Below are 72,089 nucleotides of genomic sequence, written 5' to 3'. Positions count from 1 at the left end.
TTAAACGAAATTTCACCACTGTTACCTCTAATCCTTTTTTGTTTGCCCCTTAATAATTCAATTTTATATTTTTCTTATTCCATTTATGCATACTAGCTCTATAACTACTGACTGAATCTTGTGCATCACATCTAGATCTGAAACTTCCTGTCAGATTAAAACTGTGTGCCATACTGAGACTCGAAATAGGGATCTTAACCTGTCACAGGCAAGAGCTCTACCAACTGAGTTACCGAATCATCTCTAACGACCTATCCTCATAGTTATAATTATGCCAGTACCTACTCTCCTACGTTCAAACTTCACAGAAGCTCTCCTACGAACATTGCAGAACTAGCACTCATGGAAGAAAGGATGTTGCAGAGTCATACCTGAGCCACAAAGTGGGGGAAGTTTCCAGACTGAAATTTTCACTCTGCAACAGTGTGTGCACTGATATGGAACTTCCTGGCAGGTGTATCTACAAGATTCGAAGGAGAATTTCTGTTAAGTTTGAAGGTAGAAGACGAGACACTAGCAGAATTGAAGTTGCAAGGATGGGTCGTGAGTTGTGCTTAGGTACCTCAGTTGGTAGAGCACTTGCTCACGGAAGGCAAAGGTCCTGACTTCGAGTCTCGGTCTGGCACACAGTTTTAATCGACCAGTAAGTTTCATATCAGTGACACTCAGCTGCAGAGTGAAAATTTCGTTGTAGATACATCTAGGTCTGTCCATAAAATTTAAAGTTTCTTTACACAATTCAACAAATATGTCAAGATTTTGTGTTACTTGAAATATCATTAATTATTCTCTTACTAAATCATGACACACTTGTTCCTTCAGTTGTTGATGGAATATTCAAATCACCAAACTCAAGTATTTCACTTCATAATTTTTATCGTCACTAATTACCATACATCTGTATGTGTGGTGTATACTTTCTGTAAATTTGAGCTGATTATAGGTATATTCAATAACAAACTAATAAATGATAATAAGCAAGTGTTGGTGATTATCGATGAAAGAAAAAGCCATGGTTTAAAGTAAAAGATGTTGCTAAATTTTTAGAATATAAAAAATGAACAAAGCAGTTAAACATTTGATTATGAAGATGCTAGTACATTAGAGAAGTTAAACCACTACAATCTGGAGGTATTAAAAGGACATGGAAACTCCAGTATTTTTAACAATACGCGACATCTTTATTGTTTAATTTTAAAATTACAAGAACAAGTAGCGAAACAATTTTAAAAAATTACCTTCAATTCGAAAACATGGAGAATACAAGATTAAAAAGAAATAAAAGAGATGTATAAAGACCAAATAATTATCTTAGAAAATTTAAATAAAATTCGGGAACATCACATTTAAAATTTAAACAGAGTAGTTCATAGAGCTGTAGAATGTTTACTCGAAAGGAATGGAGAAATAAATAAATAATTACCTCATGTTGTTCCTGAAACAGTTAATGAAAATGTAAGCCCACCTTTTATTCTTTTTAAATTAATGACAATAATTGTGAATAAACTTATTATGTGTTTAACACAACAAAGAAATCAGCAAAAACAGATATATAGAATTGAAGATAGACATCCTAATCATTTAGAAATGTTAAGAAATAATTATAATCTTAATTCAATAAATTTATATCAATGAATGGAAGAAACTTTAAGAATTTTTTGTTGGCATAGTTATTTTAATATTCAAATGATTAAAAACACAAACAATTGAGTAAAGATATAGTAAATAACAATTCTACTCAATTGTCAGATCTTTTTCTTCTAATCATTCATCAATATGCTCTTTATGAAATATATGATTACATTTTATTTTTACAAACTGATGATTTCCGTAAATTAAGCATATAGAACATGGATTATCTACAGATTGTTCTATTAATTCATACACTTTATATATTTATGTCTGAATGATTCAGATACTTCTTGATATTCTAAAATATACTCCTGATTTAATTTACCTTGAAATTCTATCACTAAATGTTCAGATAACATTTGATCACTTGATACTCCATCCCAATTTACTTTATCTTTAAATTTTCTGCTGAAATCTTCAGACATCATTTGAATACATAATTTTTGATGCCCTGATATTTTTCTCATTTTGATTTATCTTGAAACTCGCTTATAAATTCTAGAGATATCTTTTCTTTATTTGATATAATATCCCAATTTAATTTATCTACAAATGCTCTTACACTTCTATGGATGATGTTTATTTATTTGATGCAATATCCCAGTCCAATTTGCCTTGCAATTGTCTTATGAAAATATTAGTTAAATTATGATGGGATATTGCATTCCAACCTACTTTATCTTGAAATTCTCTTATAAAATCTTCAGACAATATTCGAGTAGTTGATAAAAGATCACAATTTAATATATCTTGAATTTCCATTATCAAAACTTCAGATAAAATTCGTCGTAATATTAATATAAGATACCATTAGAATTTATCTTCAAAAACTCCTGTAAAATCATAAGTTAATTTACACTTTCCTGATTTAAATATCAATTCTGCATCACACTGTATACTATTTTTAATATAATCATCAACTCAATTCTACATGTTTCAAGTGTTGTACAATGCAACTCGTGTAATTGCTTATAACACAAATGTTCAAAATCATAATTAATCATTCTGATCAGTTTTTCCTTTTTTAGTTTATAATATTCTTTAGTTTATCATTATTTTGCTCTAACTTTTAGTTCCTTTGAGGTATAATTTTTCTCTTTGTTGTTAATGTTATTGTTCAATAAGTTCAATATGTTGTTTTTTCTCAGTTTAGTTCCTTATTCTTTTGGTTTAACTTCTAATTCCTTTCTATTATAAATCTTCACTTGTTATTGTACTTCTTCATTTCATTGTTAATAAGTTCAATAACTTATTGTTTTGTAAGTTTAGAATTTCCTTTCAGTTCTAATTGTTTAGCCTCCCTTTTTGTTCATTGGCATTTAGGTTATTTAGACTCGCCAGTTATTAGAAGTAATTTTTATTAGTTTTGTAAAAAGAATCTAAAAAAGTCATTTCCTTTTAAAAAGTTACTCCATTCTTTGAACAAAGAAATGTATTAATTAAAAACGATATTTTATGTTTTATAGATGACATCGCGAATTCAAATAAATTGTGTGCAGCAATTTTAAGGATGGTAAACATGCTGATGCTTATTATAAATTAAAATATTTTGATAGTTTTAAACCTAGTGTGTCAGTACCTGGAAAACTAAGTAATACAGGCTCTATGATGGTAGGACCTACAAAAATTAATAAAATCCAATCAAATCAAATTTTTTAAACCTTTAAACAATTACAATCTTGAACATACTGAAATAAGAGTGAGAAAAGTTATCATTATCATTTAAAAAAATGTTTATAAAATGATTTTTAATAAATGGGTGCTAATCTAGTTACATCTAATACAGTAGCCGCTAGGTCACAAAGATATATGTTGAATCTATTTGAATTTATTAGTCAAACCACTTATGAACTAAATTTTAGTTCCTTGTTTAAAACTTTTGGGTTCTATTGTTTGAGAAAAAGAATGTATTAAATGCTAATAATATTCTGTGGCTTAACCATTATGGAATATCAGTCAGTACTGACTGAAATATTAATGATAATGAAAGGAATTTAGTAGAAGTACTTAAACGATGTAATATTTGCTGCATTGAAATAAAGTATGAAGTTCCATTAGCTTTAACGTATGAACACATGCAGAATGATATCAAGCAGATAACACCAAATAGTTTATGTAAAAGGACATGGAATTTGTTGCCTGTTAAAAACCTCAACAAGTATAAGAACTAAAGCGACTAAGGAAATTGGAGATAATTAAATCACTCCAAAGCTTGAATTGTTCTTTCAAGACTCAATGTGCGATTTGGCTTTTACCAGTGTGGGGGATGTCATAGGGGGTTAGTATAATTGTATATGTTACTATCTTGGACAGTGGCGTTACCCATCGTTAAACAGTTATTTATAAATAGACGTTGATGCCGAAACTCACTATTCACAAGTATGCACTATAATAAAAGCCATCCCTTGTTATATCTTTAAATGTACATTATAGGTAAAGCTTATTTACAAAATCATCTACATATGAGGGGAATTCAAAAAGTAAAGGCACATTTGTGAAAAGCTGTACTTATTCTGATGATAGAAAACTGAAACATGCATTACTTTTCTACGTAACCTTCTTGGACTTCAATGCAGTTTTCACGATGTTTTATGAGGTTTTTTTTATCAGAAAATACGTTTTTCGGTTGCATCTATAACCACTTTTGCACCGCAGCAATGACGTTTTCATCACATTCAAATCATCTTCCCTGTAGGGCTTCTGTTAAGGGTCCAAACATGTGAAAATCGCTTGGAGCCAGGTCTGGACTGTCTGGTGGATGTTCCAGGACCTCGAATCTGAACTCCTTTGTTGTGTCGGCTGTCCGTTTGGCAGAATATGGGCGAACGTTATCTTGCTGCAGGATGACACCTCTTCACAGTTTTCCACTATGTTTGGATCTGATTTCAGGTTTTAGTTTCGTACGCAACACATCACATCCACCATACAATACAGACCTGGTTCTAAAGCCCCGTTTACGCTGGGGCGACGTCTGCAACATTGTGGAATGCTACGGAAATGTGGCGTGCGTCGTCTTGTAGCATGCTACAACAGGATATATCTTGTGGCGTATGTTGCATGCAGCAGGTTAATTTATGCCAAAGCAACAGAATTTGTCCCACACGTGTGTTGGTCTTGCAGTATAACGGATGATAAACTGATAACAGCAGCGGCCTACTTGGTACCTGCACATGCAGCTAACAACGGAAATGAAAACTAAAGGAAAATAAAAGGATGGTGGAAGAGAAGAATATTTAAAGAAGGTTCACGAAATAGATCCTAGGAACTAGAAGCAGACGATGGTGCATTATTTAGTAATTTTACGAGAATGCCGACTGAAGACTTTAATTACTTACTGCAGTTAACAACAACTCTTATTGTAAAGCAAGATAACAACTGCCAATACAGTATTTCACCAAGAATTCGATGGGCCATCACATTACGATTTTTAACCGCTGGGGATTCATACAAGTCACTAATGTACTTATTTAATGTATCATATTCTGATATTTCCCTCATAGTACCAGAAGTATGTGAAGCTATTTCACTGGTGTTGAAAAATTAAATAAAGGTAAGCATGCAACATTCAATGCTGATTTCATTTAAGTAATGTTTTATTGGCATTTTAAGCAAATTAAAGTGCATATTAAAGAACTGTTAAAGATACTTATTTCTAAAATCGAATTAATTCGAGCTCTTCTGTTTGTGTTTCAACAAATTCGTCACAATTATTATTGTCCACATATACAATGTTTCGATGCAGGGAGTTTGCTCTTCATACTACCACAAGGCCAGTTTAAAAAGAACATTTGAAAATATATGCTTGACATATGTGGGAGGTACATGTTCTTCAAGAGCTACATCGCCATCATCTTTTGATACTGTGTCCTCTGTGTCATCAGTCTGAAAAAATAGGGAAAATAATGAGTATGTTTTACTTTTCAGACTCCAAAGGATACTGAAGAATGGCAGAAAGTAGCAAGAAATTTCGAAGTGAAGTGGAATTTCCCTCACTGCATAGGAGCCATATATGGCAAACATGTGCAAATTGTGTGTCCTCCAAAATACAGGAAGTGAATACATCAACTACAAAGAAACAGTTATTGTTTTGTAAGTTTAGAATATCCTTTCATTTCTACATTATTAGTCTCACTTTTAGTTCCTTGACTTTTAGGTTATTTAGACTCGCCATGTTTTAGAAATAATTTTTATTAGATTTGAAAAAAGATTTAAAAACCATTTCCTCTTAAAAAATTACTCCATTCTTTGAACAAAGAAATGTATTAATTAAAAATGAATTCTTATGTTTTATAGATGACATCACCAATTCAAATAAATTGCATGCAGCAATTTTAAGGAAGGTAAACATATAGATGTTTATGATAAATTAAAATATGTTGATAGTTTTAAACCTAGTACATCAGTACATGGAAAATTAAGTAATTCTGGCTCTTTGATGGTAGGACATCAAAAGTTACTAAAATCCAATCAAATCAAATTTTTAAACCTTTAAGTAATTACAATCTTGAACATACTGAAATAAGAGTGAGAAAAGTCATAATTTGCATTAAAAAATAAAAAGTTTATAAAAAATATTTTTAATAAATGGCAGCTATTCCAGATACATCTAATACAGTTGTCGCTAGTTCAGAAAGATATATGTTGAATCTATTTGAATTTATTAGTCAAAGCACTTATCAACTAAATTTAAGTTCTTTGTTTAAAACTTTTGGTTTCCTTTGTTTGAGAAAAAGATTGTATTAAATGCTAATGATATTCTGTGGCCTAACCATTATGGAATATCAGTCAGTACTGACCTAAATATTAATGATAATGAAAGGAATTTAGTAAAAGTACTTAAACGGTGTAATATTTGCTGCATTGAAATAAAGTATGAAGTTCCATTAGCTTTAACGTATGAACACATGCAGAATGAAATCAAGCAGATAACACCAAATAGTTTATGTAAAAGGACATGAAATTTGTTACCTGTTAAAAACCTCAATAAGTTTAAGAAGTAAAGCAGCTAAGGAATTTGGAGATGATTACATCACTCCAAAACTTGAATCGTTCTTTCAAGACATCAACTTTCTTTCTATTTCGTTTAGCTGTTGTGAAACGTCTGGCTCATATTTTGCAAACATTTATTAGAGGTGAAAAAATCAATCAAAAAATTTTAACGTTCATGTGTAACGTTTTTGTTAGAGAAACTGGAGATACTAACTATTGCTTTATGATATATTTATTCCTTAATGAACTGTCATTAAACTCAACCCTACAGCTCAGTTCATGGAATCAGAACTAGAAAGAAGAATAACTTTCACAAAGATTTCAACTTTGGTTTAGAAAGGCGCCCACCGCTCAGAAATACACATTTTCAATAACATGCCAGCAGCCATAAAAAGTTATCTAATAATAACGTTTAGTTTGAGAAGAGTCTACACGATTTATTAGTTGCCAGCTGCTACTTCATAGATAAATTTCTTAACAGAACTGATTGAAGCATGTATAATATTAATACTATCACATAATATGAATATTTTGTACAATGAGACTTCTGTACAAATTTTATGCAGTAATGTGATCATTGTAAATAAGTGCTGTGTTTCATTTCATTCTATTATTTGTCGTTGCTTGGCTAGAATAGCCTAAGAATTATCATATATACCCCTAAGTGTACTAAACATTTAATATTTGAGAAGAAGTTTTATAACCTTTTGAATGTGAATATGTTTAAGATTTTATAAAATGTTTTTCGAGCAATTTCACATCCACAAGTGCATTTTCATTTGAGGTCTGTGCAACATGCATTAGCATATCTGTTCTTATTTTGTAAATATGTGAAACATATTGTTGTTTTCTGACATGTTTCACATCCCAAAGGATATTCTCTCTATGGATCAGTTGGAACAAAAGGTACATCTAGTGTAGTGTAATCTGAATAAAATATGTGTAACTATGAAACAAAAAACTTGAAAAATACATAAATTAAACACAATTAAAAAATTAAAGAATGTAAAACAATATAATTAAAAAATTAATCGAGTAAACTGAAAATCTCCCAGGGACACATGACCTTGATGTGGTGATGAGGCCTGTGTGCTCTGTGCGAACAGAATGCTGTGCTGGACTGACTCAGCCATACCAGGCAGGTAACTGTAGAGGAGCCAGACTAACGATGCACTGCTAAATCAATTTGGTTTGAAAGCAATAATAAACCTATACCTGGTAAGTCCTCACCTGAGTTGACAAAAACCTATATCGATTACCAATCCAAGCTAGTGTCAAGATTATGGTAAGTTATGATATGAAAGACGTGGGCCTTTGAAGTACCATTAGCTGTGGAGAGTTTCAAAACAAATATTAACAGCAACTAACTGGAAGTAGGGGAAAGTCATATAACAAGAGATGAATGGGTAGCTTAGAGAGATGAAAAATTAAGGCATCTGTGGATGAAATGGACAAAAAGACAAGGCCTAGTAGAATTCTCTGGATAACACTCAGTACATTGAATTTAACTGTCCAATAGAAAGACTATAAAAATCAGCAAATAAGGAGGCATAAGGGAATACAGAAATTGCAGGATATGTCCTTACTCATGCACTTGACTGTCATTGACGTATCAATGGTAGATCTTGCAGTCCTGTTCAGGGTTGATAGGGAGGACTCAGGGTGTTATATTGATCAACAAGTTTGAGGTGTTGTCTTCCACTGAAACTGAAACTTAGTCATTGAGACTTACTTCACCTGTTTTGGGGAAACCTGTATTGTCCAGTGTCAGGAGGAGGCAAATGCAAAAGCGTAGGATCTATTAAATGTTGGCAGTTCAAATGTACGACGACAATGGTACCCCCTAGGGAAATGGCACCAAGGGGCAGAAAAGGACATGAGGTGCACTCAGTGTGTATGCCAGGGGGCCTTATTCAACATGATGAAGAGGCTGCTGCAGCAGCCAATGAGTTAACCTGGTGCAACCAAATGCAGACTGTGATGCACATTAGGATATTGAGCTAACATGGTGAAACCAACTGCAGATTGTGGTGCACATTGGAACACATGATACCTTTTGGTGGTCTCCATGGTCGTTCTTGGGTCATTCAAGTGACTAGCAGAGAAGGTTGAGAAGACCTGAGTAGCGATGGAGTTTGCACTAAGCTCACAGATTGCAGCATTGTCTCCAGAACTGATCGTGGCACTTTGATTCTGAGTCGATCATAGGACTGAACCAGAGACTTCGAAAGTTCTGTGACAAGCTAGACCACAACTTCCTGGACTTGCGCCATAGGGTTGAAAACTGTAAGGTCTCCCTAAATGGGTCAGATATGCACTACACATCAGAAGCCGCTGCTCAGGTAACTGACTGTGTGTGGGTGCATACAAGGATTTTTTTGGTTAGGTGACTTTACATCCAATGCAGATAACGATTGCTGTAGGAAACCAAAAAGTATCAATGTACGATCAAAAGAAATGCCTCCCGAAGGTGTGAGTATTAAAATCCTAATGGTAAACTTCTGAAGCATACACAACAAAGCGCCAGATATTAAAGCGATCACAAAAAGCAGTAAAGCTCTTATAATACTAGATACAGATAACTAGTTTAAACCTGAAATTGATAGCAGTGAGATTTTTGGGGAAAATTTAAGTATATATCGAAAGGATAGCCAAATGAAAAACAGAGATAATGTACTTGTCACAGTATACAAGAAACTCAAATACACAAAGGGAGGAACTGAAGCTGTATGTGAGAGTGTTTGGGCAAGACTTAGTATTACGAGTGGGTATAAAATGATAATTGGATCCTTCTACTACCCACCAGACTCATCTCCTGATGTAATCAAAATCTTTAGAGAAAACCTCAGTTCATTTGAATGTAAGTTTACCAATCATACTATAATAATTGGTGATGATTTTAATCATCCAACAATTAACTGGGAAAAATACAATTTTGCTAGTGGTGGGTGTGATAAGACATCCAGTAAAACTAAACACCTTCTCTGAAAACTACCTACAACAGGTAGTTAGGAAATGGCAACAAATAGACCTGACCTCTTTGAGGATGTCCACCTCGAAACTGTTATCAATGACCATGACACAGTTGTGGCAACAACGATACCAAAATCCAAAGAATAACTAAAACAAGTGGGAAGCTATCTATGTTCCATAAACTACATAAAAATCAGTAGTGTCTTTGGAGGCACATCACTGGGAAGAGTGAATTTTACATAGAACATATTTGAAACATAATATATAAAATAATAAATAAAGTGTCAATTAAAAATTAAGTAATATGAATGGTTGTATCGACTGCATGATAGAACTGCAGAAGCAAATGTAGAATTATATCCTCAGTTGTTTTTATGAAACAGACAGCACCTTTTGTTTTAGAAGAGGTCTAAGAGAACGCTATTTTGTGACTATGGGAGTTTTGTATGACACACCACCATTATCATTTATATTTTGTACAGGTGCGATCATACTAGGTACACTCGCATATTGTTGCATACAGCAAAAGATTTAATGTAAGTTTAATTGTACATTCATTGTTTATGTGTGACGATTGAATATAGTGATATTACTTAATGTTTGTTTCATTTTATGTTTAAAGTCATCCTCAGCTATAGTGAGTCTTGACATGGCAAAAATTCTGTGTTCATTAAATCCACATGAATAGTCCAGTACAAACCATTTCTTCGAGTGTCTTGAAGTTTGATGAAAGAAGTTTTCATTTGAAGAGATACACATGGTCGGGTAAAAGAATCAGAACAGACTTCACACATACATACATAAGGAGCCATCACCATTGAAAAAACTGTAACAACCAAACTGGAGAGAAATTAATGGAAATTATGATGAAACCTGGAATCTGCATTGAAAAATAGACTCCAAGGGAAAATACCACATTTATACTTTATCAGGCTAGTTCAAGTGCATTCCATAATTGTCGTTTGCTTCGTAGCTTCGATAAAAAATTTCCGAAATTTTAGCAATCACTTTTGCTGAAAATCACGAATTCCGATTTATTCCACCGAACAGTCCACTACAGCAGTAGACTTACAGTATGTTAAAAAATGTCCAAATTATATTTTGTACGATGCAAAATGGCGAGCAGCCATTGCAGCTAAGTATATTCTAATCAAGAGCAATTCTTGCTCAGTAAAAGTATCCTTGTTGCTAAATTGAGTTCGCCAAAATTAATTTTCATGACTTTAATTTCTCGTGATTTTAAAATTTCTTTCTTTGTGAATATATTATTTATGGTGTGGTAATAACATGGAAACAGTTCACGAAAATGAAGCTCATAGTCAGCAAACACAAACAGAATCTGACATGATTTTGAACAGAATACTGAAAATAACTCTAATTTTGACACAGATGTTAATGAGCAATATGTAGTTGAAATGCCTAGTGATGGTAATTTTGGTAATGTGCTGACCACTACTCAATTATTAAAATCCAGCTCCAAGATGTCATATGAAATGATGTGGTGGTGGCAGAGCAGTTTCAGTGGGCAAATATAAATAATAATAATGTTAATATTATAATCAAACAAATGACTAAAAATAAAGAAGACTGCGATGTATGCATAACATCAATATAATATCATATGACCAAAAATTAAAAAGACACTGACACCTATATCGACGCACTATGAGCAGACATACAAAAAGATATGACAATAGTAAAAACGGGGCGTGACGAGATTGAGATCGATTTGATGACACAAAAACCAGTAACGACATTTTATGCGAAAGAACAGAGGAAATAAACAAAGACTGAGTGGACAAGTGACTGAACTTGATCAACAATTTTCCGAACTAAATTTACAGCAGAAAAAAACACCAAAGACAAAAAACATTCAGAGTGTAGTCAAACAGTTAAATGGCACATGCGAGGTCGTTGTGACTCAATTGAAGTCTTGCCTGTCAGTACATGAATCAATAATCACAAGGATTACACAAGCTTAAGACAAGGTAAACTGGTTGAACAAACAATTAACAGACAACCATTTTGCAAACTTAAATGAAGAATTTCACAATTTGATTGATGAGAAGAAAAAATATTTCGATCAATGCATACATGAAAAATTACCAACAGTTGTGCATGACACCGTGACTGAATTTGTTAAAAATAATAAACACATCAAGGCTGAAGGAGCACGAAGTAGCGCAGTGCAACAAAAACAATTTAATGATAAAGTGCAACTGGACTGTACTAACAGTCACACTCTTAATGTCCAACATGGAAATGAAAATTGATACAGGTGTGACACACATCCCATTTACATATCATACACACCACATTGTCAGCAAAACACACCGGCATACACGTTATCAAATCACAACCATGATATATATGGACAATGTGTTCCCTTGCATTCAGCAGGTGAGCACTACAATCATCACAGGAGGAAACAGGTATTACCGTGCTAAAGATGAAGAAAACTTAATGAAACATGGCCAGTTTCAACCATTTACTCTGGAAAAAGTAGTACACACCCTGTGATTTTTCTCAGAGCATCCAGAAACACATCCCGCAATCATGGAGTGACAGAGAAAGAATTTCATATGCAGTAGTTTACAGCCAGAGAGACACAGCTGTCTGGGCATACAATAGAGTCGGCAGATAACTTACGAACAATTGGGAAAAGCTTTCTTGGCCAAGTTTTTGTCTCAAACTATTCAAGACCGCCTCAGAAAACAGATTATGGCACCAGAGCCTTTCAGTGCCAATTATGGTAATTCATGAACATATTTTGAGATGCCTAAATATGACACATGGTCTAGACGAACCCATTGCTGTGCACTAGAAGCTAGACTGCCATGCTATATTAAAGAGAAAGTACTGCATACTTCCAACAATGATGTTGAATATTTTTGACAGTCCTGGATTCAGTTGATTTGCTATATGAAGATCAATGATGTGGATGGCAAAACAGCAACCACAATGTTTACATGAGTGCTATGCAGGGCATGTAGATTAGTCAACATAATCCTGGCACACCAGCTGCTTTCAGTTATGTAGCACAACCGAATTCACAACCTGCTTCCACAAACAAGGTTACTTATCAAAATCAGCAGACACATTCTAACGTAAATAATAATCGTAATGTCACATACATGACAGACGGTTCCCCAAACAACAGGCGCCAAAACAATATGATTACAATAGGAACGCAAAACATTGGAACTGGAATATGAACAAGAAAAACTATCAGCCAAGACACAACCAATAGCAAAACTGGAGCACTAATTACGAAACATACCAAAACACTGGCCCCCCACCGCAAAACAACAACAGCAACAAAAACAACAGCAACAATAACAACAACAATGACAAAATATGTCTGTGGCAAATGTCGTCACAATCTATGTGAAACCAAAACTAGAATTTTCCTACTAATCACCAGGTAAGTCACGATGTTCAACCAAAAAAACCGTAACAGACTGAAAAGTGGAACGTGAATATAACTGAAGCATCAAGTGAAACTCCACCTCCAGCTGCACTGAATGTGATGTCGACAAACTAATGACAGTCACCACTGAACACCAGGTCATGGCTGACGAAACTTTGGGAGGCGACTTTGATACTGTATAATTGCTTAGTACAGCCTTCAGGAACAACGCAATGACGATATTATAAATAATTTTAAGCAACAACCACTATTGTTCACACACTATAATCACGATGAGGCCTTATCCAATGAACTATTTGACAAAAACACATAATGTCGTTCATCAGCCAAAGAAATAGCTCTTGCTTTAAATACTGGCATGACAGGAGGTATTCCAGTCAGTATTGTCTTTGATACAGGAGCTGCTGTAAGTGTTTTATCACACAGCTATTATAAGAAAATGATAAAATTTGAACCATTGCCTGTACAAATTGCCAGATTTTGACTGCCATAGGAAATAAGTAAAGTTAGGAAACAAGTTTTTGTGACCATTAAGGTAGTTAATGGAACAGTACAATGGCCATTCCTCGTTGTCCAAAACCTAGTTGCTAATTGTATAATAGGTTCAGATATGTTATGCAAGAAGGACAGTATCACTGACTACTCTAAACGTGTTTCATTAGACGTTTGGCAGGGAAATCACTAATGATTTAGATACCAGGATGTTTAAACATGACAAGTATTGCACTGGATACATAATCCAATTATTACAAGAAGGTCACGAAACGAACACAAAGACACTTCTATCAGATGAAAAGTGTAATGATTTAAGAACATTGATTAATCGTAAGTTGGAAGAAGAACAGCTGTTACTGACAATGAATGTAATGAACTTTTTGACATGCTATCTAAGTGTGTACAGATTTTTACAGAATGACCAGGTGCCATTAAGATGTACAGTATATTTTCAAAATTGGAGTCAAGCCTCACCAGACTTTCTTTCATAAGTCTTACAATGTACATCACGTCAGTGATCTGTGGTGCGGCGTGAAGTCGAACAGATATTGCAGTGGAAGATTATGGAATCTTCCATATCTCCTTACTGTAGTCTGTTTCTTGCTGGAACATAGCCTAAAGGAAGCATTAGACTGGTGTTAGTTGCCTGAGCTATAAATGAAATCATATTTCCGGTGCACACAAAGCCTGAGAACTTAGAGGAACAACTGCAAAAATTTTTAGACGCTAAGTACTTTTCCAGCACTGACATGAGATACTCGTTTTCTAAAGTGGCAAACACTCCTGATCCAGGAAATACACTTCTTTTATATTTAGGGATGGAACATATCAATTCTGCATTCTACTTTTCGGACTGGACAAATTTTCTGGTGTATTCACAACTGCTTTGGATACAGTGCTTGGAGACGAATTAGTAGAATGTGTGACACATTATGTACGCGGTTAGTCCCAACGGTAAGGTCTCCTATTTTTTTATAAGTACATAACTCTGTTTGTGTGGCAGTTGATCACACTGTTATGAAGAGGACTTCACGCGCTGTGTGTAAATATGCACACGCCACTCTGAGGCACTCAATCTTTTTTTGGCAGCTGTTGAAAATGGAGCTCCCGTTAGATGTTACCACCAAGTGCGAATTGCGCGCAGTTATTCAGTTTTTGAACGCAAAGTGCACTGCGCCGATTGAAATGCATCCCCAATTGACGGAAGTGTATGGTGAGTCATACATGGATGTCAAACATGTTCGTAAGTGGTGTAGCGAGTTTGCAGGTGTTCGGACCGAAATTGACGACGAACAAAGGAGCAGGAGACCGTCAATTTCTGAGGAGACAGTGTTGAAGGTTGAGCAAAGCAGGGGTGAAGATCGGCGGATCACCCTGAATGATCCCTGCACGTTGTTTCCCGAGGTTTCCCGAAGCACTGCGCACTGAATTTTAACGAAAACAGTGAGCTTCCGGAAGGTGTGCGCAAGATGGGTTCCACGCATTCTGACTGAGGACCAAATGCGGCAACGAGTTGACGCTTCCCGTGCATTACTTCACCGCCTTGCAGCCGAACAGGACAACTTTCTGGGCTCAATTGCCTCGGGTGACGAATCCTGGGCATACCACTTTACACCTGAGACCAAGCTACAATCACGCCAGTGGCGGCATCCTTCTTCACAGCATGGCGGCGAGCTGGTATGACATGGACATACAAAAACTGCCACAGCATCTACAATAATGCATCGACCTAAATGCTGATTATTTCGAAAATAGCTAATTGTTCAAGCTGTAAACTCATGTAAACCATTGTAGAAATAAAAAGCTCTGTGTAACTATAAAAAATAGGAGACCTTACTTTTAGGACTACTCTTGCAGATAAAATCCTGATCGGCACAAAGCTGTGGAAAGAATGTCATGAAATATTTTTAAAAATTCTGTTCAAATTTGCACAAGCACGCATAAAAGCGAAACTTAGGAAATCTAAATTTCCACATAGTGAGATAAGGTATCTAGGACCATAATAAATGCATGGGATACATACCCTGTTCCACATAAGTTAGATGCTATTAAAAATTTTCCTAGTCCATGTCCTAAAAAAACAATTGAAGACATTTCTAAGACTCTGTTCCTTATTTCGATGTTTCCTGCCACATCAACTATTAGACAGTAAACACCTCCTAGCCTTACTTAAGAAAAATCGTCTATGGATCTGGACAGAGCAGAGCCAGCAAGATTTCGAAAACATAAAACATGTATTAGTAAATTCAAACATTTTAAACCATACAGATTTTAGTGTGGAGTTTGGTATGACATGTGACACATCATGCTGTAACTTATGACCTTGTCCATTTCAGGCGGTTAAGGATGGAGAAGAGGAACAAGTAAAGCTGAACCTTAAGGCAATGTGGATGAACATTTTCAACAACTGAATTAGAATCTCTTTCAATTGTCTGGGCTTTTAAAAAAGTCTAATTACTACATATATGACAAGCTCAGGGAAATCTATACTGGTCACCAACCCCAAACATTTTATTAACCTGTAAGGTAGTATTATCGCGCTGGGCTTTGGTGCTGCACAATTACTCATTTGAGATTGTTTATAATAGGCAATTAGGAGATTGTTTATATATGACAACATCATTGCTGACAATTTGTCTCGTCTTCCACAAGGTTTGAATGACAGAAACACTGATCTAGAAAATGAGAACGACTATAGAATACTTTTAATGCAGGATAAACAATATTACCAATACTACATTGATCTGTGAAAAAACATGGCAGACTTGAAAAAATCATATCTCCACTGGTACAAGGTAAGGACCCTGCTGTTTAATGAACCTAATTATCCACTGTCTAGCCATTATAGGATACATGAAGACATGTTATTCCATTGTTGACATCCAAGTGGCTCTAACTGGCCAATATTTATACCCAGGACTCAGAACAAAGCTTAATTAGACACAAACATTTAGTTTGGGGGCAGTACGAGACGAAGAAGTGCCTAGAAAAACTCAACACATACTATTATTTTACAAACATAAGGAGAAAGGTGCACAACATACTCAAAACTTGCATATCTTGTCAGAAAGCTGAATCAGAGAATTTGCCGTCAAAGACAGATTTACATTACACAACACTGTAAATCTAAGGAAATCGTTAGTACAGATGTAAATGGACCCCATCCGACTAGTGGTAGTGTAAAATATGTATTAGCTTTCTATGACATATTTTCTAACCATGTTCAGCTTTTGCGGCTGCTAACACTAACATAAGACGACTTTCACTTGATGACATTCACCACATGGGAAAAACAAACACAATTTTATCTGACAATGCCATGTACTACACAAGGCGCAAATGGCGCAAGTCCTTAAAAGACAATGATATTGTGAACATTGTTATGCCGAAACTTAGCCCTCAGTCTAATGTCACAGAAAGGGTTTTCAGTGAACTGAACAGGTTTATGATGCTGTACATACCTACACAACATTCTAACATTCTGAAGAAGTGCACATTAATCTCAACATATTTGATATTAAGTATATTCCTAATGAATTAATGCATAACCACAAGTAATCTAATGAATGGCCAGTCCATTGCAAAATTTCCAAGTAAACAGGTGTCACATAGCAAAAGATTAGGGAAGTTCTTACGATGCTGACACATAATGCTAATGACAGAAACCGATTATATGCTAATGCAATAAAGAGAGGGCAAGAATTTAAAGTAGGCATGCAGATATTATTGCTTACTTACTTTTGCACTGAAGTGGCGCAATGCCAAGTGGCGTCTGCTGTATGAAGGCCCATGTAATCATTAATATACCACATCCTGGTGCTTACCTATTACAAATACAGAAAACAAATAAAATCATCGGACTTTATGCTCACAGAGGTTTGAGAGTATTATTTCTAAGTAATAAGCACATGTTTATCTGTAATGGGTAAGTAAACAGAATACTAGTAAATTATGCATACTGAACTCCTCTTCAGTAAGAAACTTAGATAGCATAAGAAATTTTATTGTCAGCAGAACCAGCGTGCAGCAGCAAGAAGGAAAAGGAGGAGAGAAGAGATCTGATCTTCGCCTTTTACACACACACACACACACACACACAGATATATATATATATATATATATATATATATATATATATATATATATATATATATATATATACACAGACTGAAGCTCTAAAGAAAGTGGTATATGCATGCCTACTCAGGTCAGCAATGCCTATATGAGACAACACATTTCTGGCACAGTTGTTAGATCAGTTACTGCTGCTACAAAGACAAGTTATCAAGATTTAAGTTAGTCTGAATTATGTGTTATATTTGGCGCACAAGTGATTGGACACAGTGTCTCCAAGATAGTGACAAAGAGGGTATTTTTCCTTCTGACAATTTCAGTAGTGTAGCCTGAATAAGAGGAATCTGGCAAAACATCAAATCTCTGATATCACTGCGGCTGGAAAAAGATCCTACAAGAATGGTACCAAAGACGACTGAAGAGAATTATTCAACTCATGGAAGTGCAGCCTTTCTGCAAACTGCTGCAGATTTCAGTGCTAGGCCGTCAACAAGTGTCAGCATGCGAACCATTCAATGGAACATGATCGATGTGGGCTTTCAGAGCAGAAGACCCACTCGCTTACCCTTCATGACTGCCCAACACAAAGCTTGATTCCTCGCCTAGGTCTGTCAACATCGACACTGGATTGTTGAGGACTGGAAGCATGTTGCCTGGTTGGACGAGTCTCGTTTTAAATCATACCAAGTGGATGGACATATACAGGTATAGAGACAACCTCATGAATCCACTGACCCTGCATGTCAGCAGGGTACTGTTCCAGCTGGTGGGGGCTCTGTAATGGTGTGAGACGCGTGCAGTTGGAGTGATATGGGACCCCTGATGTGTCTAGATAGGACTTTGACAGGTGACACGTATGTAAGCATCCTGTCTGATCGCCTGCATCCATTCATGTCCATTGCGCATTCCGACGGACTTGGGCAATTCCAGCAGGACAATGCGGCACCCCACATGTCCAGAATTGGTATAGAGTGGCTCCAGGAACACTCTTCTGAATTCAAACACTTACGCTGACCACAAAAGTCCCCAGACATGAACATTATTCAGCATATCTGGGATGTCTTGCAACATGCTGTTCAGAAGATATCTCCACCCCCTTATGCTATTACGGATTTATAGACAGCCATTAAGGAATCGTGGTGTCAGGTCCCTCCAGCACTACTTCAGACATTAGTTGATTCCGTGTAGGCACTTCAGTATATATATATATATATATATATATATATATATATATATATATATATACACTATAAAATCTGCAAAATTTGTAAATGAATGTAAAATAAAATGTAATATGGTCATAAGTAACGTAATAATAAACAGAATTTGTAGTATGTAACAAATATGTGTAAAAGCGTAAGACTAATGTAAAGAGGACGGTGAAGGGACATTTTCGTACATCGCAATAACTGTAATCGTGGTGACACATTTTGTAAAACTGTTAAAAATGTTTATTATACGTCGCAAGATAGACTGTAATCGTGATGGAATAGTATTTGTGAGTATGCAATAACATCATTCATACACCAACCACCACGACTGAACAATATGCAAATTATAAACGTCTAAACTGCTGGACCTGTGGTGGCGACGCATGAGCAATAAAGACCCTGCATGTGGAGGTCTTTTGGATGAGAACTCAGGAAATGTTTCAAGAACGCAACGGCCTCTCATCTGGATTAATTGTGGATCGATGCCAGAATATTTCCGTCCAAAGTCTCATATTCATGCAATCATGGAACTAGGTATTGTGGAATGGTTATCCACTGGCCTTCGGCCTCGTGATGCATGACCTAGGAATACAGTGAAGTTAAGTTTAAATAAACACTGCATAGTGTGAACAAAGTCATATATCTGATATCAAACAGTGAACAATAATGTCGATGTGCAACAATGTTTGTGTAACAAAAAGTATTAGAAAGAATGGTTACCTCTGCATTTTATATATATATATATAGTTTATATGAACACTGAACGACGACTCATCATACAAAGACTGTGAATCTGTAATCTAAAGACATTCTAAAAGCAATAAACTTTGTCCAATGCGACACTCAACCAAAACTAACAGTATTTGTGTAAACAGATCTTATAGTTTCAAGATTGTAGATGAAGCACATATTTTCTTCTGAGTACACCTTGTAGTGTTCTGTTACTGTTATGATTACTGCACACACACAAACGGAACCGCTACTAAACTATCAACAGTGTGTTGTGAGATGGACTAGTAGTGTAATGGCTCTTAGCCGTACTTGAGAATACATGACTGCACTTGTGCGCAGCTGCTGCTACCACCACTGAAATGTACCTGGTGCACCCACCACATTCAAATTTGTGTACCTTGCATTGTACGCGAATATGAGTTGTAAATATATAATAAGATGAGCTTTAGTATGAATTGCTAGCCGTGCAGTTTGGGGAAAATTTAAAAGCACATCTGCGGAAAGAGTTGATTTTGTGTACAAAATATTTGTGACGTAATAAATAAATAAATAAAGTTGCAATTAAGAATTAAGTGCTATGAACGACGTTACTGAGTGCAGGATACAACCACAGAAACAAATGTAGAATTACATTCCTCATTTGCTTTTGTAATGTAGACGGCACCTTTTGTTTTAGAGGCAAGCCAAGATGGACCCTGTTCTGCGATTTGTCAGATTCATATGGTACATTACCACTATCATTTATAACGTGTAGAGGCACAATCATATTAGGTGCACTAGCATATTGTTGCATACAGCAACTGATTTAATGTAAGTCTCATTGTAAATTACTTGTTTATGGGTGAAAACTGAATATAGTGACATTACTTACTATTTCTTTCATTTGATCTTACAAGTCATCCACATCTCTACTGTGTCTTGACATGGTGAAACGTTCTGTGTTCATTAAATGCACATAAATAGTCCAGTAAGAACAATTTCTTCGGTGAGTAAATATTTTTGAAGTTCAATAAAAGAAATTTTCATCTGAAGAGATATCCAAGAGGTGAATAAGAGAATCAGAATAAACTTTACACACGAAGCCTTTGTCAAGTGCGCCAAACAAGAGGAATGTGTCAACAAACATTATTTATTTAAGATATTGCTTAATTATTTTAATAACTGTGGCTCACTCCCTGCACTTATCCACGCTTGAATCCATTAGAACTAAGAATAAAAGTTTTAAATGTCATATCTCAAATAGGAACTTGAAACTTTCAGCACAGGGAACGTATATATAGAGAAACTCTTGCTGAAGTTTAAAAGTATAGTTGACCATACACTGGACAGATATGTACCCAGTAGAACAATTCATAATGGGAGGGAACCACTTGAGTGTACAGTCACTACTATTAAAGAAACGGAGATTACTGTATGATATGTGTATCACAAAGCATAGGGCTACAGAGAGATGCTGAATGAAACACATTCGGCTTTCAAGAGAGCAATACATCATGTCTTCAGTGACTACAGTAGCAGAAAAGTGATTTTTCACAGAACCCAAAGAAATTCTGGCCATTAAAAGCTGTTAGTGGCACCAAAGTTAGTGTCCAGTCCCTAGTGAATGACACAGTAACTGAAATTGGGGGTTTTGAAGCAAAAACTGGAAAGCTTAACTCCATTTTAAAATATTCCTTTACAAGGAAAAACATAGGAGAATTGGTCCAATTTGATCCTTCTACCAGCACAAAAATGAATTAAATCAGTATTAGTGTCAGTGGTGTGGAGAAATACCCGAAATCGTTAAAACTGAACAAAGCACCAGGGTCATTGGAATCCATGTCACATTCAGTATTGAATTTGCAGCTCTTCTAACTATAATCTGTTGTAGATCCCTTGAACAAAAAACCGTGCCCAGTTCTTGAAAAAAAGATACAGGTACACCCGTCTACAAGAAGGATAGTAAAAGTGATACACATAACTGCTGTCCAATATCACCGACATCGATTTGTTGCAGAATGTTAGACCATATTCTGAGCTCGAACACAGCAAGTTGTCTTCAACAGAATGTCCTCTAAATGGCAAGCAGCATGATCTTTGAAAACATCGATCATGTGAAAGCCAACTCGCACTTTTCTCCAATGACATACTGAAAGCTTAGGCAGATGCTGTACTTCTTGATTTTCGAAAAGCATTTGCCTCAGTACGACACATAAGGTTACTGTCAAACTATGATCACATGGGGTATCAAGGCAAATTGGTCACTGGATTTTGGAGTTTTTTTTAGGGAGGACACAGCATGTTATTTTGGATGGAGAGTCATCGCCAGATGTAGAAGTAACTTTGGGTGTGTCCATTGGAAGTGTGTTGGGACCTTTTCTGTTTGTGTTGTATGTTAATGAACTTGCAGACAATATTAATGTTAAAATCAGTTTTTTGTAGATGATGCTGCTACCTATAAAACAGCACTACCCAAATATTCAATCAGATCTTGATAAGATTTGAAAGTGGTGCAAAGATTGGCAACTTGCTTTAAATATTCAGAAATGTAAACTTTTGGACTTCACAAAACGAAAAAACGTAATATGCTATGACTGTAATATCAATATGTCACTGTCAGACTCAGCTAACCCATACAAATATCTGTGTATAACACTTTGCAGGAATATGAAATGGAATGATCACATAGGTCCAGTTGTGGGTATGCAGGTGGCAGAATTCAATTTATTGCTAGAATACTGGGGAAGTGCAGTCAATCTACAAAAGAGATTGCTTACAAATCACTCATGTGACCAATTCTAGACTGTTGTTCGATTGTGTGGGACCCATACCAAATTGGACTAGGTGGGGGACATTGAATGTATACAGGGAAGAGCAGCACGAATGGTCACAGGTTTGTTTAATCCTTGGGAGAGTATCACAGACCCGCTAAAGGAACTGAACTGGAAGACTCTTGATGACAGATGTAATCTGTCTCGAGAAAGTCTGTTAACAAAGTTTCAAGAAATGTCCTTACTTTAGGAATATACTACAACACTCTGCATATCAGTCACATAGGGATTGTGACGATAAGACTGAAATAATTTCTGCACACACAAAGGCATTCAAGCAATCATTCTTCCCACACTCCATACATGAATGGAACAGGAAGAAACTCTAATAGGTGGGACCATGAGATGTACCCTCTGCCATGCACCTCACGGTTGTTTGCACAGTATAGATATTAAAAAAAAGAAATTAATTTCATGTCAGCTACATTCTTCAGATCTTTGAAATGGGTGTATCCAAGGATCTCTCATTGTGGAATTCAAGACAGCAGCATTTCGCCTGTAATACATCTGGATATTTAAACAACATTTGATAACACTAATTGTTCATCTTAATTCCTGTTACAACTAGACCAGAACTGTGAACTTCCATTCTCTTGTACTCAAAAATAGCTCTATTCCCCTTTTTGTGACTTCTTCGACTGTAAATAAATTTTTCTTAAGCTTGGCAATATGGAATGAATTTTCTGTGAGCAAAGTTGCCTCAACTAACGACAATACTTCAATGGATACAGTGACTTCTTCTTTAAGAATATAGTTATTTTCAACTTATCCATCTTAGTGTAAATCTGCACGTAAATCAAACTTACAGTACTTCACACAAAACAACAACAAAAAGTTTTCACAGAAGACAAGTGAAATATGATGATTCCTGAACCTGAGCGTCAAAACTTCATCATCACAATTCATTCGAATAGAAATCTTATCAAATGAAGTGAATTCACAAAACAGATTTGTATACACTTGCCTGGGCTGGCAACCTTATGTCTTTAATTGCTGAAAATCATGGAATAACGTAAATCGGAATTAAATATCAGATTGTCCTTTTTATTATAACCAGAACTGAAACTAAAATCACAACAACAAAGAAAACCAAAGACACATATTTATAATGTCACAGAACATGACCTTACACAGAACGATCATATATGGTTTGTGCGCTCACATTACGCATCTTGAGGACATGGCACGACCTTACTCTTGTCAACACATACTGTTAATAAATGGCGTGAGCAGTGACTCATTTTTTCAAATAGGTTGTGAGAGAAAGGTGATCAAAAGTGAATGAGAGTGTAAACCAGCCTGTCAGAATACTGCAAACATACAGCTGCATTGTTGTATTTCATCAATAGTGAAACAGATATTTCTAAAACAACCGTTATGCAACAGAGGGAAAATCCTGATCGTTATCGTTGCAGCTTGTAGCTACTGCAAACAGAAGTCTAAAAATAAACAATTGATTACACAAGGAATAAAGGAATTATGTGGGATGAATGGGTGTATGTGGGGGGATGGAAACTGATTAATAATTGCTTGAATAATTGGAAAAATTGATTGGAAAGACTAGTTGAAAGAAATTTGAAGGTAATTTACGAATCTGTGCACAATCCTGGGTGAACTTTAACTGATACCACTATCAACAGACTTTCAGTATCAATACATTCAAGGTCAATATTCATAATTCGCGTTACTTACTGCTTGACATTAACTCCGTTGTGTTCAGTCTTGATTGTGTCAATGTCGATGCAGGATCTCTGGGTATCAGGTAAATTCTTCTTGTATGTTGTGAACCTCTTGATGCAGGATCTCAGCAGCGAGTGATATGCTGAACAGATAGGAGTGGAAGTCTTAAGTGTATGAATAAAGTTTGCTTTCCTAATAACTTTTTATAATACTTTTCATGTACATTTGCAATATACATTTTTAACAATGATCCAATGATCCAAGGATGGATCCAAGCATACATCTGAACACTACCACTTATCGAAACAAAAGAATGAAGATACAGCAATTAGTAAATTGAAGACCGTATTTCTTATTTTGTTTCATACAGATATATCAAAACATTATCCTTGCCACAAAATAACTCGTCAATTTATCTCGGTCAGTGTCTATATCCCATTCACTTTACATACAGCTAATATATAAGAAAAGACCAAAAAATAATGTAACTCAACACAGTGACAAAAGGGAAACTATCTGTTATCTAGGAACAGCTCTGATGTTAGCATAGTAATGCATTACATAGAATACTGCAAAATGTTGAAGCAAGTAATACAGAAATCTAAGCAACTTTATTATGAGAAAAAGATAATTACATCAGGCAACAAAATAAAAACTATATGGAATTTAGTGAAGACAGAGATAGGTGGGACCAGAAACGAAGAGGAACAGAGAGCTCTAAAAGTAAATGAGACATTGGTAACAAGTGCATGTATTGTTGCAAACCTATTACACGACTACTTTATTTCTATTACTGACAGCTTGGGGTTATCGCGTTCAGTAGACAGTGCAATGGATTATCTGAGGCCAATCTCTACAAATAACTTCTGTAAAATGGAAATGACACTCATGTTTCCCAAAGAAGTAACATCCATTATAAATTCCTTAAAATCAAAGTATTCCATTGATTATGATAATGTATCAAAGAAAGTTTATTATAGAGTATTCATGTGAGCTGAATTCTATCTTATGTTATTTGTGTAATCAATTTCATACCAGCGGAACATTTCCATACTGGCTAATATATACTGAAGTTAAGCATCTGTGCAAGAAGGGGGATAAAAAGAAACCGTCAAACTATAGATCAATTTCACTTTCGCTGGCTTTTCCAAAGATGTTTGAAACAGTGATGTTCAAGCATCTCCTTAAACATCTGACTGCAAACAATGCATTGTCCAAGTCACAGTTTGCATACCTAAAGTTCTCCAATGTAGAGAAGGCTTTTTCACATGCAGTGTGAATTCACTTAATTCCTTAGATAACAAATTAGAGATTTTTGACATTTTCTATAACTTGTCAAAAGATTTTGTTTGTGTGAATCACAGCATTATCTTAAATAAATTAGAATTTTATAGTGTCACTGTTAATGCTGCAAAATGGTTTGAGTCTTATTTAAGTAATGGGAAACAAAGTGTGTCATTCTAAAATACCTGTGGAATAAGCAATTAGTCTTCATCTGGCTGAGAATTAATTCCTTGTGGTGCTCCTCTAGGTTCTGTCTTGAGTCTGTTACTTGTTCTCATCTATTACATTTCTAGGTGCTAAATTTGTATTTTTTTGCAGATGATACACACATTGCAATAAATAGGAACTCAAGTACATATTTAAAAATAGCTGCTAATCAAGCTCTCAGTGGTTTAAACCTAATCCATTGTCATTAAACTTTGAAAAGACCCACCATGTGGAGTTCAGAATCTGTAAGAGATTTCCTTCCAGCATTTGTATAACGTATGAAGACATGCAGATAGGAGAGATTGACAGTGTTAAATTTCTAGTATTACAACTTGATAATAAATTCAGTTGGAAAGGGCACACCACAGAACTTCTGAAGAGCCTGAACAAATCTATATTTGAAATGCGAATGATGTCACATGAAGGAAATACTAATATAAAAAACCTTCCATGCTTTGCTTACTTTCATTGCATTATTTCATATGGAAATACATTTTGGAGTAACTTGTCAAATGTTGCGAAAGTTTTTAGATTGCAAAAGCCAGCAATGAGACTCATTTGTGGTGTAAGTTCAAGAACACCATGTACAAACTTGTTGAACGAATTCGGTATTCTAAACAACGCTTCTCAGTATATTTATTCCTTAATGAAATTTGTTGCAAATAATATGTCTCTTTTTCCAACTGTAGAGGACAAGGGGTTATTTTTAGGAAATATGGTGCGAAATTGCTATTTAGTGTGTTTCAGTGTGCGATGTGTCAGCCTCACGGCAGACGGCGGACGAAGGGTGGCCGGTGCGTTATGCAGGTGACACAGTTTTGCAACGAGCGTTGGTATGTGGGTACGTGCTCGGCAGCCATCAAGACACAGAACGCAGCATTAGCAGAATTATGCAGGCGCGGGCCGCATGTGGTGTAGTGGCGTTAGCCAACTCATCGAGAACGTTCTAATAAACATGGCGCCGCGTAACCAGCGGATTCAGCAGCGGTCTGCACTATGTAAAGGCGTCAGAGCTGGGCGTCGGCATCGGTTCGACCGATTGGGCGTTCGATCGCTGTTACGTCGTCGTCATCAGTGACGCTGTTCCCGAGGACCGGCCGGCGGAGGGCGTTGCCCGTTGCTGCACTGGCGACTCCCGGCGTCGTCACAAGCTGCAGCCTCTGCAGCAGGTGGGCTCGGCCGGGCCTCGTGTGGCTAACCTCCTACCGCCTGCGCAGCCGCTGAGCGAGCACGGCGTAGTGTTCCCCAGGCTGCGCGCATCAGCATGGTTCCACCACAACATGGGTGGTGGAGCTGAGCTACCAGAAAATGTATTGGAAGAACCAACAATAAAGAGGAAGATTGCTGAAAACATCCACTTTCTTTTACCAAGCCACGTCCTACAACCCCGATCACGTCATCCACTGTGGTCATCCTATTACACGACCAATAGCTCAATACATTGTAACAATACTAGGAACGAGAAGGATCTGTATCGCTTACCTTGGTCCAAAAAGGATTCCAATATTTATGAACACACATTTTCTATAAACTGACAGCAATCATCAAAAACTTGTAGCTTAAATAGAGTTTGAAAGACTTTTTGGTAGACAACTCCTTTTACTCTATAGACGAATATCTTAACAGGGACTTTTAGGCCACCTTATGTAAAAATAACTTAGATTTCAGTTTTGACCGCACTTGGCCACAACAGTCAAGATTAGGTATTCTGTGAATGAGAAATTTATTAAAAGTGCAGTACTATGCTTTATTCTGACAGTGTATGAATTCTGTAAATATTAGGAGTTTCAGTTTACTGTAATATGTTACCAGATCTTTATAATCTCCTGGCAAATGATCAGGGAAATGAGTATTACATTCAAATGTTGCATGTTTTTACGTTATACTTTCTGACATGTTCGACACCCACGAGAATCATCTCATTTTGGGTCTGTGGAACTATAACTGAATCTAATCTAATCCATCAATATAATATTGGTGTCATTGGAAGACTTGGTGCTTATACTGGGCTGTTAAAAGTTCCATTTTAGGCACACCATTTATGAAATGATGACTATAAACTTGAGAATGTTCTGCAGGAGTCCACAGTTTACCGTCAGCTGTATTACTCTTCAGTGCAGCGAGCCAAGCTTTCTGTCTAGTTGTATGTTGCTTTTTGTTTGGAAAGAACATCTTCGTTTCAGGAAGAGTCTTACTACATGTGAAGTTATAATTACAATTACAGTTACACTTCCTAGAGCCTGACGCTATAAATTCAATCATATTTATACTAGCGTGCTGCTCTTTGTGTAACCATGTATTCCTTTAAGACTTATTCAAGCTTATCCACTGGACTGTAGTACTTGTCATTTGCACGTCCCCTATATCACACCATTTCCATGCAATTCGTTTCATAGAAGAGTGGCACAACCCAGTGTCTTTGTGTAACTAGACCTCAATGCCTATCCACTAGCAAAAATCTGCACAAATGTTTGTGCACGCAATAAATCGCCGCAACTATGGTGTGTTCACTGCTCGCCCGTCATCTGTCGGTGTAGAAAAGAGATATCAGTGGCAAGTGACTATGCTCTCGTAGCCTTAAATTTATTTCACTTATTCAGAAAGAAAGATAATACCATTATGGTCTGTGTTCTCAAAAATGCTAAAAAAAGGAACAGAAAGACCAAGCAAATTGGTGTAAACAGTGGTAGCTTAAGCTAAGGCTTATAAATTTGCTTCATGAGCTGCAGGGCAAATCCGGCGATGGATGCTTTGATGAAGGCAAGTAAAGTGCAATATCTCAATCGTGAAAAGCCACAGATATTTTTTTTTACGGTTTTAGGCATGTTTGAAACACGGGATATTCTTAGATATTATATATATAGGCCCAAAGAACTATGACACAGTCTCATATACACTGTCACGACAATCTGTGGTGTGAAGGTTGTTACCGTTTAATTGCTGGAGCGACAATAGCGATCCAAGCTGTGAGGAAGCACAGTCACAGGTGTTGTGACACTGATGTTTTTTTTTCAGTTGTTTTACGGAATATTATTTTATTTTTTGCCTCCAAGAGTTTATGGAGTATCAGAAGTCACAAATAATAGTGAAATAAACGCATAAAATTGCCAAATCTCACCGATTCAGTGACATTAGCTAAAACTATTTCACGAAGAAATACTTTCGCACATGTGTAATTGCAGCTTATTCCGCTGAAACCAAGAGGTGTAAGCACACATCTCATGTCTCAGAAGTACCTATTTCTGTTGTTGCCCATTCTTATTATGAGAGTTACTGTCCTTGACACATAACACTGTTGTGTGTTGTCTAATGACTCCCACATGCTTACACTTCACTCAACTTTCTAATACAGGAATATTTCTGTAATTACTTTTGCTTCAAAAGCGAATGTGTTGAAGATCTTTGCTGTTGCTCAGATGCTGCAACAATTGTAGAGCTGCATTCTTCTGAGTTGGGTAAACAGTTTTATTGCTTTTGACGTTTTGTGAGGTTTTATTGTTCCGCTAGAGGTGTGGTGGCTTATTTGTTATGTTATATAATGGAGGTATTGCATTCTGTGTACTCTTCCTACGCTTATTAGAGTTGCCACATCTAGCTGGGACCTCGCTGGGATTCTGTGAAATGGGAGTGTAGAAATAAAGTAAAAAAAATATTTAACATAATTAATTTCTACTGAGAACACTATTATATAGAACACTTTGTCTTTCAATCCTAAGGTTTTTTGAAAGCAATGATAAGATAACGTTTATTAGATGGTAAACAGTCGACAAGAACATTTTAGTCGCCGGAGTACATTATAACTATACATTTCACGCCCTATATTTGTGCAGTAAACATTACTAAGCTGCTCTCATTGTTCGTTTCACGTTTAGAAAGAATTGTGTTATTAGGTCTGTAGGAAACCTAAAAATGGACAAATTCGATATCTTCTTCTTCTTGTTGCAATTTATTGCGCTACAGACGCTTCCGTTTGTAAAAACTTGTCTACAAAGCAAAATAAATAATTACGATTCGCTTTCGTTTTCACAAAATCGCGTCGAACTCAAGTTATTGGCCGCTTGTGACTCTGCTATCGCTGTGAGCAACAAAAATGAGATAGAGTCGCGACTGCCGCTATTGTTTAATTTATTTCTGGTTCGAGATTTTCAGTTCTGCCAACAACCTGTCAAAGACTTTTGAACTAAAATATAGAGCTTCATTCTGAACTCTAAAGGGGGATTCACAGCCTACATGAAAAGTTCTGCTTCTAGTATCATTATAGTGAATTCTGCAGCTCATCTCTAAATCACCCTGAACAACGTATTGTGTTACGAATTAAAAAAAAAAGAATAATAACCCCCTATGTCCCTGATGGTACTGTTGTAATGTCTTCCATCAACGGAATAATACAATATTCTAAGTGCACTCTTCTTTAGGACAAATAGGTCCTACTTTCTTTGCTACATTGTAACATACGATTATGCCATAGGATACCAAATCGAATAGATTATCTTAGCTCGTTGTGGTAAACAGTCCGTAACGAATTTAATTTGTTTTATTGCCGATTCCTTGTTTGCGATAAAGTCAGCCCTTCGTAATTTGTCGATTAAAGAATTATAAGCAGCTGCCTACTGATCGCTATCTCTGCTTTTATTTTTCCACCAACATGTATGTCTCCTACAGATTTCCATAAATTCGGAAATATACTTTCTACAGCAGTGACGTGGATCTGCCACTTTAAAATCCACCATCTAGACATAGACGAGGAACACTAGACTGAATATACAGTTGAGTGAAACTCTTTTCTCGTGCCTTATTGGCGGCGATCTGCTGTCAACATGCTCCATTTTGTTTGCGCAGATGCTTTCTGAAACCACAGATTTTAGCCGTTTCGCTCAAACCAACGACTCCAACTACATGTTTGCGCACACTTTATATTTGCGTAAATGTTCTGTTAATCGCAACCTTCGACCTGCGCAGATGGTATGTGCGCAAATATATCGTTGCGCGTGGAAGGGCGTTTACAAAGTAACTGTTTTACGGAAATAGTGACTTTGCGGACGGAGAAGGATGTCTCGAACCAAGCTGGAAATAATAGAAACTGAATATTAAAGCACTAGTCCAGTGTCAGAAGCTAACATTGGTATTTTGAATTAGTGTTCAAACTTTTTTCATGTCCAGACAATTTTTAGAAACTTGACAAGTTGGTTACAAAACTTACGGAAATTATAGAATGGTATACACAACTCAAAAGTCAGCTTCAGGGGCAAAAAATGCTTATTAGATGCTACAGTAATCTGAACAGTTGTAATCTAATATCAAAAGTAGTTAGGTGCAACTGAAGGAAGCAATTGTAAACGCCGGAAGAGTACTCGGGGAAACACAATATAGAAGGCTGTGAAATTACTCCATATTTACATTTGCATGCAGCAATATACTAGTCGAACGCCATTTTTTGTATATGTTGTTATATATTATTTGAAGAAAAGTATTCGAATTTATAAAAGAATTGGAAGTTTGTGGTCTAGTTCATAATCTGTTTTATAACTTATCGTATGTGCGTTCAAACGAACTACATTTTTATTGCAAGTGGTATTCAGACATGCGCGATGACACCAGTCTGAAGATTGAATAAGCATCTTCATAGAGACGACTTCCTGTCTTTTACTAGTTGTGGCTGATGTATTTTATATGTGTCAAAAATGGTGGAAATAAGGACAAAATGGGAAAGAAGTAGAATACTTTATTCGGCAAATCATGACAGAGGCACATGAAGAGTAAGTACTTAGCAACCGACATTTATGGTATGCCTGAGGTTGATGTTACTATTCCAATTTTGTTAAAAGCGACGGCTGGCGCCTTTGTGTCTGTTTACTAATAGAAATGTAGCCGGTGCTTGTACTACCTTTCACAATGTTCATTTGAATTGACGTTGCAGAACTTTCGTGTGTCGTAGTTTCTTTACTGGTTGGTGAAACAATCACATGAGCCCGATAGTGTGTGGTAAAACACGGTGATTTCACTATTAACAAAAGCAGAGATTGGTGCCCCCATAGAACATATTTTATGCTAATGGAATATCTGTTGCGTTCATCTAGAGATAAATATGAATGAGACAAACTGCCAGGCTAGTTCAAGTAGTCAGCCTTGTTATTCATGTTGACAAATTAGATGATCAACACATTGCATCCTGCGTTTCGTTTGCGAAAAAGTGGTTTATTATGTTTTCGTGCTATTGGCATTTTGTTAGCTCTTGTGAGAAAATGTTAACTACTTGCAATACTGTTTCGTCTTTCACTTGAGAGCAGGAAAAGGAAATGAAACGACCGTGTATTAGTAATAAGAAGGAAAAAACAATTCTGCTAGGCATACATACTGTAGAGATTTTACAGTTAAATGTGATGTATACAAAGGCATCTAAATTCCAGATATTGTGGGAAGATTCTGAAGTTTGTATACATGCAGTGCATATCGAATTTTTTATCTGAATATCTTTAATATTTTCTGAAATTGTAATGAGCCATTGGAACTTGTTGCACACATTTGAGCGTAATGATTCTTGGGAGCAGTTCAAATTTAAACCCTGTTTGTATTCTTTGGTGATGTGATTCTTAGGAGGGTAGTCTACAATTCAAACCCTCAAGTGTTCGCTTGCTTTGAAATTTTGCTGTTGTTCAAAGGGTGGTATTGTCATGAATCATATGTAAACACACATTTATAGTATTGATTTTCTAATTAGAGTTGAATTTGTTTATCAATGCATCAGTTGTCTTCAGATAGAAATGAAGAAAATAAATTTTGTGTTGCATTTTAAGGATATTTGTACCTTAATTTTAATCATAACAGGTGTTATTTGTAACCATTTTATTTTTAGCTGTAAATTCTAACATATGCATTGAAGCATGCCCGGCATCTAATTTATTTCTTAAGGTAATACTCTTCATATTATTTTTATGTGAAGGAACTCTTCTGGATCAACTGTGAAAGTGATAATGTTAAAGTTCATTAAAATTTTAGTAGTAATTCTGTCATTAATGATTATACACACTTTAATTAATAAACAGTTTTTGGAACAGTACATTACTTCTTCAGTGTGGCAAACCACCTCCAGTCAGTTCTTTCCTGCCTTAAGATGGAATGTTTTGCTCAGAAAGCTGTAAGTTTTGTTTTGTATTTAACCTTCTGACAGTCATGCCTTAAGTTGCCAAAAGAGCAGACATGCACATTTGTATTTAAAAACAAGTCTGAAACAATAGCTCATTATTAAGCCATCAATCGGGCATAAAAACCGCTGCTGTTGCATTTTTTACAACAGCATGCCTGTTGTAGGGTTAAAGTGTTTGACTGTTAGCTGTATAGTGGTTGTGCCACCTGAAAGTAAATACTGGCCAGCCTTTCAGATTGTTTGTGATTTTAACAATTTTTTTCTTTAGTCATGGCACTTACCAAATTTTTTGTGTGAATTGAAAATTACAGCCACTCTCAAATAATACCGACATGTACGAAGTCTCATTAGGAGATTAAATATAAAGCTGTTGCAGTTAAGGGACTAAATTTGTTTCTGTTCGAAAAGTGGGTTTAATTTGGGATTGAAACTTCACTTGCTGACTACAAGTGAGCTAAGCCATCATTTTACTTCACCTCACATGCTAAAAGCTTAAATAGTTCTAGCCTATATGTTTCTCTCTGCTTAATTATGACGAACATCATGTTTTAAGATGCACCAGTTGAAAGATCCTGTCTTTTTTTAAAAACAAGCTGTTTGACATAAAACTCTTGTATGTATCAGCACTTACTAGAACTTGTAAATTGATTGTCTAATTTTGTAATGTCAAATGGTGCCTATAACTTTCCTTCTGTCCTAAACATCAGAATTTACATTCAAAGTGGCTGTGATATTTTGAAATTTAGTTCAGTCATGAAAGAACATATTGTGATTTTCAGTATTTCATGTTGCATATGTTTCTGTACACTTCTGTGTTTCAGTGGCAACTACTTGGTTAGAGTGCGTGCCCAGGTGATGATGCGTGACGACAGCACGGGTGGATGGGTCCCTATGGGAGGTGGGGGCTTATCCAACGTGTCTGTCTGCAAACATGCTGTACCTTGTGATCTTGGAGAGAACAAACACGAATACCTTATTTATGGGAAGCGTATTTCCGATCAGTCAGTAAGTGTGATAACTATGTCACATAGTGTATGGTAGCATAATAATAGAATAACCAACAATAACCTCTTTTTCATACATCCTACTTTCTTAAAGATTTTGCAGTCTTTATTAGCACCTATGTGAATTTTCAGTTTCTATAATCATGGATTTGAGTTGTGTGTTAAATACGACAGCCTGAGCCCCATTCTAAAAGTTCATCTTGATTTACTGATTAGGGCCAGGATATATTTTTCTTTATTCAAAATATTAGATATTAGTGTTCCAGAAATGTGCTGGTATTTGATGCATAATTTGGTACTGATTTCCTGTTACTCTTTTGAGTAGAAGTATACATATCATGAAAACGGCAATTTTTTCCTTCATATTCATTGTAATGGCATCACAAGGTCAGCTCAAGATCTGTTAATATTGACAGCTGGATTGCCATTTAGAAGTGTTTCCTGGCTGATTACAGATGTTTCACGGCTGGTTACAGAAATATAACAGAAAACATTTATGTATTACATACCTTACCTTTTTTGGTCTCTCTCTGTCTCTCTCTCTCTCTCTGCCCAACTCAGCAAAATAGTAAAATCACTTAATATGTAACTGTGTTAAATTTATAGTGTTAAGCTGTACTTAAGTTATTTGGTAGAATTTTTTGTGTTTGTAATTAGAAACAACAGTATGTATTGTATGGTAACTTTTTCACTACAGCTGCAACAGTTGGATTGAAAGTATCTAAAAGCTAAATCTTTGTTCCAGGTAGTCTTCAGTTGCACAATCAAGAAAGATTTCGAGTACAATAAAGTAATGCCTACATTTCATCACTGGAAAACTGGTGACAAAAAGTTTGGACTCACTTTCCAGACTGCAGCAGATGCTCGGGCTTTTGATAAAGGAGTTAGAACTGCTGTTGAGGAGTTACTTGATGGTTAGTATATATGAGCAAGAAGCATTTGTATTGTGATTAGTTTTCATAGGTATGTTTGAAGAGCTGCAGAATGCTCACCTCCTTTTTAACTCCCGAACCCTTAAGTGTAACTGGAAATTTAGGGCGACATTGCTTAATCATAGATTTCCTTCTCTGATAGTGTGGTATATATAGTGGAAAATCATACTCCTGTTACTGAAAACTTCTGGGAAATTTAAGGCAAATAATTTGCCAAACAAACATAAACTCTTATATCACCACCACTCCTTCCTATAGTAACAATATTCAGCTAATCAAAATTGTTCATCTTTCTCATTTTTCATTAATCTGTGATTATTGCATTATTTTTCTTATGAATGACATTAACATGGAAATGCAGGCAGTCTGTATAAGAGATAAAAATGATTCTCATATTGCTACATTACATCTCATCAAATATCTGCTGCCATCTGATTATTGACTGTTATTTACAGTCATCTAGTCTGTTCATGTGGTCTGATCATTGCAAGATGTTATTGGAGTAGTGGTGAGCCAAGTGTGTTTCATATTGAAAACTTAATTGGGTGAATAGGTGTGGAAGATCCTTGTCTGCAGTTCTCTGCATCTTCCATTTGTAAATTTATGATCTTTCTTTTCTATGAGATAATGTTAATACACATTTAAGTGTGTATTCACGTGCTCCTGTAGTGCTTAACTGTGAGTAATTGGTAGTTACAAATCTGGCATCAGAGTTGTTGTAATTGCTCCATTTAAGATGTTCCTAGGGGGTATGAAGAGGAATTCCTATCAAATATTACTATATATTAATAATCTAATTTCCTGTATATGTGACAAGATATTTGGGACTGTCTAAATTTGGTGTAAAGTTCTCATTCTTGCAGACTTGCTTCTCACAAAAATCCACCAACACAAGTAGTTAGAACTTTGCATTAAGACTGTGAATCCTCACCTTTCTCTTTTCCTGGAGTATTGAGATGAGTGCCATTCTTGTGTATTATGAAGGTCTTCTAGATATTAAAGAGTATCACATAATGGATTTTCTTACAACAGTTTGTTTTTGTCATGCAGTTTTAGTGAAAAAAGTAATTAATGCCTGCCATGTAATTAAACAACCTTTATGTTGATAACTGTTCAGTTGAATTTCATTTTCACTCATTTACTGCTGTAGTAGAAAATTTTATTAATATTTTTTCCTGCATTGGCAAATACCCACCATCACCATCATTGTCACCACCACCACTTTGGGGTTTAGATCCATGCACATGTGTCTTCTTAAAGTGAAGTATTTTCCTGTCTGGTATGGGGTCTTCCTCTTGTCTTATGCCTGAGCGAGATCTTGCAAGTTCTACTGTTCTTCTTTCAAATTCTGCTGTTGTTCCTGTGTTAAGTACGTTCTTCCCATTTTAGAATATTGACTTGTGCTCTGTCAGTTGTATTGAAAAATCCTTGATTGGCAGCTTTGTATTACTCTTGTCTGATCTGCATAGTGCCCAGTTCTCTGTACACTGATTGCGGCCTAATTCTCTGACCCATCAGTCTCTGTGGTAATTTTACATTTCTTTACTACTTTTTACCTCATTGTTACTGCGTTGTACATTTGCTTGTAATACCAGATGGAGGAACTAAATGAAAAGGTAATGCTCCCTCCAGCCACATATCTTGTTTCCTGTTTCTGTCGTCGTGACCTTCTGCTTTATTAGTATCTGAATTTACATTATTATTGATTAGATTGGGTTTCTATTATTTTGCTTTAAATTCTGCTGGAGCATCTTCGGCTGTAGCTTAAAAAAGTATGAGCAATTTGGTTAGTATTAGTATGACAGAAACTGAGAACTTTTGCATTATCATATGGATATCAAACTTCATTGTTTAATGTGCTTTGGAGATACTTTAACACTTGAAGTTTGGAATGGCCCAGGACAACATTGAATTGTTTTTCTTTCCACTCAAAACTGTTTCTGCAGCTCCAATGATCTATTTTTGAAAATTCCTCATTTCTGGCAAAATATCCTTTTCCTTAATAAAAGAATGGGAAACAAAGTAATTCTTTTGTAGGAAGCCGTTATCTTAACTGATAACCTAGATTTTAGATAGCACCATATACCCAAACAGCTCCTGGCCACATTTTAGAAACACTCATTCAAATTTCTTATCTTATGTTTATAACACAGGAAGTAAATATAGTTACATGGCGATTTTAGCACTCTCTTCGTACGTGTGAAAAGTCGTGTTTGTGGAATTTCATTTTTGTAATGGGATTCTCATATGCCCCTCCATCTGAAATGCCATAAAATGGTTGTAAATTCAGTGGGTGGCTAAGTTCGTGTTACAGGGAAAATGTAGTGTTTTCATGAATCTAGGATGATGATACTATTTTGTTAGGAACAAAAGCTCTTTAGTCAGAAAAGAAGAATAGTCAATCCGGATTTTGTTGATGAACAGATTAATTTTTTCACAGATGTTCAAGACAGTTAGCATCCATAAGCCTTAATACTATGTTGCATTGTGTTAAATTCTTTGATAGTTTTGTCTAGTGGAATTCATCACAGAACAACTTATGAAGAACTCTCTAAAATGTCTTTCTTACCATGCTATCATGAGGTGAGGCTGTACAAACTTCTTACATCAGTATGTTCCTCTGCAGTTGCTTTCATAAACAGGAATTTTAGTTAAAATTTGCCTCCCCACACCTTCCATACTTTCCAGATACTTTTAAAACAATGACTTAAATTGATAAGTTGTCAGTCCTTTGTACCCAAACAGATATTTCATTTGTACTTTTGTAAATTGCTTGCTTTTATTTTCATTTCTTATTTTTGTCTTCTTCATATGCATTAACTTTAACAATCTATGAACATAATCCACTCTTCTGTTGTGGTAATTCATTTTCAAATAGCTGTCAAATGTTTCTTTAAAAAATTTGAGTTTTTTTCTGTACTTTTTCTTTCTGCATTCAGCCTGTGCTGTACTATTTGGAGCTGGTACAGCAATATCAGATATTCTCTTATAACCCACATTTTCTAAATGTGCTCTGTATGGCATCTAAAGCATTATTAAGAAAATTAAGTCCCCTTTTATTCATGGCTTCAGTCACCCTTCATTGAGTTGAATGATGTTGGTTTATTCTGCAGAGAACTCCTTATTATGAGGCACATGAAAAATTATTTCATTGCCTGTTATAATTTGTATCTGGTAATCAACAGAGTTATAACTATAATTCATCTTGTTAGGAGCATAATATTAGTTTTAGGAAAGCATATTTCTCAGTAATACTTGTAAGCTCTTTGGGAGCTGTTTGCCTGGAACAAAACTCTCATTCTTTGCATAGCTAATCCATGATTTTCCTTGCTCTTGCTGCCCAATTTAAGTGATTAATATTAGATAAACTTGTTTGAAACTAAAAATCATATACTCCTTCTAATGAGTAGAACTAATGCATACAAAAATCACTCCAGGTGTGGAACGCGCTTGTTTGTTCTCTTTCATGTGATACCATGCAGCCTGTGATAATGACAGTCAGTGATAAAGTGAAGGTCTGTGTGGTGTAATGAGGTCATTTCGTGCTTTTGAAAATTACTTTAGGATTGATAACATTGGTAGGAAGACATGGAGGCACAGAGCAGAGTTGGAATATCTTGCACAGGACACATGCATGATCTTACGTTTCATTCAGTTTGCAGAAATTAGTGTACAATTTGATGTACTAAGATGGCAATCATTAGTGGCTTCAGGGAGAGGTGTACATGTTCATGTTAGTGTTATTTACCCAACAAATTTTTAAGACTATTTATAGAAAGTTAATGAAGAACTATTTCCTGATTGCAGTACCAAATTTTTAACATGTGGGGAAATTTTTTGTTACTAAATTTAGATAAACACATGCAAAAAGCATCCTAAGACTACTTAATATATTAATCTGCTCCAAACCAGAATACTGTCACAGATATCTAATAAGAGATAATTTGAGTAAAATTTGATGCATGGTGCTGCACTTGTATGTCAAAACCTCAACAGATTGCTAGGTTTATAATGAACATGTTATGTTTCCTGAGCGAACTTTCTGCCTATTTATAACATAACAAAAGTTGTGTTTGTTAATCGGGTTGATGAAACTTATTTTAGTTGTTAGGAAGAAAGAAAAATAGTGATAACAAAATACGCTACACCAGCTTGACAATAAATATAATAGAAACACTGAGACAGATTTCTTTTGTGCAATTAGGATTGTGTTCCTGTGATTAACTTCATTTGGACTCAGCTGATGACCAACAACCTTATTATTAATAGCCAAGAAAGTATAATTTTCCTATCCTGGTACTTAATTTGAATCTTCCTGTGCGTCTTATTTTGATGACAGAGGAGAGACTCGACTGACATTACTCTCGTCACTTGAAGTGGCGTTGTCACTATCATTTATTTTTTTAGTGACATGTCATTTCCTATAGCAATTTATTTAAGTAGCCTCATTCTGCTGTGTTTTTTTCCAAGATGTGCTATGTATGATTGATAGCGTTCTTCCAGTCTTCAGAGCTGACTTTCCTATCAGCTTCATTATTGTCTTAACTAGGCATAGAATAAATTTTTTTTTTTAATTATTGCTGACAATGTAAACTTTAATTGGAGTCCATGTCAATTCTGTTGCTGAAATGGCAGGGACAAGGGCACAACCTAATGAATCTATGCCCATATATTTGTCAGCTCATCAATTTTATAGACGGAGAACTGTTGTTATGGAGACAGATTACAACTGCAAATTCCACCTTTATAAATTTACCACTTACTTAAACCCTGAAGCCAATCGTCTCCATCTCAACTTGGCTGTGGTAGGCTTCTTGCCAACAATGAAAAAAGGGTTGAGAGCATTATCAAGAAAAATTGCTGATGGTGTAGCCATGCCATATGCAAACCATGTCTTTTGAATGAAGTAGTACAGCATTGCCCCAGCCATGAGTGTCACTTCGAACATTTTCACTGAACCACATTTGACAGACTTGCTTCTGACTTTGTTGAATATCACATAAATCACAACAAAAAGTTGTAATAACTGAGAAAATATAATCCTAGAGCTGCGAGAAATGAAAACAAACTCAATATCAGCTTCCGACGAATGATCCCAAAACCTTCAGCATAGTGCAAGTGGAAAGTGTTGTAGCTTTTCTCGTGAGTGTAATCCCACTACCTCTTTCGTAGTTGTTGATCCTAAAGCAATTTTGAACAGACTATAGGTGCAAATTCAGTGCAAATATACAAGATGTAGCTGCTCATACTTGCTGTGGAAGGTGAATTGTGTTACTATTGGTAAGACACAATTCACTATAACCTGCACAGTTTCAGACATCGTGAATGTACTCAAGTGCTACATGTGCATAATTCTTGTTAGATTGGGAAATTGACTTACATATGGGTATTATTACCTCTGTTAGCGTCTGCAAGTACTTTTGGACTTGGCACTTGTCACAAAGCATACACAGACGTGTAATACCACACGTCTTGTTGTATTATTCCAGGTTAGGGTGAGGACCCATGTTTGTCGGATTATTGTTGGAGTAGGCAGTATGTCTGGCACTTTCAATCCTTTTTAGTACAACCTACAGTTTCTTACACATTTATGAGGAATATCAGTCCGTTAAAGGCCTGGCCAGACAGAAAGCAGTTTTCCTAATTTCTTGCTGTATAAAATACTGTGTGTAAATGAAACAAAACTACATTAACTCCTGTAGTTAATTTTGTGGTAGACTCTCTTCTTCATTAAAAAAAAAAATTAAAAACCACTTCTTTCAGTTTCGTGCATTTTCTTCACTATAAAATACTACTTTTTTGATTTTGAAGAAACTAATTGGCACAAAAGTTGATATTTGGGTTATACTTTGATGACAAAGTGTGTATTTTGTTGATGTTGGTCATAGTTACTGTGATACCTGCTTTCTAAGTACTGTGTAGCTTAAATTTGAAAGAACTTGCCTTGAAAAATGTGATTGTGGGCTACTTTGTTTTGTTCATTTTGGGTGATACGTTGCTTCAAACTAACTGTAGCTAATGTATTGAAATTGTTTTTAAAGTTGTAACAAAAGCCATATCTCAGTACAATATGGAGGAAATAGAAATTAAAGTGCTTTATTTGTGCTTGCTGGCACTGAGCACACTGCCTGAGCACGCCACGGCAAAGTACCTTAGCGTGCAGCTCCTTTTTGGGGAAATACAAGCGCTTTTCCAAATTTGTGATCGCAAGTTGTTATTGAACTTACTACTGAAAGAAAATGATGAAAAAGAAGACATTTAACTTCAACTGTTGCATAATGGAAATGTTAAATCATGTCCTATCTTTAAGACGAGATCGACAAAAACTTTGTTTGCAACACTTATCAATCATCATTTATTAAATGAAGACAAAGATCTTGGAGTTCTTCAGGTCAAATATTTTCTGGTTTAACTATTTCCTAGAGCTGGGAAGAACTCGTCAAATATTTGTATCCAATAACACCTGAGATGAAATTGGACGTAGCACTAAAGAAAGAAAAGTCAGAATACTTTGAAAACTACAGTAATTTATTTCACATTTATTCTTTTGTAAATCGTGTTTCTCCATGTACATGGCAAATACGAAAAAAAATCAGATTATTTTCATTTTCACTTCAGGTAGTAGAACATTTTACCATTTCAAGAAAGTAAAGCAAGTTTACATTAAAACATGGCACATTTTGCACAACTACATAACAAATTATCTGAACTGTGTCAACACCTACCAAACCAAGCTGATCCTGTCATAGCTGCAGAGACATTCTCTCTAACATCTCATAACCCCGGTAACTGCAGAGCTAGCTATGCATTTTCAGTAATGGGTAGTTTCGTAGACTACTGCAGTATTACGTTTGAATAAACAAATACCTTTAATGGAAATAGAACCAAGTGACATGTCTGCGAAAATGAATCCAAGATCTCATTACTTTCTTTCTTTGTGTATCCAGACACAAATCTACCGATACTCTAAAACCAGTGTGAAATGCGTGGTAGTGGGTATGCCCTATTACACCAGCTGTAAGGGCTTTTTCCCGTTCTATTCACGAATGGGATGCTGGAAAAATGCCTGTTTAAATGCCCCAAGGTGTTCCGAAATTGTTCTAACCTTGGCCACATGATCCGCATGTGAGCGATATGTAGAGGGTTGTAGTAAATTCTGACAGCCATAATTTGAAGCCATTTCTTGAAACTTTGTAAGTAGGTTTTCTCAGGCTAGTTTACATGTATCTTCAAGTATCTGCCAGTATCTAGTGACACTGTCTCACAGGCCAAACCAACATGTGACCGACCATTTGTGCTGCTCAGCTCTCTATATATGTTCAGTATCCCCTGATAGTCTTATGGGGAGGGGGGGGGGGGTGAAATTGTAAACATTATTAATATTGACAAACAAATGTCTAGAATCTGTAATAAGTGGAGGAGCAATAACACCATGAAATATTAGGTGCAGATCAGATTACTTTCTTCTTCTTCTTCTTCTTCTCCTCCTCCTCCTCCTCATGATGTTGCAACCCTGTGTGGGCTGTGGCCTCTTTAAAAAGATTCCTCCATTCTGCCCTCACTGGCAAGATTCTCTGCCATTCTCTAAGAGTTTTGTACCTTCTACCACATCATCTATTCACTGCTTTCATGGCTTTCCTCTTCTCTTCCAGTTGCCTCCATTCAAAATTAGTTCTTCCAGTATCCATTTGAAGAACATGTCCAAGCTGGGCTATTCCATTACTTTTTGTTTTTACAGTGCCAGCTCGTGTAAATTCCCAGACTCCAGAAACCATTCACTGTCCATAGATCTTGCATAGAACCCTGCATTCTAATTTCATTGATACTCTTTAGTGTCCTTGGTTCACCTCTGCATGCCCCTACAAATTTGCAATTTCATCTGCCTATTTAATAATCTAGGGGCCAACAGTATTTTTTTTATTTTTTTATTTTTTATTTTTTTTTGACTTGTGAAAGCATCTATTACTGCTTACGATACACAGTTTTATTTTATTTGACTCGGGAAATTTGTCCTGTTAATATTAGATTCCAGATAGTTAAAGGTCTGCATAGTCAAAGACTGAAACTTGCTGCTGATAGCTTATTCAAATTATTATTTGCCTTCTTGGTGAAATTCATGTACTTATTTTTCATTTCATTTGATAGCGAAACCTCTAGGTTGTGTGGCTTCTTTCAGCTCACATATTGTTCTCTCTAGTGAAACATTTCTTCCGTTATTAATCGCTAAATCATAAGCGTACGCACATATGTGAGTTGACGTGTGTGTGTGTGTGTGTGTGCAACCAGATATTTGAAGCTCCGAATGGCTGTTTCAAGAATCACATTGAAAAGCATTGTAGAGAGGGTGTCCCCTTCTCTGATCCCTTTAATAATGTTAAGCCATTTACTCATTTCTCTAAAACTCGCACTGCAATTGTGGAACCAGCCAATGTTCCTTGAGTAAGTGAAACATACTTAGATGATATACCAAGCAGTGGTTAATCATTTACTGGCATACCAGGACTAACAGAAGGCCTGCTTGAAGTTTTGAGGTTATGGAGATTATTGTTATGCTCGTACACCTTTTTATGTATTTGGCTTAGCACAAATATCTGATAATGTTGTTGACCCATTAGGCTGAAATACACACTGATCTCCCCGAGTCTCTTCTGTTGTAGATAATACTGGAGAGAATTTTATGGGTTACACTCAGCAAGATAATTCCTTGATAGTTCTAACAAAAACTCTTCTATTTTCTTAAGCATTGGTTGAATTACACTTAAGATCCACTCTTCCAGATTATCTCCTGATTCCACATCAACTTAATAAGTTTGTGAATTTGCTTATGGAGACGAATTTCCCCACTTTTCAAGTTCTGCAGTTACTTCACAGTTCTTGGTGCTTTATAATTTCTTAGACAGTACTGTTCTTCCTCTAATGTGGGTTCTTCTACATCTGGATCTGTGGTATAAATATATTAAAAACAAAGATTCCAAGACTTACCAAGCGGGAAAGCGCCGGCAGACAGGCACACGAACAAAACACACAAACACACACACAGAATTACGAGCTTTCGCAACTGGCAGTTGCTTCGTCAGGAAAGAGGGAAGGAGAGGGAAAAATGAAAGGATGTGGGTTTTAAGGGAGAGGGTAAGGAGTCATTCCAATCCCGGGAGCGGAAAGACTTCCCGTAGGGGAAAAAAAGGACAGGTGTACACTCGCGCGCGCGCGCGCACACACACACATATCCATCCGCACATACACAGACACAAGCAGACATATTTTGCCTTTAAATATGTCTGCTTGTGTCTGTGTATGTGCGGATGGATATGTGTGTGTGTGTGTGTGTGTGTGTGTGTGTGTGTGTGTGTGTGTGTGTGCGCGCGCGAGTGTACACCTGTCCTTTTTTTCCCCTAAGGGAAGTCTTTCCGCTCCCGGGATTGGAATGACTCCTTACCCTCTCCCTTAAAACCCACATCCTTTCATTTTTCCCTCTCCTTCCCTCTTTCCTGACGAAGCCACTGCCAGTTGCGAAAGCTCGTAATTCTGTGTGTGTGTGTTTGTGTGTTTTGTTCATGTGCCTGTCTGCCGGCGCTTTCCCGCTTGGTAAGTCTTGGAATCTTTGTTTTTAATATATTTTTCCCATGTGGAAGTTTCTTTCTATTTTATTTGGATCTGTGATATAATAGACTGGCTGCTCACTCTTGGTAGGATTGCCCTCCAGAATTACCTTCAAGTACGCCATCTGTATGGAATATCTTGTTTATCTGTGAGCAGATTTCCCTCTGTTATTTTCAACCTCTGATCTTGAGTTCCTTCTTTAATTTTCATATAAAACTTTATGCTCTCATTCCATTGGTAGTTTGCCTGGTGATAGCAAGAAAAGTGAATACAAGAGCCTCAAAGTTGTATTTAGAGAAAAAATACACTTTCCAGAGCCAGTACTGTGCAAACACAATACCAGCTGGTGGAATGTAGACAGGTGGAAGAGGAATTTTGAAATAAAATTGAAAGAGAGAGAAAGTAGTATTGCATCCAAAAGATGGAGGAAAAATAGTAGTGGAGAGAGAAATTACATGGCATCATAACAGATTTGTTTTTTATTCTGTGAAAGTATGTGGCAATAATTATTAGTTACTATTCTGTGTAGTAATTTCCTATCAGTGTTTTATGTAAAGGGCTGTACAACTGTAGTTGGTTGATTGTTGAGAATATGGTCCTTAAAATCCTGTAAATTTCTGTTCTTGGTGTAATTGTTGGTCCATTGCTTAAGTCTTTTGATGTTTAGTATCCTTAACTGAACAAGTCAGTAATTATGAGCAAAATTCTAGGCCACTTACTAGGAGACATGAATGTTTGCTGACAAGTCCATTTCTAGATTGAATCGGGATTTATTGATTTCCATTTGTCATCTCTACAGAGTGTTCAAGTTTTGCTGCCATATGAGAAGGTGTGTTCGGCCAGGCTGTTGTGTAGTTTTACTTTAGTGTGCTGCTGAAGAAGAGAGGGTCTAAAGATGCTGTTATTACACCTGTGACTTTCATGAAGTTTGTTTGCATATCGTTTTCTTGAATGTGGTTAAGACTGAAACTAACTGTACTTTGCTTCATGTGGATAGAGTGACAAGCAAACTGGAAGGCAAAACATTGGTCATCTAAGGGAAAGGATGTGACATCAAAGGGTGAGTCAATAAACTGTGCAAACAGTTATGCTCTTCTCTGCAAGAGGCTTGACAGATAGGTGAATGTCTCAAATAGAATGGGTTTTTATAACAAGGAATTGAGGCATACAGTTTAATAACTAGTAATTTGGAATTAATGAAAAATATTCTTCAGATTTGTTTCCATCAGGAACAGCATGCTCAACGACTGTATTAACGAGGTCCGAGATGGGAAGGCGGGCAGCATTCATTGTAAATTTGTAATTGTTTATTGCATTTTGTTTTTAGCTGCTGTGTAGCTATTTTCAGTGCAGTTATATCCAAGCCATCATGACTCTTCATAAATAAAATCACACATGGTACCACATTGACATTACATATACCAAACAATTTAACTGTGTTTGTTATCATTGCCAATGTGGTACCACATGTGGCTTTTATTTATGAAGAGTCATGATGACTTGGCTATAATTGTACTGAAGAGAGTTACACAGCAGCTGAAATCTACCTGCAATAAACAGATTAAAAATTTACAGCTAATGTGGACCTTCCTCCTATCCTGGGTAATGACAAAATTAACATGAGTTAATTTCAAAGATGACAGTTGTAAATTAACATGAGCAGTAACAACAAAAAGAACTGGTCATAAACACTTTGTTTTTGTCAACAAGTGTTTAAAATGTTCACCATCTACCACAATACGCATGTGTGTTTTCTCGTGTGAGTACAACTGGAAAGACTGAAAAGAATTATTGGACATTGTTACACACGCTGCAACAAAACTGTTTTTTAGATTCCCTTGTGTTGTCAAAACGTTCGTGTAGATCTCATCTTTGAGATTACCCCCAGGCAGCCCCCAAGGAAGCAATTCTTCCAGAGCCATTCAAAGTTTTTCTGAAGATATCGTGTAGATTGTGAGCAACAAATGTCAGACAATCTATTTTGTTTACTGTGCTCGTTACTTGCTTACCCTTTCCAACTGTGTAGCATTCCAGTAATTTTTTGCACATTTACTTAATTTATGTTTTTGTTAGGACACTGTCATTCCTGATACCTTTATGCATGTGACTCAGCTGTGCTGTTCATCTTTATTCTACAGTCTCTGTAAGGACTTAGATTATCTAATTTCTCTTAGTTTGTGAACTACTTTTTTTTCCTTCTCAAAGTACACAGTCCTCGATATGATGCAAATTACAGCAGTTAAGGCAGTTTCAATTGAAAAAACAATGCTCATGTAAATATATATGTAATTAATATAGTCTTGGCAGGAACAATATGTCATTACTGAGGACTTTCTTACAATTCATCTGTATGAAAACAGAATCAAATGGTTCTGGAAATGTTTGACAAGGACAACTTTCTATGACATTGGAGGTACAGTGCTGGTTTGATTTGCGAAGTTACACTTGTGACTCTTCATCATATCTGTATTCCACTATTTAGTAGTTTCTTAACTTACCATTCCACACTTATTTACATTGTTGTGAGGTTTTTCAAATCTAATTTTTATACTTTTATGTCTTACAATTTACTCAATAAACATGACAGTGTACTAGGGTTTTATAGGCTCATCAGCTCCCCTCCTGCCTCTCACCCTCCATCTTTCTCTTTGTTCTTCAGTTACTAAGAATAGAAATTTGAAGGCAGATAACCAAGAATGCTACTTTTTGCATAAAGCTTGAATAAACCTCATAGATAATACTGAAGTTTTAAAGAGTTGATAACACTGTTCATGACCACTATAGGAATTGGAAAACATAAAAAAAAAACGCAGTAACACAAATACAATGTGAATATTAAGAGTAAATGCACCTTAGTTACATACTAGTTATGGTTTTAATCAAGTAAAAATAAATAAGATTTTTGAACAGTGGAGTAGCAATAAAACTCGGGCACAATACACAAAGTTTGATTTTCCGGTCAAATCTTGCATTCATAACATTATGTCACCTTCCTTATTAGGTAATGTTCCCAACATATAGTTGTTCATCCCCACTTTTGTACATTTGGTTGCTATTCTGTCATTATCATCTATTACAATATGTTTTTCAGGTTATGAAATTCTTTGACAAAGATATTTTTCACCCTTGTTCTACAACAGTTTTTCAGTGAAAGATTTATTCATGAGCATTTAGTGAGAATTCACTGAGCATTCACTACTAACTTCATAGAGACATGATGCAAATACTTTTGAATGAGGAAATTTATCATGTTCCTTAAAGCCAGAAAAATCTGAATGTTCCATAGCTGCTCCAACAGCCCAGTTTTACATCACATCAAAAGTTGGTAGTCAGTTAAAGCAGACATTGCACTTCATCTTAAAAAATAAGTATATAAACATCAAAAGAACTGTCAGTGCAATAAACAAATATAAACTTCATTGTAACATAACTAATTAAATGTATGAGCCCACATTTTAGCAGCTCCCCAAGGTACTAAATCACCAGGCTAAAAAACCATTTGAAAATCTTGACAGTGTAGGCTGACACAAACACATTTGAAACGTTAAATTAAATGTAATTAACCTTATTGTGAGTAGAATTCTGCACTTCATGCCATGATTTTGGGAAGCGTATTATCCATTCAGAAATTATCTTAAATGGATACCTGGCGAAGGTGTCCAAACCAAGAGCAAGGGAGGCATGCCCCCCCCCCCCCCCCCCTCCCCAGATCTCAGAAAAGGGTAAACATACTTACTGAATTTAACAATATGAGAGAAGGAAAGTTGCGACTCACCATATAGTGGAGATGCTGGGCTGTGATAGGCACAACAAAAAGATTCACACAATCATAGCTTTCAGCCATTAAGGCCTTTGTCAGCAGTAGACACAACACGCACAAGCGCTACTTTCACACACATCTGCAGCCTCAGAGAGCTGAAACTACACTGCAATCAGCAGCACCAGTGCGTGATGGGAGTGGTGACTGGGTGGGGGTAAGGAGGAGGCTGGGGTGAGGAGGGGGAGGGGATAGTATGGAGGGAGTGGCGGACAGTGAAGTGTTGCAGTTTAGACAGAGGGTAGGAGAGAAGGTGCGGAGGGGGGAAGGGGTAAGTAGTGGAAAGGAGAGAAATAAAAATAAAAGAAATTAAAAGACTGGGTGTGGTGGTGAAATGACGGCTGTGTGGTGCTGGAATGGGAACAGGGAGGGGCTGGATGGGTGAGGACAGTGACTAACAAAGGTTGAGGCCAGGAGGGTTACGGGAACGTAGGATGTATTGCAAGGAAAGTTACCACCTGCGCAATTCAGAAAAGCTGGTGTTGGTGGGAAGGATCCATATGGCACAGGCTGTGAAGCAGTCGTGGAGATGAGGGGTATTGTGTTTGCAGCGTGTTAGACTACAGGATGGTCCACTTGTTTTTGGCCACATTTTGTCGGTGGCCGTTCATGTGGACAGACAGCTTGTTGGTTGTCATACCTGCATAGAATGCAGCACAGTGGTTGCAGCTTAGCTTGTAGATCACATGACTGGTTTCACAGGTAGCCCTGCCTTTGATGTGACAGGTAATGTTAGTGACTGGACTGGAGTAGGTGGTGGTAGGAGGATGAATGGGACATGTATTGTATCTAGGTCTATTACAGGGGTATGAACCTTGAGGTAAGGGATTGGGAGCAGGGGTTATGTAAGAATGGCTGAGTATACTTGAATTTAAATACATAGTATCTGTAAAGGAAGTAGTGTGTTAAAGATGGAATGATACAAAGATGACTGTGGGAAATAACTGTATGTAAAAGAAAGAGAGACAGTACAACAAAACCATTTGGTAAGGGAAAGGAAATACAAATACACTGAAATATGTTGACTTTAAAAGTTTATTAATATCACTATCAAAACCTGAAGGAAAAAAAAACCTCCTTTTACGGTCACAATGAAGCATTTTCAAAGACAGAGCATTTAAAATGTTTCCCTAGGCTCAGTACTATATTGATAAACCTAACATATTTACTGTGTTAATAACAGCATTTCATGATCTGTTAATAATCAGAATAAGAAAAACACTAAGAACAAAATCAAAAGGTAGGGAAATGGTGTATTATGGGGAGAATGTGCCTCCAATAGTTAATGTTACCCCACAAAAGTGATGTTGCAAATGTTACTTTGCTTGCTTTGGGCCTAACAATCGGTTGCATTGGATCTGCCTTTTTACACAAAATCTGTAAGTTTGTGTGTTCTTTAATATAGGGTTCATACTCGTTGTTTGGGTGAATCACAGTATTGGTTTTTGGTTGCAAAAAACTGAAAAGAAAACATATTGTGTGCAGAAGAGTTCAGATCCATAGTATAAGTTACAACATTTGAGGAAATTGCACGTGACTACCAAATCGTTGACTGATCCGGAGTGTCTATTAACCAAGTTTTTTCCCAGTGAATCTCCTACAGGAAATCATTTACCTGCAACAGATAGTATGAACTTGTTTGGAAAAAAAAAAAACACAAACAAACAAACAAGAAGATGAAGGGAAGACAAAAAGCCTTATATGAGAGGCTGTATTCATCAGATGCTGGTGATTAAGGCATTGGTAGTACTGAATCTTGTATGATGTCTTTCATCTCTTAGTTCGTAAATTAGTATTCTCTTTACCGTCTCTCTGCTTTCTGTGTTGTCCTTTTATGTGTATTTCTCAAATGAGAACACTGTGTTACTAAAACTTTATTTAGTGCCAATATTTTATGCCATTTTGTACATACAAGTTTGGTTAATACAGCAAGTTTTGCTGTTATTTGGTGATAAGCTGTGGGTTGCCTTGTGTGGTCAGTCTGTCGTGAGTGGATGTGTATTTGTCTGCTTTTAAATATTTGTGTAAATGTCTAGATTTTTAATCATTGTTCTTTTTTTTTCTTTTGTGCCTGCTTTTGGATAATGTTATGGTGAGTCACTTTTTATCTCAGTAGTTCCTGATTCTTGCTAAGAAAGTGTATTAAAATGGTAAATTTCATATTATCTAATGAGACATACATTTACACAGAATAATTCTGGCTTTGCAAATTATGAACGATATGAAAGTGTCTATACAATTACATACCAGACTGTTAAAAGTGTAATTACTGCATGGTGATTTTTAAATCGTGAGATGGTGGGACTGAAAAACTCTCTCCAAATTGCAGCTTTTGCACTACAAATTTTAAATGCAGTGGTATGTTAATTTCATATTAATTATGCACTGCACAGCTTTATTTTATTTTCCCCTCTAATTTTCATTATTTTTAAAGCTAAGGGAGAAACAGGAAGTTACTTAGTCAGTTTCCTGTAGTATCTAATATTGCTCTGTAGCTTAGTGGAAGAGGTGAATATATATGATGAACTAAATGTTACATTTTTAAATTAAAATAGTATTTTGTGTCATGGAAAAAGTAAATAAGTAAGATACATTGATGAACAACGGGCTCCTCATTTATTAATATATCGTGACCACGTAGGGAGTCCATGGTCTCCCAGATACATTGTAGTTGTGCAATTCATGTTCACTCTCTTCATTTCAGGTCTGTCTGAATGCTCACCCCTTCACAAATACAATGCAGATGTAGGAGACGATGATGTATTTATGGTTAGTAGGCATGAAGTTTTATTGAAAGGCATTTAACACTTGCATTTTATTCTATTTTTTCCATGAAACAATGCATGTAGTGATTTTCCTGCATCTTGTTCAGTCTGATTTCTCATTGTGTGTGTATAATTTGAAGGACTTTAAAATTTCCACTTAATCATTCCTTTGCCGAGCTTCATTGTATCATTATTTGGAAAGAATTTGATCTTGAAGACATTTGTTTTATATTAACTAGGGAGCTGGCAGATGGAACAGAGAGTGAAAGAACAGGAAGAACAAAATGAGCAGAAGCCTCAGTTTTGGAATATGTTACTGAACTATTAACACAGGTGACAGAAAAAAGATGCATTTTTAATTTTCTCCATTATAGCAGTTTCAGAAATGTTAATTTATGTGCGTCCATTTCCAATAGTTTTGTTGTTAGAAAGTATAAGTGCTGTGTGATTGACAGTAAGCTTGCAAGGCACTGTTACTTTGAAAAGTAAACACATAACTGATGTTGATTTCAAGTTATTTCTATATTGGAACCAATTTTATGATGGTGCAGTTATTCTCACTTTCTCGTACTGTTTCTTTCCCTCCCCACTGTGAAGTGCCTCTTACAACTGCACCATATTAGATTTTGTACCATTCACTTGCCGCCCGCTCCCCCCCCCCCCCCCCCCCCCCCCCCCAAAAAAAAAAAATCGACGCAACGTGATTTAATGTTAGTTGTACTGTTTTATCGTATACATTAGCTGCTAAGTTAAAACAACTGTCATTAATATATTCTGAAAGGGGAAAAAAGGCGATAGTGAGAATGACTGGGAAGAGCTTAGGAGACTAGTATCATGCGAAGATGTTTGTGAAAATAGAGGCTGCTGTTGGTAGTAGATTTGTTCTAAAATACCTTTGGGGAATGAGACTATATATGCTTCACTTTCCTGAAAAACTGCTTAGATTGACAACTGATTTTAAATTTTATAGTTTAAATGTCTACATCTTTGTTTTCTGTCACCGTGTTTGTCAGAAAAAGAAAGAATGAAATATTGGATGTGAAAAAAATAATAAAAAAATAAAATAAAATAAAGCCATTGTTATATCTCGCCTTGGCCACTCTCTGATTCATTATTTTGCAAAGTGATAATCTGTTATCTTTCCAGTTGGCAAACATTTTTCTTTATATAATATTTTCTTTTCCTCTTTGTCTTTGGAATGCAGATATTTCTGAATGGGTTGTGCATGTTGCATCACTGAAGTCTTGCTTTCAAGTCTTCATTCCTGCAGGTCAGATAATTTGCGAAGTATTTTTAAATATGCTATAACATTGGCATTTGCATACGTAAGTTTATGAAAATGAGACAATGTTTTGCTAGAAAATTTAATGTGAAATGGCTTTGTAGTGCATGAAAGCTTGGAAATTAAGTTGGTATTGCAGGTATTTCTCCTTTTGTGTGTAGTAACTGTAAACGGTGGGATAATATATAACTGAGAGGTAGTATGTGATTTGTTCTTAAGTTTTTGCTGCATTAGTAGAACAGTGGAGTAGAGATCATTTTTGCTGCACTGTGTTTTAAACTACTTGTAGAGTATCTTTCAAATTGCCTCTGTTACTGTTGGTATAAGGTGTCATGATTCCTACCTTTAGTTTTAAATATTGGAATTTGAGCTGTATATTCATTTATTCTGTAATGCTGATAAAACATTAAAATTACAACTACATTTCTACAAAATTGATTCTGTGTTTTTCTCATAGTGGTTAAAATATTAATTTACTGCATTAAATTTTGTGTATAAATAATATTGAACAATTACATAAATAATTGTGTTAAATGCTAATCATTTGACTTCTAGCCATATAAATGCAGCATTTTGTTGCCAAGTGCGAATTGGAATACATAGATGAAAGTATTTTACAGACTCTTCCTAAATATAACCGTGTGGTTCACACCGCAGTGTCTTGTTTGGGTTTAGTTTTGTAGGTATTCTGCATGTATAAGAAAGACAGTCTGTCATTTTAACTATCAAACTGTGACAAATGATTAGCACAAACATATTTGATTGCTAGTGTAATTTTGAGTAACTGAGCACTCAGTACAGCAAATCCAGGAGTTATTTGTAAAAATAAATAAAAAAAATTACAGTTTATGGCACAAGAGTAACTTGAAATCATTTCTATTACTCATACTAATGATCCTCATTATTATTATAATTACTCCTTCGAAGCATATTTATAATATACATATGTAGCAGTACTTATCATAATTACAGTGATAAAGTCGTGTGTGTGTGTGTGTGTGTGTGTGCGCGGGCGCGCGTGTGTGTGTGTGTGCGGGCGCGCTCGCTCGCGCCTGCCTGCCTGTCTCTATATGCATGCGTCCATCCTATTTTTCTCAGCAGAACAATAGCAACTACATTTTTTCTTTGTAATTCATTTTGTGCTTGTTTCCTTGTTGAGGAACAAAGGCGCATGTGCGTGCGTCCATCACAGTATGTTCATCAACAAGGAAATGTGCACAAAATGAATTGAAAAGAAAGAACATAGTTACTATTGTTCTGTTGGGTAAACAGCACAATGTTAATGCTACATACCTTTATATGAGAATATCATTTTTTATTTGCCCCAAAACATCTTAGCCTCTTTTTCCAGTATAGTTCATTAATGTTACTGAATTGTAGGTACAATTTATTTTTGGTTGGTGTAAGTCACATCTTTATAACTACCAATCATCAGTTTCAGGATTTATTATTTCTCACACACATTTTTGCAGCTAATGAATGAAACTGTTTTATGAAACACAAACTTTCTAACTCGTTTGTTGAGTAATTGAAAGGTTGATATCTACATAATATTGTTCAGTATCTGGCAGTAGCTGACCATGCGTAATTTCAGGGATTTGATTTCGTGTTTGTTATTGATGTAAAATACACAAATGCAAGAGCAGTGTGTACTGCTGCAATTTGTTACTTCAGATCTACATTTGAGCCTTGTACACAGCCCTGTCAGCTTCAGATGAGCACAGATACTGTCTTCTGTGGCTGACTTAACTAAGTGGAGTGATTTGAGGAATGATTGAACACTTTAGCTTTCTGTTGGAATATGGAGATTGTTGCCTGGAGTTACAGTAGTAAATAGGTCTTTCTTGTTGCCCTCAGTATTAAAATCTGTAAGGAATAATTTCGAAGAAGAATTATGCAATTTTATGTGTATGAGGTCAAGAACAATATTTGAGTCTAATACTTAATCTGATTACCTGTCTTTACTTTTTTAAGTTCTATTCTGACCATGATTCAGACCTTTAAATTAGTATGTGATGTCATACAGACGCTGAATCTGCCTGTGGAACGTGGAGATTCACGTTCATCATCAGATTCTTCGACAACACGCGGAGGAAGTCGTCATGCAACGCCACCAACGGAACCCCACCATCTACATCGCATACATTATGTGACCCGAAGAACTGCGGGAGGTCCGGCGTCTGGCACTCCCACTGACAGACAGTCACAGACTCCAGGTCTGCCTTTGGAGCCCTCAAGTCCACCACCAGTGACAGAACCAGCGACCAAGGAAAATTACTCATATGTGCAGTTAACGGCTGTGCACGAGTATATCTATCCTGTTGTGGAGGAACGGAAACACCGTGATTCCTCTGGCAGCCTCAAGAAACGCAGCCCACCTGACGCCGGAGGTGGTGGTGCACCAGCCTCTCCACCACCACCAATTCCACCTCCAGGGGCTGTCAGCGGAAAAGGTCGTGGAACTATTGGTGTAACTTCTGGTAGGCGTAGGCGTTGCCGTCACTGCCAAGAAATGTATCTGGAGGACCACAATCCCCGTGGCAGCTGCGAGTATGCACCCGATTGTGTGCGTACTAGTATTGAAAGAGTGGCATGTGTTTCCTGTGCGCAGTGTCTCGTGTACCATTGCGCAGCAGATGCAGAAGGTGAATTTGTACGGCATCCTTGTGATTGTGGTCGTGATGAAGGCTGTGGACGGCGTTGGGTGGGCCTAGCTCTGCTGTCGCTGTTGGTTCCCTGCCTATGGTGCTACCCTCCTCTCAGGGCTTGCCATTTGTGCTGTGTAGCTTGTGGTTTGTGTGGCGGTCGTCATCGACCGGCTTCCTAGCCCAGCCCACCCCCGCGCCTTCCAAAGGTGCTGTTGCCCTAAAGGGCTTTCAAGAGATTGCAGATTTGTGAGACTTCCTTCTCCTTGAATCAGAATGCCCAACTGGCTCACAGGGAATTTTAGGGAAAACACCAGTAACCAGTGCCATGCCACAGTTACTGATGGCTTTTCATTGGCATCTTTGTTCAGTAGTCCATAGGATGTTGCCCCTCTTACAAGTAAAAAGTTGAGGTTCACAGTCCTCAGTGGCGGGCTCTGTAGACACATAGGTGACACTGCTTTGTTTAAGGTACCCCTTGTGTAATTGCCAGGAGTTGTGCGATAGGTTAATGTTAATGTGAAGTTGCTAACAAGTGCCACAGAAGAAATTGTTGTGACAAATAGGCTGATCCCCAGATACTGTGCAGCGACTTGCTTTGTTATGGAATTGTGTGTCATTTCCAATTTGCTGAAATATCTGTGTATAGTTATTGTGGCCTGAAGCTGCACAGTTATGTTAATCACTGAGTACAGGCAAGACAGTGTGGTGTGCCAAAGTGAGAATGTTAAACTGTATTTTCCAGTTACACGTACAGATGAAAATTTATCCCACCGGACAGGTATTACAGTCAGCAACTGTCAGATTTATTGAAAGATGCACTTGATATGGAAATCGTTAAAATAATGTGAATACCATTGTACCAAGGGGAAGTTGTGATGGGTTTGACTACAGTCTCCCACAAGAATGTTGGTTTCACTCATGGTATTACCAAAGAAAATGTAACTGCCACTAATTTTTCTCGTAGTTTTGTATACAATTGAAACAATTGCAGGATAAATATTGGCCTATTGGATACAGAATGTGGGTGCAGAAATATTTGTCAACATGCTGCTATAAATCCACTTCTGTCACACAAATTATCCTGCAGTTGAAATGGTGAATGTTCTTTGTGTTAACTACTTTGAACAAAAGTAATGGAGATTGTGTTGATTTTTAACCTGAAATGGAGAAAAATTCTATTTGGTCTGTATTGTCATAAAAACAACACTGCTCATATGACCTGGCTTGTCGTAGCAGCACTGTGATTCATCTCCCTCTTCATTTGGTATAACAGAGAAAATATAATTTATTGTATGTGTGTGTTTTTTTTCTTCATGTGGAATTTTTGCATATGAAAGGAAAGTGATTTTCTGTATCCAGTAAATTGTATCGTTGTCATCCAGCACATATATTTTGAAGTGCCAGTCTCTCTCTCACCCCCCCCCCCCCCCCCTATTATCTTGCACCACAGTTCCTGCAATCTCCTCTGTCCCTGCAATCTCCTCTGTCTCCTCCCACTGTGGCTGTCTGCTGCCCCTTCTCGCCCGTTACCATCTCCTGCCCCTATCCTCCTCCTCAACTCTCTTCCACATTGTTTCTCGCCCCTCTTTTCCCACTTCCTCTTCCCACTCCCCTGTCTCATGCTATCATCCATTCCTTTTCCAGCTCTGACTTCATGGCATCCCATCTATGCCATTCTTCTCTTCCATTTCATTCCCTTCCCTTGTATCACTTCCCAACTCCTTTCTTCCCACTTAATTTTCCCCTCCTCTCCAGTTTCTCACCTGCTCCCAGTCTATCTTCACCATAGTCCCAAACTCACTCCTTCTGCCTAAGTATATACCCTCCTCAATCCAACTATACCATCCTGCTTCCCATTGTGCCGTCTCCACATTAGGTAATGCAATGGAGGCTCTTGTCACCAACCTGCTCATATGACCTGGCTTGTCGTAACAGCACTGTGGTAAGACAGCAACTTCCTTAAGGAGCTGTGGAGGAGTGACAAAAGAACACTGTCTGCTTGCCCATATTATCATAAGCATGCGTTTCAAAAGTGGCCAAGTAAACTCTAATGCTTGTGTGTACCAAGCTTCCTCCTAATGGCCTAATTAGTGCCAGAATAATTGATACCATTTAATTTCTCATTAGACTTAGAAAGGCACATGGATTGTTGGATTATGTATTGATAGACTTTTTGGGGATTTTAACAGCAAGATAGTAGCAAAATAAAGTGTGTATAAATATTGCATGTGAAAAGGAGAAGAAAGAAAAAGTAAATTGTGTAGAAGTTTTGCCCTCTGATGAAAGGCAGTTACTGACTGACAAAAATTTTGCCACATACTAGTACCAGTTCTGAAAGAAATCAAAAGTATTATCAGAGTTCATTGTTCTGTGAAGATATGACAGTTAATTTTGAAGTAGTGTTTCCTGGAAGGAACTATTATTGTATATTGATCAGGCACTCTGAATAATCATTGGAGTTAATAGCAGTTTAATTATTGTTCAGGATCATTGGCTTACCAATTGTTTTACTACGAAATATTCCGAATTGTTTCCTTATGTGGGAACATTTGACGTAAAAAAGTTTTTCAAACCTTAATAGGTGATGACAATATTGTGGCAGCATAGAGATGACAGTTCACTTTGCAAAGGTAAGTTTTCAACTTAGGCAGGCAATATTTGCTGTTTCATGAAGAATTAATATGAATTGATGTTAATTATTTTGTATTCTCATTTAAATTAATAGTTTGAGTTGCTGCATTTCTATTTATTTCATTCAGCTTTTGCGACACGCACTACTTTAAATTAGAAATTCTGTTATCTGCCGAAACATCTTTATGAGAAAGTAATTTGTTTGTGGGACACGAAAAATGATTTTAAGGTACAGCTGACCAAACGTGGTGAAGTCTATTTATGTATACTGAAATGAAGTACACAAGAGATTGGTGTATTACGTGCTGTTTTATATAATCTGGTCAATTGTTGAAAGGTTTGTAGTAAATGCTGGTTACTTTGTTAATTCTCTCTCTCTCTCTCTCTCTCTCTCTCTCTCTCTCTCTCTCTCTCTCTCTCTCTCTCTCTCGTGCGTGTTTAAATTAGTGAAAGATGTTAATAACTGAGCAGTTTTAGTGCTTATTCTCTGAATGTTTATGTTGTTGAGTCTCCTTTCCTTCAGCACATTGTACTTTGTGTACTGTTTTTCGAATTTCTGGGACCTCTAGTATCTTTTTGATACCTTGTATTAAACTTTTACTTTTTCCTTCAATAATTCTGTTTACTCTCATTGTTATCTTGTTATATTTGTTTGGTGTTGCTTAGTTTTTATCTGAATTTTAGTTTTGAAAAATTTATTTTAGTTAATATTTGTATAACTTTTCTTTATTGATGACAGTGATGTGTGTAGTGACAATCAGAACTATTATATCTGCTTTTTTGGGGGGAGGGGGATACGTCAGTAATTAATTGAGGACAACACGTTTTTCATCAAACATCTCATCACAACCTCTTTCAGCGTCATATAACTATTCTTGTATATGGTGAAGTATGCTTAACCATTTCTTCAAAAGACGATTTGTTAATCAATAATCTTATTATTTTGTCACGGAGAACTAAAGAATTGGTTGGTAGTATTATTTTGCATTGTGGTGTGTCTGTAACACTTCTTAAAATGTCAGTATCAGTGTCTTAATGTATGATCTTATTATCTTTGCAGTGTTATTCTTATGAAATCCATTCTGCTGGCTTTACTTTCAGCTTTGATGAATAGTTGTTTAGATGTGCCTTCATAGTTACTTGATGTTGGGCTGGGAAAAAAAATGTGTACATGAGCCCACTCTGTTCTGTAGAACTTGGTTTTGTTTTCTGTAATTTCTCCTATTATGTTAGTTTTTACCCACATTTTCCCATCAAGTTTCTTAAATGTGTGGGCATTAGTACTCATTTTCCTTAAAGTAAAATTTGGAGTACCTGCTTGCATTGAAGTGGAACAGAACACTCATTTTTTTCAACACTAGTAAATAATGAATAATCCATACTTTAATTTTCAAGGAAAGTGTACAAAATATTAGAAGAGATGGTCATGAGGCAATCTCCTTGGAATTCACAAAAAAATTACTTGAGTGGTGTAATGTACTTTCACGCTCTTTTGTGTGGTGCATGATTCCCGATAATTGAAATTGTGGTATTATTCAGCGTAACTGGATTAAATCAATTAGTTGTCAAGTGTGTCACTTTTTGGTTTATTTAAACAGAATGTGCAGTGCAACAAAATATCCAACTCTTGCAACAAAATATCCAACTCTTTTGACAGATAAATAATAACTTTGTTTGGAAGTTTGTTTCCCTTCCTTTTATTTTGAGTTTTGTGATGACTGAGTAGCAGCCGTCAAAATTATGAATTAGTGTAACAAAAATAATTATTACAAATGCAGGAAAAATCTTTTTCTTTTCATATAAATGCACAGGATAATGTTACTTTAAATACTTAAATAGGACTGTAGAAGACTGTGGAAAAGTTTAAAAATGACATATGTTAGAAGTCTTGCAAATATTGTTGAAAAGGAAGTGCTAAATTACTAAAGTACAGAAGAAAGAAAATGACTTACAGGAGGTTAAGAACAATTACCACCACCAGTTTAAGTTCCAAAAATGCAGAGCTGGAAATTTTTTGTAAATTTAAAAGAAAACTTAGATAAAGCTTTAACAGATCTTAAATTAGAGAGAGAGAGAGAGAGAGAGAGAGTGTGTGTGTGTGTGTGTGTGTGTGTGTGTGTGTGTGTGTGTGTGTGTGTGAGAGAGAGAGAGAGAGAGAGAGAGAGAGAGAGAGAGAGAGACTGACACTATTACATAGAAATAAATATTTTTGAAAATACCATGTAGGACATTTTTGGACATACAAGATGTCATTGTCTTTGTGTCGCAAGTGTCTTAGTTTTGCTCCCTGGAGCTATTGCAAGTATTTGTAATATGCCTTACTCTCTGAATTTCTGCTGTCAGCAAATAGCAGTACAGTATTTTATGGACTTTGTCATTATCCATTATACTTCCTGCCATCATTTATTTTGTCATGAATGTGAGGAACCATTACTTTTGTTCAGAGTTGGACATTGAATAAGTGTTATGAAAAGTTGTTGTCATTGTTGGGTTAAAACTCTTGAAAAAATATTGTACTTCTGTCCCGGTGTAGTTGACTGTCATTTCCGTTGACATGATCTGTGAATTCTTGCCGAAGAAAGAAAATATACGGTGTTTCCACAACATGAAATGTCTTAAATATGACAATGTAGCCAACGAAATTGTTCATTTTATTCACAACGCTTTTATTGTATTGTTCATTATTACTATTTTTTTATTGTGACTGTTTCCTGTATGTTTTAATTACCGAGTCACACACTCTTTTTGTATCATTTTTAAGCACCACTGGAAAGAGTTATTTGTTTTTTGTGTTACAAATAGAAAAAAACAACTTTTGTACTTGATAATTTTTAATTCCAATACCTGTCAAAGTACCTTTATTGTTGAATGTCAGATGTGGTTCTATTGTATATTCATATTTAATATAAAAATGAATAGTAACATGGAGGCATTTTGAAATTGTTTCCCTCTGCTCGGTACACTATTTTGTATTTGTTTCCCCTCTGCTCGGTACACTAGTCTTTACTTTAAAGGACATCAAAATCTGTAGTAATGCGTACGGAAATACATGGTCCACATTCAAAAAATCGCTCTTAGATGGCAGCACTTACAAACTGGTGGTGGTGGGGGGGGGGGGTTATATAAAGTGTGTCAGAGGGATGTGGAAAACAGCGCAGTCCTTATTATAATGAGGAAATGGAGTGATTTATACGACATCCAAAAGGGCTTGATTACTGGCTTTCAAACTAAGAGTTGAATGGTCAAGTTTGTTTGTGTACTGCTGTGGTTAAAGTATACTATGCATGGCAAAATGGCACTAGCTAAAACTGGTGCTGAGGCAAATGGGGTGCACGTGGACCATGGATGACAAGTGAGTGACATGAGCAGAAATATGTGCAGGTGGACAGACATGCAACTGTGGAGCATCTGACTACCCAGATGAACAAGTGGGCTATCAAAAGCACCCCCTCAGTGACTGTTGCTGTGTATGGGCCTCTGCAGCAGCCTCCTGGTTTATGCGATTTTCCTGACAGCTGTTCACCTGCTGTGAAGGCTAGAATTTGCACACCAGTGCTGGAACTGGACATCCATTGAGTTGCAACAGTTGACAGTTGGCATGAAAGCAAACAAGGAGGGGGCATTATGGTCTGGAGAATGTTTTTGTGGCATTCCCAAAATGATCTTGCCATTCTGGAAGACACAGTGGATAAACACAAATATGCATCTATCCTTAGGGACCATGTTCACCCCACATGCACTTTGTTTTCCCTTAACATTATGGCATTTGCCAGCAGGACAATGCAACATGTCACACGGGTCACTGAGTACATGCATGGTTTGAAGAGCTCTAGGATGAGTTTACTGTACTCCCCTGGCCACCAAACTCCTATTTATTTATACCCAATTGAGAATCTGAGAGACTACTTTGATTGGGTTGTTTGTGTTTTGGATCTTCTTCCAAGAAACCTTGTGCAGCTGGCCTTGGCACTTGGCACTGAAGTTGCCATGTCTCCACATCCCTGTCAGTACCTTCCAGAATCTCATTGACTCTCTCACTGAATGACTCTGTCATCTGCAGGTGTTTATTCAGGCTTTTGACATGTGGTTACATTAATGTGACTAGACAGCGTATTTAATTTTGAATTTATGGAATAAATCTTTTGTACTGGATTTTTTTGGAAAAGGGGGGGGGGGAGGGGTGATGGGTATCATGGGAACTGTCATAACCAGTGTAATTGGTGTAGGTATTAGTCATGTATTTAGTTGCTGAGCAGCTACTTTATATTGCACCCAGCTTATCATCATTTTACAATGGAAAGCCACACTCAAAAAGAGGTAGGGGTAGGCAATGAGAGGTTTACAAAAATTCCTCAGCACAGATGATGGTTTCAGGAATCCTCGACCAGTACTCCTGTGGCCAAGAGGGAAGCAAGGACAACTGCGCATAATAGCATTAGCCAGGGAGTAATATGCTTTAAAATTATGCAAATACAATTACTTGCTCAGTATGTGGAACATTTCGATGCTTGGTCGGAGGACTACAGTTACCAACATTGAAAGTTTGTCGGCTGCTTTTTGTCATTTTATTTTCTAGTGTTCGCAGGTTGTTGCCATGAAATCAAATATGTGCTTAACCAGGTAATTGTACAAATGCCAAGAAATTCAGATATTTCACCACAAGATATGAGGGTTGTTGACTTTCCATTGACAGTGACTAACATGGAGTGTATTTTGACAGCCAGACAGGATTTTTGTTTGAAGTCTTGCCTACTAAGCATGCGTCCAGATTGTACTCAAGTAGAGTGATGTCAGATCTGGGAGAACTGCCATTTTCACTTTTGGTCACCCTGACTTATATTTTCTATAGTTTTCCTAAATTATATAGACAAATATTGGAAAGTTTCTTTGAAACACATTCTGTTCATCCCACATTGTAGTCAAAATGCAAGCTTATGCTCTGTCTCATGACATCATTATTGGTGGGATAGTCATAAATTTATTTGTATCTCAGCACACTTGTTGCAACTCAAGTGAGCAGAACATACATGAAAGGAAAATGCTGGGTGATTTTCATGGAAGATAACAAACCAATTCATTTCTTTATGATAGCTGGACCTACCATTCACAGATTTTCGCCGCAACCGAAGTCGAGGAAAACTTGTTGCAACAATTTCCTTAATCTTTGATTCCATAGCAAAGAAAGGTTTATTATAAATATATTTCGAGAGAAGTTACACTGCTCTAAAAATATATGGTAAGCAAGGAAAGGAGATATCTGGTAGAATTAACCACATTTTATTACAATATCTGTGAGAGATTATTTTTTAAGAAAATAATTCTATTCCCTTCATTTAAAATACAAATGCAACATTAAAGTAACTTCAGTGGGTTTAATTGTGTGAAAATTTTTCTAAGTAGTACAATATATTCACAATAATAATACTCTTTTCATTATTACATTGCTTAATTTTTGTCATACAACAAGCTGATGTGGTATGATAGTGCAGGATCCTGCACGTATTTGACTTTTCCATGTTTTTACTTAATGCTTCCAGATTCTGGGCACATAATTATAGAATGCCTGCCTGAAGTTACTGTCTTGTCACAATCCACAACTAGGGTAGCGGTGCAGTCTTGCCAGACTGACACTTAACCAATATTTTGTGCTCTTTAAACTTACGTTGAGGGATGTCTTCTTGGTATGCTCATGCATCACTGCAACTTTGTTTCAAGGTTGAAGTTGTTCTATGCAGTGGAGATCCCCTGCAAACATCTGGATTTGAAGCTTATTTTCTTCTGTAGTGTCTGTTACTAGCTCTCCCTGTTAAATTTGATTTTAAAAACTCATTGCAATCAGTTGTAGTAAAACCGTCACACTGAAATGCTCCCATTTCAGTTCTGTTGTTGCCAGTCTGGCACCTAATAGTGAAACTGATGCAATACTATTGACCCAGCCATTATGCTAAGCAAGCCACAATTTGTGCATCTTAGTAACGATTAGTGTCTTATCAGCTGCCCTTGCGAATGGAACAGTCATAGAAACCCTGGAAGTAATCGAAAATTTAAGTGACCTTCATAAATGCATTAACATTTTAAACATTCTATGAACAATATGTGAATAAAACTGAGAATGAGAATTTTATGTTCTAGGCAATATGCAGCTTGTGTGCAGTAACCTGATTACACACACACACACACACACACACATGTACAACTTTCAAGATTCTTTAAACAACCTTTAATGTTTTAGACTTGTCAACATGGATGACATCGAAAGTTCACTGAGGCTTTTTGGAGATGATGCTGTGGTGTATCGAGAGGTTCTAACAATGGAAAATTGTACTGAAATGCAGGAGGATCTGCAGCCAATTGACGCATGGTGCAGGGAATGGCAATTGAATCTCAATGCAGACAAGTGTAATGTGATGCGAATACATAGAAAGATAGGTCCCTTATCATTTAGCTACAAAATAGCAGGTCAGCAACTGGAAGCAGTTCATTCCATAAATTATCTGGGAGTACGCATTAGGAGTGATTTAAAATGGAATGATCATATAAAGTTGATCATCGGTAAAGCAGATGCCAGACTGAGATTCACTGGAAGAATCCTAAGGAAATGCAATCCGACAACAAAGGAAGTAGGTTACAGTACGCTTGTTCGCCCACTGCTTGAATACTGCTCAGCAGTGTGGGATCCGCACCAGATAGGGTTGATAGAAGAGAGAGAGAAGATCCAACGGAGAGCAGCACGCTTCGTTACAGGATCATTTAGTAATCGCGAAAGCGTTGCGGAGATGATAAACTCCAGTGGAAGACTCTGCAGGAGAGACACTCAGTAGCTCGGTACGGGCTTTTGTTAAAGTTTCGAGAACATACCTTCACCGAAGAGTCAAGCAGTATATTGCTCCCTCCTACGTATATCTCGCGAAGAGACCATGAGGATAAAATCAGAGATTAGAGCCCACACAGAAGCATACCGACAATCCTTTCCACGTACAATACGAGACTGGAATAGAAGGGAGAACCGATAGAGGTACTCAGGGTACCCTCCGCCACACACCGTCAGGTGGCTTGCGGAGTATGGATGTAGATGTAGATTAAATACACAGAACCAGTTTCAGTGGTTACATCTCGTAAGGAATATTTTGAAAGACTGTCGCAAAAAAAGTAAAATTGGAAGAAAAGAATTGTATATATCAGCTCCTTTCCTATTTAGCAACCCAGTACGCTAACCAATCTTCAGTACTAAACAAAATTGAAACAGAAAGCAGCTGTTTGTATGTGTTACAACAGCAAGAAAAAGTAGAAATTTCCTGTATAAAATCTATGATTTGTGCTTGTCTGAAGCTCTGCTTTGAAATCTACTGTACCAAACAAGCCTTATCATAACTTTGAATTTCTCCACTCCTCTTAGTTATTTCTGTATTTTTAGGTGATAATGGACCATGCACGATACAGATGTAAAGCAATCAATCATTTCATTATTTAATGAGCTTCTTGCCAGGCCTTGATGGCCCAAGCGGTGTTTATCACTTGCTGTGTCATCCTTTGCCTAGTGGTGTCATGTGGATGCAGTATGGTAGGACATATGGTCAGCACACCATCTTCTGACTGTTTTGCCAACTTCTCAAGCTGTGGAACTGGTACTACTAACTCAAGCAGCTCATCAATTGCTTTCACAAGGCTGTGTACCAAGTCCACACCTCTCCACCGAGAAAAAATACTTGGCAGTACTGGTAAATAAACCAATGCTTTTCTTTTTAATTGATGAGTAGAGCTGATCATTCCTTCTCAGAAAGGATCTAAAGGAACACTTTTGGTTACATGCAGTGAAAAGTGAACTCTGTATCTTATGAAAATGACATGATAATTTCACAGAATAAAATGTAAAGAAATATGTATCTGCGACTTTGCTGGTACCACTTCATGGCATGAATCAAAGTGAAGAGTGGGGAAATACGTACTTTATTTTGAAAATTCAATTTGAATTGCCCATGTGGAAGACTTCGAACTATACAAGGTTACAGCACACAGTTATCACAGTGCTTAAGAGGTTTTAGTTTCAATTCACTTACTGGGTGAGGTGAAACACAGGGGTTGAGGCACCAGTTCTGCAGAACTGAAAATCCTGTCCAACCATCCAGATATAGTTTTTCCATGGTTACCTCAAAGTACTAAAAGTGAATGCTAGGACAGGTCATTAGAAAAGGCTGTGGTTGAACTCTGTCTCTATCCTTGCCAAGTATAAGCTAGAGCCCCATCTTTAGGAGCCTGTTCTACTGTGACATTAAACTGTAATTTAAACGTATTTGTGTCTTTTTAATGCCTGCAGTCTATCATTACATGACCCCCAGTATTAAGACATTTTTCTTTTTTATTTGTCTACTGGTCAATACTGCTGTCTCATCAGTGCTTCATCGGTAATGATCCCTGCTGACAGAATGACCTCCCCCCCCCCCCCCCCCCCCCTTTTCCCCCAAATCTGGGAAGGGACATCTTCAGTAGACCTGAGAAGTGCACTTTAGAGACTTTGTTTTAATGACTAAGTTTGATGTCTCTAGTAAAATACACTCATGGAAATGGAAAAAAGAACACATTGACACCGGTGTGTCAGACCCACCATACTTGCTCCGGACACTGCGAGAGGGCTGTACAAGCAATGATCACACGCACGGCACAGCGGACACACCAAGAACCGCGGTGTTGGCCGTCGAATGGTGCTAGCTGCGCAGCATTTGTGCACCGCCGCCGTCAGTGTCAGCCAGTTTGCCGTGGCTTACGGAGCTCCATCGTAGTCTTTAACACTGGTAGCATGCTGCGACAGCGTGGACGTGAACCGTATGTGCAGTTGACGGACTTTGAGCGAGGGCGTATAGTGGGCATGCGGGAGGCCGGGTGGACGTACTGCCGAATTGCTCAACACGTGGGGCGTGAGGTCTCCACAGTACATCGATGTTGTCGCCAGTGGTCAGTGGAAGGTGCACGTGCCCGTCGACCTGGGACCGGACCGCAGTGACGCACGGATGCACGCCAAGACCGTAGGATCCTACGCAGTGCTGTAGGGGACCACACCGCCACTTCCCAGCAAATTAGGGACACTGTTGCTCCTGGGGTATTGGCGAGGACCATTCGCAACCGTCTCCATGAAGCTGGGCTACGGTCCCGCACACCATTAGGCCGTCTTCCGCTCACGCCCCAACATCATGCAGCCCGCCTCCAGTGGTGTCGCGACAGGCGTGAATGGAGGGACGAATGGAGACGTGTCGTCTTCGGCGATGAGAGTTGCTTCTGCCTTGGTGCCAATGATGGTCGTATGCGTGTTTGGCGCCGTGCAGGTGAGCGCCACAATCAGGACTGCATACGACCAAGGCACACAGGGCCAACACCCGGCATCATGGTGTGGGGAGCGATCTCCTACACTGGCCGTACACCTCTGGTGATCGTCGAGGGGACACTGAATAGTGCACAGTACATCCAAACCGTCATCGAACCCATCGTTCTACCATTCCTAGACCGGCAAGGGAACTTGCTGTTCCAACAGGACAATGCACGTCCGCATGTATCCCGTGCCACCCAACGTGCTCTAGAAGGTGTAAGTCAACTACCCTGGCCAGCAAGATCTCCGGATCTGTCCCCTATTGAGCATGTTTGGGACTGGATGAAGCATCGTCTCACGCGGTCTGCACGTCCAGCATGAACGCTGGTCCAACTGAGGCGCCAGGTGGAAATGGCATGACAAACCGTTCCACAGGACTACATCCAGCATCTCTACGATCATCTCCATGGGAGAATAGCAGCCTGCATTGCTGCGAAAGGTGGATATACACTGTACTAGTGCTGACATTGTGCATGCTCTGTTGCCTGTGTCTCTGTGCCTGTGGTTCTGTCAGTGTGATCATGTGATGTATCTGACCCCAGGAATGTGTCAATAAAGTTTCCCCTTCCTGGGACAATGAATTCACGGTGTTCTTATTTCAATTTCCAGGAGTGTGTTTCTGTTCATCTCTTGTGTTCATTGTTTTAAATACTTTACTTTTGGGCTTATGCTGTACTATATTGAATATTTACTGATGTAGGATTCTCACTCATGTACTAGCATTCCTTTATCTCTGGAATCTCCAGCACTGAATAGCACTTGGTAAATTCTTTCAAAAATAGTGTTGAGTACGGGAAATGAAGCACAGTATTGACTGTAGCGCTTTGTTCTGTACCTAGTTTCTCAAAACAGGTGTTAAAACTGTTAGAACTGAAGAAATTATCATTTTAATTTCCACAAAATCAAACTTTTGATTTCCGACTCTGCATGTTTTGATTATTTAATGGCTTTTGTGTGGATGGTTAATGTGTTGCAGGAATTTCAGTTTCCTCTCAATAAGACCGAAATCAGTGTAGTTGGGCTGATAACTGTGACCAGGGATAAAAAATCTAGCAATCACTTTGATGTTCTGGGCAGGATCTTGAAATATTTGCTTTAAAATGGTCTTCTTTTCTGCCACCACATGAATGTGACCAAAGCAATACAGTTTCTTTTATAGGGATAGCATTTAAGTATGTACTTCAAAACACACAGTCTAGTGTCACCAGGGCTCTCAGCCCACAGTTCCCCCTATGCCAATGTTACATAATTCCTTTGGATATACCCAGTTCGTGGATACCCTACATTAAAGCAAGAAAGTTATAGTCTGCATTTTACAATATTAGTGGGAATTGTTGTGAGGGAAATTGTCTTTTGTAGATCAAATGTCAGTACAGTGCATTCAAAATGTATTGCTTAGTTTTTGTGTTTTCACATTGTTATCCTGTGTGGGACAACCTTTTGATGATGCAAACCCTCCCCCTCCCCCTCCAAAATCTGGGAAGGGACTTCTTCAGTAGATCTGAGAAGTGTACTTTCGAGACTTAGTTTTAATCTGAAATATGTCATACGTTTTGTTTGTGTCTTGGCAACGTATGTACATTCAAAACATTTATCTTTTGTCAATCTCATATGCTAAAGTGAAACAACTATGTTTGTGATGTTCTCTGTGTTCAATGTCTCAGTGTATTGGTGTATGTATTTCTTTACATAGTTGTCACTACTATCCAGATAGTAACAGAGTGTACTCTCATGTAGTTAGTTCTCAGATTTCATATGACCCTAACTGCTTTCAAATGTACACATCTAAAGAATGTTTGAGAACTTTTCTAACCAAGCTTATGAAGTTTTAAGTATAAAAATTATCTTCACTAATTCAATGAACAGCGGATGGCATGTATTCATTATTAGACCCACACTTGATATCACATCACTATATGATCTTCAACTTGGTCCATTATCTTGCCACAGAATTTAGTTCCTTATTGCAACAAACATAAATGTAGATTTGACATACCCTAGAAGTGGAAACATGAAAAATATCTCTCTCAGTTTAACCATGGTCTTGATTAGGTTTGACACATGTATATTTAAAATATTCAATATTGCTTTTTGTGGCAAACTCAAATTGTGAAAATTTGTGGTTGGTTCAATTATGGCATAATACCCTTGGCTTAATTTGAAATATAAATATTTAAGTATTAATTCACCTAATAGACTCAATGTATGACATGAGTAACACAGTTCAACAAAATGCTTCCTTGTTATTCTTCAATTTCTCCCAGAATAACACTTGATTTGAACAGTCCAAGGTGTACTGTGAATTCAAATGAGTCATTTCGAACTGTGAGTAAACCCATGGATTTCAATCAAAATGCCTTCTTCTCCTCCTCCTCCTCCTCTTCTTTTTTTCAGTCAGTTGTCCTGTTTTACATATTTTTGAGGCAGCTGCCTCACGCCCTTTTAATCCTCTGTGGGTCAACTCCAGTGTCTACACAGGTCCACAAAGTTTGTAACACCAAAATGTGATGCTTTTTATGACTTCTTGTTAGGTAGTAAGGGTGATGCATGCACTTTGCCTCCATAGAACAGAAAATATGAGAGTAGGATGTTCTATGCAGTTAATGAACTTGCCACTGTCCCAACAAAAACCTTACTAAGTAATAATCATTATTATAATGCGGGTTTGAGGGAAAGAAGATAGACAGAGGAGGAAGTATGGTAGATGGTAAAAATGAGAAGAATGACTTACAATTATGTGAATGCTGTTTTCTAAGTAATGCAAATTTGTTTTTTATGTGTATTTTCCAACATCTGCACCCCTCTCCCATTCCCTCCATGTATGGTAAACATCAATGAACAGAATGGCATAGTGGTAAGACACTTGCTCATTCATGAGATTGGCGGTTGGAATCAATATTTGGCCTTCTATATTTAGGTTTTCTGCGGTTCTCATAAATAATCAAGGAAAATTCTGTGACAGTCCCTTTGTGAAGGACACGGCCAATTTACTTTCCCTGTCAGGGTTTGTGGTCTGTCTAGAACCATAGAACTTGTCAATGGAATGTTAAGTCCAAATCTTCATTCCTTCCATTTCCCCTCACCTTACTGTGCAATTTTGACCTACTGGGACAGTATGGGTGTTATATAAAGTTCATTTATGAGTGCACTTTCTAACATGTTGGTTTTCCCATATACTGTCGGTTACACAGTTTTAGTTATTAATTGCAATGACCATGATGCAAATAATATCAAAACATGCTTGGGAGCAGTGAAGATTGCATGTTACTGTCATCATTAGAGTATTCTGATGTCCAGACTTTTTAAATCATTTTGCCATATGTTTTAGAAAACTGTGGTCAAGAAATTTTTACCCCGTAGTGATCTGGAACTGAATGCTTTCTAAAAGCTCTCTGCATCGCTCAGATCTGGGAGAAGTGTTGGATGGTGTACCATGGAGTACAGAAATGAGAGACATCTAGTATGTTCTCTGTATGTAATACACTATTGTATAGTGAGCTTGCTTTTGTTTGTTGCTGAGTTTCTTTATCATTGGACCCTGTGTTTACAGATTGCTGTTATGTATAACTTGTATTCCAATTGGAGGCACTGACAGTGTGCTTTATTTGATCCTTCAAATCTGGATAGTATGTGTGCATTATGGTAACCCCCCCCCCCCCCCCCCCCCCCCCGCACACACACACACGCAATAGTATTTTTCCCTGCTAGGCCAATCTATAGCCACACCTAGGGGGTAGTCAACAGTAATCTATAGCCACACCAAGGGGATAGTTAAAGAGGACCTTATCAAGGGAGTACGCACAGAGAAGTGAAAAAAAAAAAAAGACAGGAAAGAAAACCTATGACATGGTTTAAGAATTAACTGGGAAAGGTACTTATGTTCTCAAATCCATAGGCAGGTCTCTTCTATGGCCTGCAACTTGGTGCAGGCAATTTTGTCCTGATATCATCACAAAACTACACTACCAAATGTGTATTGCTAACATGGTTTAGGTGGTAACAGTGCATTTTCACTTAGGTGCAGCCTGCACAACTCACTCACATTCAATAATGGGTTCTTGCTGCTACTTCTCTACATTATTATATGATCTTAAACGCTGGTAACAGGGTAGGGTGCTGAAGCAAATGAACGATTTAACTGAAGACTTTTCAGTTCTGCCAGGGGCGCAAAGTTACTGTCTCCTCTTCGTTTGCAATCTCCATGAGTTGCAATTCCTTGCTCTAATTCGGCCTTGCTTGCTTATCATTTTCTGTTTCTTACAAGTAAGTTCTCGCTAAGTGACTTTTAACTACCACCTAAAACAAAAAAAATTATAGACATAATTAATTTTCGTTTATCTGCATGTATATTTCAATAGTTATGGTACACACTGAAATCCCACAGCTACAATCTGTACCATGGCAATAAAAAGAGTTCATTAACAAAGTGAAGTGTCGTATGGGAACTGGTTTTCTGCATTTAAAAGGAAAGAACACTGCTGAGTCAGAGGCATTGTAGAGCAACAATGCACCCCATGTGACAGGTTAGTTGTCATAGACATAGGCAACACAAGTGGTTGCTGGTGTAGAACGTTCTTGAACCGGCCCTGCATGAGAGACACGTTTTTCCTGACGTTGGATGGCTTAGTGGAAACCTTGGTTAAAGAAGTCTTCATTTTGGCTGTCCAGGAAATCTTCCACTTTGAAGAATCACCTCATTGTCACTCTGGAAGTGCTTGCTACACAATATTGCCTTCATCTGAGTAAAGAGGAAGTCACTGGATGCCATGTCAGAACACTATGTAGAGTGGAGTGGAGGAAGAGGGGGGAGGAAAGTTTAATACCCCAAAGCAGCAACACCTTGCCGTTGTAGAATGAGTTGGATCATTGTCATGGAATGAAACGATCACTTGAGAGCTTCTTGCAACACTACACATTTCGGTAGTATGTACGTGTGACACTTCACCTTCACCTGATAACACCACACCATGACAGTGCCCAAAATGAGAAACAGTATCACTTTGAATGATGATGGCAGGATCTTCACATTTTAGGTGCTGGTAAATTCACTTTTTTTCCTCTGTTTGGTTTGTTGTTCCATCATGGAGTCCTAATGTTACTCCCAGCAATAATCTGTGATGGATAAAGGAAGTTACCTGGACTGGCCTGGCACAGCTACAACTATCCACTGCTGTCTTAGTTCAGTAGGTTTCTTGAAGAGGTTAAGCAATCATGAAACCCACATTGCGACATGCTTTGTTGTGTTGAAAATGTCATTCATGGTGTCGAAAACTGATCTGTGTATGATTTCTCTTGTTTCCTTATCGCCTCAGTCTCTGACTATAAGGGCCTCAACTTGTCTTGTCATTCCTGGTTCTTGGCAGAAAGACAGAATGCCACTTTATTCATCAT

At 37.1% G+C, this 72,089-nt stretch overlaps 1 protein-coding gene across 2 annotated transcripts; it reads left to right on the top strand.

Annotated features, from left to right (window-relative positions):
* Positions 1–30,342: 30,342 nt before the first annotated feature.
* LOC126334122 (sprouty-related, EVH1 domain-containing protein 1) lies at positions 30,343–59,429 on the top strand. 2 transcript variants are annotated; one of them, XM_049996801.1, is made up of 5 exons: positions 30,343–31,273; positions 33,483–33,666; positions 34,411–34,579; positions 50,719–50,783; positions 54,088–59,429. In XM_049996801.1, exons 1-5 carry the CDS (start codon positions 31,254–31,256, stop codon positions 54,886–54,888), a joined length of 1,239 nt encoding a protein of 412 aa, XP_049852758.1. In that variant the 5' UTR covers positions 30,343–31,253; the 3' UTR covers positions 54,889–59,429. The 2 variants fall into 2 exon arrangements, with proteins under 2 accessions (XP_049852758.1, XP_049852759.1); XM_049996802.1 differs by having other exon boundaries at positions 30,444–31,273; positions 50,758–50,783.
* Positions 59,430–72,089: the final 12,660 nt, after the last annotated feature.

Source organism: Schistocerca gregaria, chromosome 2, assembly GCF_023897955.1.
Source record: "Schistocerca gregaria isolate iqSchGreg1 chromosome 2, iqSchGreg1.2, whole genome shotgun sequence".
Taxonomy (NCBI): domain Eukaryota; kingdom Metazoa; phylum Arthropoda; class Insecta; order Orthoptera; family Acrididae; genus Schistocerca; species Schistocerca gregaria.
The sequence above is the reverse complement of the archived record's forward strand: the minus strand, read 5'-3'. Positions and strand labels throughout refer to the sequence as shown.

Bases quoted from the DNA above. Each gene is read 5' to 3' on its own strand.
- LOC126334122 (XM_049996801.1), top strand. From the start codon at position 31,254: ATGACAGAGGCACATGAAGA. The intron at 33,667-34,410 runs GTAAGTGTGATA...TCTTTGTTCCAG, and splicing joins AGCGTATTTCCGATCAGTCA to GTAGTCTTCAGTTGCACAAT. The intron at 34,580-50,718 runs GTTAGTATATAT...TCTTCATTTCAG, and splicing joins TGTTGAGGAGTTACTTGATG to GTCTGTCTGAATGCTCACCC.